This window comes from Solea senegalensis, linkage group LG13 (genome assembly GCF_019176455.1).
Source record: "Solea senegalensis isolate Sse05_10M linkage group LG13, IFAPA_SoseM_1, whole genome shotgun sequence".
In the NCBI taxonomy this organism is placed as follows: domain Eukaryota; kingdom Metazoa; phylum Chordata; class Actinopteri; order Pleuronectiformes; family Soleidae; genus Solea; species Solea senegalensis.
In genome coordinates this window covers 14,548,891-14,601,033 of record NC_058033.1, presented here as the reverse complement: position 1 = coordinate 14,601,033, position 52,143 = coordinate 14,548,891, and the positions used below count along the sequence as shown (strand labels likewise).

Genomic DNA, 52,143 nt, shown 5'->3' with positions numbered 1-52,143 from the left:
CACTTTAATTTGTAAATGTTTGCCTTTAATTAATAACAATTAATGTGAGATGTGTGTCCCCTTGTCCTTTTTGCACTACACAAGAAATGAGTACAATTTAAACAAGCTACCTTTTTTTTTAACTTTAACTTGAGTGCATTTTTAGACCAGTATTTTAACTTGTTCGTAAGTTAAAACATTTTTATCAAAAATAGTGGTTATTTTACTTAGAAGAGTAGAGTATTTCAGTACTCTTTCCATCTGTGGTAACAGTGTAATACAGTACTGGCTTTATGGCCTCTTACTAGCTAGCAGATGGTACAGTTAATAAAGAATTAACGGGCCCGAATGTAGAAGCTAGGTTAGGTTAATACTTCGCCTGCAGGTGTTAGCGCGAAGTAGGAGTGACATAAACTGGGAGGGAGCAGACACACACACACACTCCTTCCCCTTCAGAGCTGCCTAAGACAAATATAAGTCACCTAGCTTGTGGTCCAACAGCGAGCTAACATGCTCTCGATCACCGGCGCTAATCTATTCAAGAACAGCCGTGTCGTCGTTCAGCGCGTGAGGTTGCTACAGCTACATACGTCTCCTGCCGCAAGTATGCCCATTCAGGTAAGACTGCAGATTATGTTAGTTTCACATGCTACACTGCATATGTCAGGGACGCAAGGGTGTTGATTATGTTTGACTTTAAGGTAGCAGAACTGTGCTGTTGTATCGCCCATCTGTGTCTGTGCAGTGTAGCCCACCGTGCTAACTGTTCTTCTCAGAGGTCGCCCATGAGAAATGTTTGTTGTACTGTGACTCGACACCTGCACGATATCATGTGAACCTGCTATCATGATATAAACTGTCAGCTGTTAACACACACTGTTAACAGCTGTTAAACTCAGGAAATGTCCGAAACTGTTCCCAAACTTATCAAATAAATTAACAAATACCACCGTTAAACCATTAAACATCAGTGTTTGTTTCCTTTACAACACAAATAATCTAAACGTTTGTTATTAACGCTCCTGAATTTGCTAAAGGTTTTCGGCCTCTTTAACAGAATACCTAAATCTGTGTATGGTGATTTGTCGCCCCCTGGTGGCTACAAAGTAATTGACAACATGTTTAAATCAGCTGAAAGTCATTACTAGTCCTCATAATAGAGAGGGCTCCACCTTTTGATAAATATTTCTTTTTGGAATCTCAAGTATGTTATTTGTTACATTTGGAGTGTCTAATAAACCAATTGTTAGCATTGCTTTGTTTTTTCAAATCAGCCTTTTATAGCACATGCATCCCATTAACAAATAATCGATTGTTTTGATTGTAAAATAAGCATCATTACGTGTTTAGTGTATCTATCTACCACTGAGGAAACCAGTACTTCCAGTGCCCTAAAAAGTGGAAAAAGAATATTAGTGTCTTACACCATAGTCATTTTAAAAGGCCTTCTACACACCTCCATCTTTACCAGGTTGGTGAACATCTCCCTGCAGTAGAGGTCCAGGAGGGGGAGCCAGGGAACAAGGTGGCGATGGATCAGCTCTTTAAGGGGAAGAAAGGAGTCCTCTTTGCTGTACCTGGGGCATTTACACCTGGTTGTTCCAAGGTGAGTCCACTCTGTTTAATACTCAGCTTGCAGAATCAATCCTTTGCATCAGTTGACTTAACAAGTTCCATGTTGCTTTCAGACTCACCTCCCAGGTTTTGTGCAACAGGCTGCAGACTTGAAGAGTAAAGGTTTACAAGAAGTTGCATGTCTTTCTGTCAATGACGCATTTGTCATGGCTGCTTGGGGAAAGGAACATGGAGCAGAAGGCAAGGTATGGACTCTTTTATATAAGCAATTTCTGAAACAACCACTGTGTCAAGTCTATTGAATCTGACTCAAACTTAAGTTTGTAATACACTTACTCTCCTGCACCAAAGGAAATCAGCATTTTTAGCTTGCAGGGACACTTGAGCTGCTAGTCACTGATTTTCACAATGTACTTTAGTGTGGGATAGTGAACGGTTTATGATTACAATCAGTATCTAGTTGTAAATGTCTGTCTCAGTGAGATAGAGCAGCAAACCCTTTGTAGACATAGCAGCTTGTGGCTAAAATCTTTTTTTTTCACTTTTCAGTGAGACCAAGAATCAGTGTCTCACACTGTGTCCCTGCCTTGGGGACAAACCAGGGCCAGGACTGAGCCCAGTCAGTACCTCATAAAATTACACTTCAAAATAACCCCTGAACTATCACTTTAACATCTAAGATGAGTACACAGTAGTATTGTTATCATCCCCTGAATCTCAGATTTTTGTATACTTGACTCAGTGGCTATCACAGAAATCGCTAATAAATGGTACAATAGCTCCCTCGTCAAATTTCCAGAGCTCATGTGAGAATTGAGCAGGAAAAACTCTAGATAATTCACAGCAATTGAGTGGGCGATGTTCCATGCCGTTGTGAGCTTGCCTGACTTGGGCAATCTGCCGTCCATTTCGCATAATACGAAAAGCAATCTATGGGCGACAAATGGATGCCTGAAAATGGCTTCACTTTACTGTAAACTCAGTGTGTGACGTTAATGTGATTTTCTTCTTCAGGTTCGAATGCTGGCTGATCCTACTGGAGAATTTACAAAGGTAAAACTAAATGTTTGCCATTTTCAACTTCTGTTAAGAACATAATGAATGTGTGCACTCATCAGTTGTTCTGTCGCCTAATAGGCAGTCGACCTGTTACTTGACAGTGATCAGATTGTGCAGGTCCTTGGAAACAAGCGATCCAAAAGGTAATTTTTTCCAATCCCATATTCGCTGTAATAGATTGATAACATGATTTTACTGCTGGTTTCATATCTTTACAGTATCTTTTTATTCATCTTTTTAGTTGTTTTGTATATTTTTTTGTCTCAAGTGATAAAATTAAATTCCGAATCATACTCTATTAAGGAATCTAATGCTTGATGGCTGTGACTCAAACATTTATAGGTCATAGTACTTAATTGGTGTGAATGTCATACTATATTTCAGATATGCTATGTTAGTGGAAGATGGAGTTGTGAAGAAGATCAATGTGGAGCCTGATGGCACCGGCCTGACCTGCAGCCTGGCTTCCAACATTCTGTCTGAGCTGTAGATTTATTTAGAGCTCATTAAACCAAACCGCAGAGCTTGAGTTTACTGTTAAAGTTGCACTTACAAAACCCAGTGTCATGTGGAAGCTAGTGTGAGGAAAGCATAGCCAGATTGCAATGAATGCGCACAATTATGACTTGACTGGCAGTCTAATGGACCTTGCATCAACTTCTGTAGTCTGTTACATATGAGTGAATAAAAATGACCCTGAGCAATAATCAATAATTACTGTTTTCCTGTGTGGCTCATTGTGTAAGATTTTATGAGACAAAACCCCAGTGCCATAATTTATTTTCATATTGTGATATTTTAAATCAAAGTAAGCATTGATGGAATATTTAAATTGAAAGTACAACACATAACCAAGCCAATATATATTATAATACATGTAACAATGTCTCTTAAGATCATTTTTATATCATTTATTGTTTTTGTGCACAAAATTAGTTTAGTTCCCTACTTGGACAGTAGATCATGTACTGTATATTAATATTAGGCAAAACAGATTGTAGATGATGGCAGCATTGGAATGGCATCAAATATTACTGCAAAATCTCTTGGGATAAACTTTTATTCTGAAAAGTATTCAGCATAAGAAAGATAATACCCCTATCAACCCATTTCTTCAGAAACAAAGATTTGTGTTTAAAGCAAATATTCACTTTGGAAAGTTTGATGGATTGTTTGTGATTACTGCGCAATTGAAAGCCGAGTTCAGATATATCGACAAGGGGGTCTGCTGTAATGGATATCCCAGTTTCAGCCACCACCAGTTGAACACAGAAGACAGCGCTTCAATTCTTGCGGTTCCAGCAGTTTAAACCACACACCAAAGCCTCGAATGTAAGTATGGTAAATTAATTTTATTTTTGCCGTTAAAACAATTATGAATGCTTGAATTACACTGGGAAGTCTGTTAGTGTGCTTAAACCATTTAGTTGTAAAGTATGTTCGTGATTTCCGTCGTTTTAAAGCCACCATAATGCACTTGCTAAATCCGCCTAACTCCGTTAAGAAAGTGGTAGTTTAGACTTAGAATTCAGTGAATTGAGTGTTTATTTTGACCAAACCAGAGATGATAATTTGATGAAATGGATTGGGATATTGTGAAGCCTTTATTATTCGCGTTGGCCTTAAACTATATTATTAGAGATTATTAATAACTGCCTTTGGTGGCTCTTTCTGGTTAAAATGAGAGGGGAAGGAAACGCGTGGCTCCGGTACTGCAGACACATACTGTTGGGTTGATCACTTTTATGTTGTTATTTTATTTTTCAAAGAACTTTATTATTTATCTGTTATTGCTGTCACAAAGTCAAAGCGTAATGACGTGTACAACGCGAAATTCAAAAGCTCACGTCCCTAGGTGACGTCAATGCGCAGGAAGCCGGCGCATTGCATTGTGGTCGCCGCCGGTACTTGAATAGAAACAGAAAGCTTAGCACACACCACGGCTCTTCTACGACGCTCGTCAGCGGTTTTAAGACATTTTAAGGTAATTTCATACTGAGCAAAATACTTGGTGTCTTTAGCGTAACGCGCTGCAAGGTTAATTTAAAGTGAAACTACGAATTGGCTAATTGAGGCAAAAAATAGCAAGCTAACGATGAAGCTGTGTTAGCTTCAAGTTAACTGGCAGGCGCTCAGACGTGAGCCGTTACTACAAGTCACAATGCTAACTTCATAGGTTGTATCATGGCGATGGTTATTTAACACCACGTAAAGTCTTAAAAATAGTAAAGCAGTGACTATTAAAAGGGAAACATTGTTTAAAGCTAGCGGATGATCGCTCTTTGTGCTAAAGGTGTTCGCACTGAAATGCCTTTGGCGCGTAATGAATGCAACAGGAGTGAATCGCGTTGATAAGTATTCGTTTACTATGTCAACAAGTCACAATAGAGATGTGGTTATGTTGGTCTGTGTAGATGTGTCGATTAGAGCTGCAACTAACAATTATTTTCATAATCTATTAATCTGTCGATTATTTTCTCGATTAATCGTTTGGTTTTCAGAATATCAGAAAACCTTAAGAAATGTTGGTCGCTGTTCGTCAAACCTGGAAATGATGATGTTCTCAAATGTCTTGTTTCGCAAACCATTGGGTTTTAATGATTTCTTTGTTATCCAGGGCAAATAAATGAAGAAAATACTCACATTTAAGAATCTTAAACAATCCGAAATATTGTTTTAATCATGAAAAAAGCTTCAAACCGATTATTCGATTATCACAATAGTTGTCGATTAATTTAGCAATCTCCACTGGACAGACATCGGCATTTTGTAGGGATCTTATCAGTGTTCAGTACACCCGCTCTGTTGGGGCTTTGGGTTTCTATGATACAGTAGTGAAACCTTAACTGGTTTTAGCTTCTGGAGCTAATAAAGCTTTAGCCAATCTGAGCAAAGACTAGATTTAATACTTAATAAAGCAGTCGCAACCTGGAAGCTATTATTGTATTGATTGTTAATGTATGTTAAAATAATGCATTTATTTACCATTTAATAATTTGTTTTATGTTTCAGTGGCCCTCAGAGCAGCCATGTCGTCGACATCTCAAAAACACAAAGACTTTGTGGCTGAGCCCATGGGTGAGAAGCCTGTGATGGCTCTTGCAGGCATTGGAGAAGTCCTTGGCAAAAGACTGGCGGAGAAAGGATTTGACAAGGTGACATTTATTTATTTTTAGTATGTATCTGGCATTTAGACAAAGTGAATATTCTCTGTCCATAGAGGTGATTTGTTATCATTACAGCAACCTTTGCAGCATTGTCTGGAAAAATAGGGGAAAATAACAAAATGTTTCCCTTTGGTAACACATTGTGTATCGCCCAATGTTATGATAGTTTGATTTTTCATTTGTGTTAGTATCTATTTAGTTGTGACGTTTTGTTTTTAAAATGAGTTAGTTTGTAAGTTCATCAGCTTTTATTTGTAAATGCTTCGTTTTAGTTTAGTTTTCATTAGTGTTAGTTTTTGTAGTGTGGAGTATTTACCAGGTGTAATGGTCAAAAAGGTCATGATATTATGTAATAAAAACCTAGCTAAAGATACCATTTTAAAAACATATTAGGACAGATGAACAACCATCTCTGAATCAAATATAACAGCCTGCAAGAAAGTATAAAAACATATCCCCTGAAGAAAAGATAGTATAACCGAGCAACAGCTAAACAAGCCAAAAAAACTCCCCCTTTCGGAACAGATTTTAATCACTCTATGCAGTTTTGCCAACTTGTCTCATGTACAATGGAAATTTAACAAGTATGTAAGACACGGAAGTACACTCGGTCTAGGACTGATTTGCCTAAATAAATAAATGTAAAAGGTTAACAACACCTTAAAATGTGTTGTGAGAGTACTGTGGTGCCTTTAGGAGTGTCTGTCTGAAGCAATGACAGCTTCTTCCCTGGAAATGTCTCTATCAGCTAAACGGGAGTTCTTGTGAAACATAACCAGACGTTTGAACGTTGAACTAGTGGAGGGGGTGGGGCTACCACAGACCGAGACAAACACAAACACAGATCTCTTCTCAGGAATCAGAACAGCCATGATAGGTTGATTGCTGTTTCTCTAGGGTGGGCTTGAAGCAGACTGGCAAATAGTGTGATTTGGCTGGGGGGAAAAAACCTTTCATCTCAATGAGGTTTTATTTGCTGAGTATTTTGTTAAGTGGCTGAAAGTATTTCTAATTTTTTACATTACCCAGTTTCTGCACATTTCTTTTCTCTTTTTCATTCATAGTACCTAATACTTTTATTACTACCTGCTCTGACAAGGTTCCAAGCGATCTGAGCTGATACGATGTATGACGTGGACAGACTGACTGATCAGAGCACTGGATTCTTGAATAGTCATGAGCGCGACGTCTGACACAAGAATCAAGCTGAACAATGCTGAACTGTAGATCAATTAAAAGACTTGAAAATCCTGCGTTGATCTCCAACATATAGCAAGGAAATGTCAAATCTCAACATTTAACAGATGAGCCTGGTGTACCCCTTCTGCCATATTTCAGTTCAGTGGCTGTGTAGGACAGAGTCTGCACTCTGGTCATGCAGGAAGTACTGAGTGATTCTGTAAACAGTTGAGCTGTGCATGTACTGTGTTGTGTCAGCTGGCTGCCATGTTTTCATTGAGTGTCCACGTTTTCAGTTGGCTGGGGGATACACTATTCACTTTGTACTGCCTTTGTGTCAGTACCTCATACAACTCCTCTTCTAAAAAAAAATATCGGAATTTCATGTCCCATATTTAAATTTTCATTGTGTTTTTTTTTTTGTGTGTCTCCACAGGCGTACGTTGTCCTTGGGCAGTTTCTGGTGCTAAAGAAAGATGAGGAGCTCTTCAGGGACTGGATCAAAGACACGTGTGGGGCAAATGTGAAACAACAAGGTGACTGCTATGGCTGTCTTAAAGAATGGTGTGACGCCTTCCTATAAAGCAGTCGTTTTCTACTTCAAACTGAACGTTACCTCTTCAGTTATCTTGATACATTTAAGATGCACAGGATATATGAATGGACACTGTACACACTAGGGTTTATTGAAGTCAGCGTGCTTTTTCTTGATCTGTCACATGTAGCTGTAAACTAGGAAACCTAAATGTAGTCTCTTATGTTGGTCTACTGTGACGAGAACTGCTCATATTCATAATATTCTCCCTGCGCAAGATCTTTGAAATTATGCATATACTTTCTGTTAAATGTTAAAAAAAAATTTGCAGAGCTTGTCATACACTGCGATCCCGTTTGTTCTGTTTCATCTTCAGGGAAAATATAACACGTTTTCGTTCACTTTTTTTCCCTGTGTAATGTGAACTCGTTCCAGACGCTCGTCTTCTAAGCTTTGGCCTTATTTCCCCATTCTGTTTTTAAAGCCTTTGAAAAGTAAATGCAGGCTGTATATTTTTAAACATGTCATGGTAATCTACCATTGTTTAAATTATCTCATGAAGTGTTGTATTGTCAGTTTGTTTAGTACCATATGTGACTCATCTAAGAAAACTAGATATATGCAGGTGGCTTTTTATAACATTTTGCCATTTTAAATTTGGATGCTACCTTTAAGGAAGCAAAACGGTCACTTTGGCCAAACTTCACACATTGGTTGGAAATGGAAATGTGTTTTAATAAAAGATGTCAATGGAACAAACTCAAAACGCTGTCTGTTACTGATGAGACTCCAACCTTTACAATGAGTATGTCTATTAAACTAGCTCTAATAAATTGCATGAAATATAAGAGATCGATCCAGATAGATGTGACTGCCATGAAAATGTGAAAATATTCTTTGCACAGCACCCATTTTGCCACGTTTTAGCTGCAAAAACACACATTATGGACCACGTAATAACAGTGGCTTTGTTCAGTTTGTCTGTCAGGACAATGTGACGGTGAACCAGCATGCACCCTGAAGCTGAGGAAGCTAAGTGTAACACAGCCATCCATCATTTGATTATAGACACCTGTGGTTTTCCTTCTGTGACCTGTCAAAATGGCTGCTGTGCCAAATCATGGGCATCATCTAATTAAAAAAAAAACGATGCATCACTTAGTAAAGATTTGAGTACTTTATTATTTTAAGCCTTTATTTGCTGTACTTGCACGATAGAACGTACTAGAAGAAAAGAGAGAAAATGTCTATCTGCTTTTAATGGAGGAGTCCCACTAAATTGTTTTGTACTATTCCAATATGCATGATTGCGCATATTGGAAATATCAAATAATATCACAAACTAGAGGAAGAAATTCTGACAGGTTTTATTTGAATGCTTGGTTTTACATGGTTCACCTTTTTTTTATCAGAGCTTGAAATTTTAATTACTTTAAAAATACACAGTGGTTAATGCTGATAATTGTTCAGAGCAGGTTGTCAAAGATGCTAAGTATTTTATTGTGTGAACACAGGATTCCACAGAACTAAACAATGGCCTGTGCTGTGGATGGAGAAAGTAAATCCTTTTAGCTGAAATGCAAACTGCCAACTTGGTCTCATCTGCCCTCATTTCACAGGGAGAAGGAGAGACCATCAATCAGTTCTTTGATTTTTGTATAAACCAGTGAAGCCCCTTCTGCTCAGTCATGATCAGTTTGCATGATGTACACCTGGCACTGTCATTCTTTAGAAAATTGTTGACATTTGTGATGTGACAAACGCGGTAACTGATTTTGCTTTAATGGCTTCAATTGTTGGCTTTTTTTTTTTATAATTTGGGTCGGTTTGATGTTAAACTATAAAAACTTAATGACTGATCTGATGCACAGAATTGTTGCTTCATTTTCACAGTAGCACCTATGCGTACACATACACGTTCACATTCACACTGTAGCAACAGTATAGAAATGAGCAAACGTGTTAATATCTTAGACCTTGAAATGAATTGTTTATGTATTTATAATCCACTCATAAATAGTCTTGGATACAAGTAACTACCAAACAATCTTTTTACACATGGGTTGCAACTATGGAAGATAATCTAAATGCTGATGGGGGGGCATTCGGTGTTTAGACTTCTACTTAATCATATCCATCCTGATGAAAAAGGTGTGTTTTTACCTCTGTGTGCTTTTATTCACCAAAATAAAACGGTCTTGTTCTGAGGCGTACGGACGGATTTTATGGACGAGAATTTATCAGAGCAGCATCTGAGACGTGTAGCACCACCGTCACCCATCATAGACCTAATGTGGGAAATTGAACGTCAAGGCAAAAAGTTTCAAATGCTGCAGAATCCAAGCGTGAGAACATATGATTGGTGGAGCGAAAAGACATTTGATGCTCTGTTGTTTTTGGCAGTTACCTGTGATGTGTATGAGCATGAGAGATGTACATGTTTTCAACCAGGTGACTTTCTTTTTTTTTTAAATTCTATAGTAGTTTTGGGTCTAGATATTACTTTTTTTATTGAATAAATGTCAAGTTCTCATATAGACCTTCCCCTTTAATGTTATCAGATAAATAATTCAGTTCAACCCATTTTTGTACGTGTTCATGGACTGTACATCGGCAGCTTTTATGCAAGGTTACTATAGTACATTGATGTCTTATTTCAAATGGAAGTACGTGTACACACTGTACATTCATGTACATACTGTACAGCAGTACTTTTAAACCGCAACAATCCCTGATGAGTCTCAAAGCAGAGCGCAGAAGAACTTCTTCTCCCTGAAGGGGTTCTCTGAGGTGGGCACAGGGGTGATCAGGGGATCGTCACAGGCGTGTGCGTCACAGTACGCCATCAGGTCAGCTGCTGCCTTTGATACCTGCAGGGTAGGATGAGCATATTTGACCTTTTTTAAGCATTAGTTCATTGCACTTAAAACATTGTGTTAAAGCATTTGTTTTGTTTTTTTTCCAAATGATTTTATTCCACCAAAAGACGGAGCTCTGAGGAAAGGAAGTTCTCGATGTCTACTTTTAACTTTCTTTTTTATGTATTGTAAGGTGTTGAGGTATCAATACTATTATTGTTTAATAGTATCATCTAATTAAAAAAAAACGATGCATCACTTAGTAAAGATTTGAGTACTTTATTATTTTAAGCCTTTATTTGCTGTACTTGCACGATAGAATATCAATACTATTATTGTTTACTAAACAGATTCAGAGTGGGAGTCTGACTTAGCCAGATGTACAGTAACTGATACTGGACTAAACTGGAACTGAAATCAGCACCAAATATGAATATTTTTTAGATCATGTCATCGTAAAATATTTCTTTTCTCATGTGCTTGTGATTTTAAGCATTATTTTGGCTTTATGTAAAGCACATTGTGGTGCCCTTGGGTATGGAATGTGCTATACACATAAAGCTGCCTTGCATTTTCCACCAAACCATAACCAGCCGTTAAAAAATTTAGTATTCCAACTGTATCATGAATATTCTGCTCTCATATAGAAGAAGTAAACAGCCTATGTTGTTACCATGTTTTGTGCTTAGCATTTTTCCATTTTACTTTTTCCAATATCAATCCAGTGATTTTGACCGTTCCTTCAAAATAAAAGTCTGGCTGTTTCACTAGTTTAAATGCCGTTAATGTGAAGGTGCAAAACTGAAAGGGTTCTGCATATGTCTCACCATATGACTCTTGTAAAATATGTATATATATATATATATATGCACATATATATTTTACAAGAGTCAAGATGTCTACTTTTTGAATGTTTTAAACAAAACATTCCAAGGCAGCCAATCAGATGCATTCACAGACCGTGGTAAATTGTATCACTTCTGCAGGACCTGCAGCATGTTAAGGTGAAAGGAGCAGCTTCAAGATACATTCAAGAGATCTGTTAAATTTCATCACTTCTGCAAACACACATGAAGTCCACTGACTAAATGCTTGCTGTGACAATCGATGCACCACATTTTTATATTTTGAAATGATAAATGACGCATTTATTTAATGCGTAAATATGTCCAATATATGTTATACACTCAGATTTAGTAAACTGATCAGCTTAAAATACAGTTCAGAGACAAGCTATTTCTTGCCCAGCAACTCGTATCCATGTCATAAAGCAGGAGTCGGCAAATAAATTATTTTTCTTAGCAATACTGGGCCAAAACATATCTTCATCAGGCAAAAAATATTGTGCAAAAAGTTTAAAGAAGTCCCTTGAATTTGCCACAGACTCTTACTAGTATTTGAAAAGAAGAGAAGGTCTTTGACTCAGTAAAAAGGCTCTGAATTCTACGGCATTGATATTTTTGTGAAGAAAAGCAAACAATGATTATAATAATGAAAAAAACATACTTTTTTTTCATACATGCCAGTTTTGGCTCACAGGCTGCAAGTTGCTGACCACTGTCATAAAGGAAAACTTGACTACAGGATCTGTCCTTTGCTTGACTTTCGTGCTGTTGTATTGCTCTTTTTAAGGAGCCTCTGCAAGGTTGTGATTGAAGTCATTTGGAACATAATTGAAACCAATACCATTTGGAAACCCTCCAGAGTGAATCATTGACTTAAAGAGCATCTGAGAAGGTCACTTGTGCCCTTCTATATCTGCACAGCAGTCTGGGTGAGGTTTGTATTCTTCTCCTTTCAGTGTACTGTCTGTAAAGGTTCTCAGTCATTCAGGCCATTGTATCTCCTAGAGCGTAAATTACAGGTAAAGTTCAGTTTTCTTTCAGTAAACTGTATATTATATCTGGACACTAGTGTTGCTGTATTGTGACTGACATGTGAATGTGAGGTTTGAGGTTGTCTTACCTTTATCCTGCAGAAACTAGCCTCTATCTTCAGTTGCTCCACCAATTTCCTGGCTTGGCCGACACTCATTGTGCTGTTCACTGGGGTGTCTCCTTTCATCCTGGCCACAAACACAGCAACATTTATGGATTTGAACCAGAGGGAAAATAAAGTTTTTTTTTCTTTTTTTTTCAATTTTAGCTGAATGAGATTCCTTCTCACCTTGTCCCCTGGGATAATTGATCTTGATATGTCACTCACAGTTAAAATCTATACCTAATGTCTGAAGGTTACAATACTGATTTCAAAATTACCTTTTTATTGAACTATTTCAGGTGATGAAATGAACTATATGTGAAAGAATCTTAAGACAAACCTATTTATGTAGTGTTATTACGTATATAAGAAACCAGTTGAACCCCGATAACGAAGTATTAATGTCAGTCGATGTTGTGTCATAGAATTGGCCCAGCTGCTACATTATGTCATCATATCTGGTCACAAAAACAAATTGACTTGTCAAAGAAACGTGAACTGGGCCAAACGGTCAGGTTTAGTCACCATGGCCCAGCAGCTTCTCCCACTGCGAGCCAGAATAACCAAACAGAAATCCACTGTGGCGTGACATAAACACTACAAACACACAGACCTGTATGAAATCTGCATATGACTGACAACAAATCTGCCACAGAAGGAAAAAAGAATTCTGTGAAATCAATTGTGGAAATGAGACAAACAAACATATCAACATTTAAATCCCCCCTTTCCCCCACTGCCTTTTTCTCCCTCCATCCTTCCCCTTTTTCTCCTTACCCGTTTTATTCCTCTTCAGGTGCAATCTTCCCCCCTCTTCTCTCTCTCTTTTTCTGCCTCTCTGTGTCCCTCTGTGAGCTTGTGTTTGGTGGTATCAGTGTAGCCGGACCCCACCCCTCACAGACAACAGCCTGGATGCTCCCCTGCTCTGTACAGTCCAGTGCACTGCAATTCTGCCACAAGGAGCAATGGATGTTGGTGGATGGAAGGGCTCACCCCCTCGGTAGTAAGTGGTATCTGCCAGACCGAGGGAGGGCAATTGATGATGATGGTCTTAGGAGGGTGGATCATACCATTTCTGCTCTTATATGAAATTAGAACCAACCAATCTCTCTGGTTGCAAACCCCAACATATAGCAAGATGGTCTGTGTGTTGTATGTTTTTTGTGTGCTAAAAACATTATACAGCATGGGCTATGAACTCTATAATCCTGAAGTACTGTTTGTCTATGTGCCTTTTGTGATGCCCACCCTCCTCCTCTGTTGCTATGGGGACTGTCTGCTGCAGTCTGGTTTGGTGGTTTACATCACAATTTAAAATTGGGAAATATCGACCAGATGTTACACATCACATACACAAGTATGAATTTACTACACATGAAAAGGGACCTCAGCTTCCCTCCATGTTGATGGAAATGCTGAAATGTCACTGTATGATGTATTTTTTAATGATTATTATTTTCAGTAGACAGGCTTAATGATGCTCCCAAACCAAAGACTATGTGGAGGAAACATCCTCCACGGAGACAAATTATCTTAGCACAATAGCTACAAACACATATTATGATACGCTACGTAAAAAAAGCAAAAAGTTCCTATTGATTTGTACATTGCAGCTTATCGTATTCATACGTCACTGTTGTGACAAATACGAAGAGAAAGACTGGTCACCAGGAACAAGCTCCTAGGGGTGCCGAAAACTGTCCGACGCCATTTTTGCTAAACTACTTATCTAGCTAGTGATGCTTTGACTTCAGTAGCGCTACGATACGGTCGCTCCCTTCCCATTTTTTTGTCGGCGACCACCAATCTATACATGTACTATCTCTGGTAACGAAACGGTGTTTCGCATTACCGCTAAATGTTCCCTTGCGTTTGCCGTACGACGTTTCACCGGTGCACAGAGAAAGGAGAAATTAGCAAAACCAAAATATGATATGGCAGTAAAACTGAGAATACAGCACTATATTTGATGGAATGTATGCATGTTTTTGAAAATGTATTTTCTAATTATTTATATAAACTAAAACATTTCGGTGGTAAGTTTGTTATTTGAAGCAAATAAAAAATAAAGTTTAAAATAGTTTATACATTTCATTTTTTACTTCGTTATGGATGTTTATTTATAATAACTTACAAGTATATACCAAATCCTAATATTGTTGTTATGTTAAGAAATAACTTTTTTTTTCAGATGTACTTCAAATGAGTCCTATGGCTGCAGTTGAAGGACTCCATCTGCTGGATGATGACGCAGGCACATCAAGATGTAGGAAGACACTTGTAACAACTGTCAGCTTCATTTGAGGTAAATATTACATACTCCAAACACATTTTAACATAAGCATGAAAAATGTGTTACATGTAACTAATGAATGCTTAAAAACCGAAGAAGCTCAAAATATCTCTTGCAAAAGACTTGTAATCAATTCAAAATTACATTTAAATTTTGAGGAAGACAGGAGGACAGAGAAGAACAGGAAATAAGTGAAGGACAGGCCATAAGAAGAAAGAAATGATGCACTGGGTAGCGTAGGAGTTTCACCAGAAGATGGCAGTAATGCATCATCATGGATGTGAGCTGCTGTTAAACACCAAAGAAGAATAAGACATTGAAAATGTACATAGCAATGTAACAAACTGAGCAGACTTGAACATTTCCTGGTAATGTATGTCACATGCCTCCAGTTAAGGACACGTGATTGATCATTTAAGAAATATCTTTACAGCTTTATCGTGCCATGCAGACTTTTCCATCTGTACACTGGAGTTTGTAAACCACTCACTCTCCTGCACCAAGGTTCAAAGAACAGATAAAAATCAGTGATTTCACATCATCCTATGCTTATACTGTATACTGTTTAATTCAAAATGGAGGACGTGTCTCGTGTGTTTTCACATACAGGCTGTAATTTAATAATGTTTGATTTGATTTAGTGTCATGAATGTGTAGTGTTATTATTTTTGTTGCGATGAATTGCACAATTACTTTCGTTTTTATTTCAAAGCTGATTTTAAATAATGCTCACAGATTTTAATCTGCTTGTACTACCGTCTACTGCACTAGTCACTGACATATGACTTATATCTTCTTATTTTGTTTTGTACCAGTGCTGCGGCTGTTGGTAGTAGCCAGACAGGGCCAGGACTAACACCAGACCAGGTGTGTATTTGTGTGTATATGTACATGACATGTATATACATACAACTTGATATTACTGTACATGTGTATGGGGTTATATTGATCCTATGTGTGTTGATTATGGATGTATATATTTAGCATTTGATGTACTTTTAACGCATGCTTTTATTATCTTAAGTTGTTGATGTGTCAGTATTATTATTATTCGGGCATCATGCGTTATGCAGGCAAGGAGGCCGACAGGAGACGATATTATCACATCTGGCACATATAAATCCATGAAATATTATAATATCTGAAAATGTCCGGATCTGATTCAGTTTAAAACAGCACAAATAATATTCGATATTCAGTATAAAATGAACTAGAACGTCATAAAATAATTGGTGCGGTAAAATAGAAATTAAATTCTGTACCAAGAGACTAAATGGTAGAATAAAAAATGATTTGTGCTGGATCCAGAGCATCTCCAACTTATGCTGGTGCTCTGGTCTTCATCCCAGCCCGTCCCTTACATCCACCTCTGGCAAGAGAAAGGCTGGGGTCCTGACCAGTAAGTGTCCTTTGAGTCATCATGGTTATTGGGCTTTTACACTGTGTTGTTGTTGTTGTCTTCTGTGTGTAATGACTCAGCTGATTGAACTGCCCCAGGTTCCTCTAAGGATAAGGATGATTTATATATGGTGGATACTGCTGCTGCTGCTGCTGTGCACATAGAAATGGCTTCTCCCACACCTATACACAAATATTTGTTTTTGTTGCAACTAGCAGTCACCTTTCTATTAGCCCAGTGGAAAGGGAACTCGGCTTGTAACCGAAGGGTTGAGTCTGTTTTGAGTCCCCACCAGGTCAAGGGCTGGGGCACCCCCGAGCAAGGTACCCAATCCCCATTGCTCATTATTAACTGGACACTGTAATGGAGGCCACATCCAGCGCCAGTCACAAGCCCAGATAAATGGGAGGTTGCATCAGGAGGGGCATCTGGTGTAAAAATCTCTGCCAAATCAAATATGCGGATCACAAATATGTGGTGACCCCTAGAGAGGGAGAAGCCAAAAGAGCCGCCTTCTACTGGGTATTCAATATATTCACACTTCCTATACACACTGCCTAACCTTCATATATTATGGTCTATGGAGGGGACAGAGCAGGGCATAAAGGAGGAGAAAGAAGACGGAACCAATTAAAGATGAATAAATAATTGTGTAATTAATTGTGTAATTCAATTCTTTATCAAACAAAACATTAAATAGACATGTTAAAGTTTCACCTCTTGTCTGATTGTGTTGTACTTTTTCCATTCATGCACCAGATGACTTTGAGGACTGCGTTGTGGCCCGAAAACAAACGTCCCTTCTAGCGCAGGGATGCAGCTCTGGTCCGCAGGGAAAGGCCCCAGAAGAATGACAAGTATGTATTGTCTCTGAATCGTGCCAATTTTAATATAAATGTGACTCCAAATCATGATTTAGTGTCATTTTAGAACCGTTTTTATGAGTGCTTCCTGGCACAAACTCTGAAAAAGACAGGACAGCAGCCACCGACTGTAACATGACTGCGAGGGCTGTGTCTGAAATAATCACCAGATGGTTCCCAAGAGCTTCTCTTTCATCTCAGCAGGTTATGCTCAGTTGTAATTAGTGTGGGTGGCTCCGGCAATTCATTTAATACACTGTAGGCAGCCATAATGGCAGTGGAGCAGCTGAAAGTGTAAAAGGTTTGGTGATGCAGAAGTAAAATGTGTGAAACTATTAATATTGTTTTACAGATATCGTAAAAGTTCTATTTTTTTATTATGATGTCCTTCCAATTAAAAGCGGTAAATGCCGCATACAGCAAGCAAATAACTTTTATGAGCTCAGTTAGATGTTAAATCACGTATTATATTACAAACGTTACAATGGATTAAGTCTGGACTGTCTTTTGACTTCATTAATGGTCTGTAAATGAGCTGAACTTAATTACTGCCACAGCATGATGGGGCCTCGCTGTCGAAGAAACGACTCAGTCTTCTCAGCTCAAAAAGTCTGAGTTTAATGTTTGCTTTGGACAAATATTCAGATTTTTGGTGCATTGGAGGTATTTCCCTCACAAAATCATTAAAAAAAAAATGACTGTGATTATTATCGACTCTTCCCAACACAAGTGCATCACATAACCGATGAATAAATGCAGCACCTGCGATGTTAGTAGGGAAGAAAGAGTACAAAGTCGAAACGATTTTAAGCGGAAAGCAATTCTACATTTATACAAACATACTTATGGGGGAGTGAATTTAATCTCTGCCCATAAACCCTCCTAAATGTTGCACCCTGGACTTTTAGAAAGAATAAACTTTTTTTATTTTCAGGCTGAGGAATCAAAGTGAATTCCTCATCTTCACAGTAAACTGTACAGCCTGTGCACTGCTGCCCCACACTGCTCATGCTCTTTACTTTGCACATATTGCCAGTCAGATACTGAGTTTGTATAAATCTCTCTGCGATCGAGCCGCCCTCTGGCTGCTCCACAGCACAGCAGTGAATTCCAAACAGGCTGTTATGTAACAATAAGCACAGCAGCTCTGGCACGGTTGATCATCTGAATCATCAATCACAACCGGCCATTTGTATCAGTGGTAATGCAACGGCTCGATAGTTTCCGAAGAGCCACGAGTGACTACGTTCACAGAGTGCTAGTGATCGGTTGCTAAGCTGAGGTTAAGTCCATCGCAATCATTGCTTTCACAAAAATGCTCCCACACATGATTATTATTATTATTTCTCAGTTTGTTTTTTTAATGAAAAGAGCCAGTTCCAGTGTATTTACTAGAAATGAACATGTACAACAACTTCAACACAATTCAGCCATCAGGTTTTGTACTGCATACATTATCATGTTCAGCTACAAACAGAGGAGAAGACAAGAATCACTTACACAGGAACAAAACTGATGAGAGTCGCCCGCCAATCGTGCAGTTGTCACCCACACAGGCAGCGGGCTGTCCACAGAGCACTTCAGCTTTGAATTTTTTTTTAGAGATCTTTATGCAGCAGCTAGTGTGAATGTGTTGTGCCTGGACAGGAGTTTTGATGTCATGTCATCAACTTATGGTCACATGTAAACCAATGATCAGTTCTTTACACACACTGTAAACCACAAACATTCAGACCTCATTCCTCCATAAGTGTTTGTTGAAACTGACCATATTTGCTACAGATTATGTGAAGAGTACAGTAGAACTCCACTTTTTGACCTTTTGCATATTGTTGTTGTGCTACAAGATGATTTATAGACGCAGTATTTGGACTTACACGTCTGAGCTCTATTTAAAATTCTAAAAGGAACATTATGAGCCCCAGAATAATGGTTAGCAAATTCAATCGTACCAACTGTAGGTGCAGTTGACTTCAGGCAAAGTAAAAGGCAAATGGCCCGTAATTCATCATTCTATATCTTTGTATGAGGGACACAGTAATAGCTAGTATTATTGTACATTTAGCCATTTCCTCGATCACATTAAAGAATTCCTGGCGAATTGTTGCTTCAAGAACGTGAAATTAAAAACAACCGTGGTCCATGACCGTCAGGCTCAGCTGAATTAATGTATAGAACCCATGAGAAACACAAATTGTGTGTATGTCTAAAACAAATAATTTGGACTCATTGATATGATCAATCCTGTGTGTGTCTGAACCACAGAATATGACAACATACCCAATAGCTGTTGAGATCCTTCAAATATCTTTCAACAAAACCACCCAAAAAAATGGACTCACAGGGATTTGACCGTCAATGTCAATTTTGTCACCCAGATATTGCAAAAATAATACACATACAATACTTGCACTTGAACTTACTCTGATGTAAAATAAAACATTAAAAAAATGTTACTGCAGTGTACACATTTGGACTCACATAGTAACAGTGATACAAATATGCATCTTTATGGTTTTTGATTCACAGTGACCGTTTTTTTGGATAGACTGATTCTAGACTGACATTTTCCCAATATACTGTCACTAAAGGGCAGACTACCACCAAGCTTAGACAGAAATTTGTCAAAAATCAGCATGACAGTTCAAACACAGTGACTAATAACATGGGAGTTTTTCACTGAAAAAATATTTCACCGCTACATTTTACTCTCACAGCGCTTTCTACCGTGCTCGTATAAGGAAGACCAACAGGCACTGTTACAGATCCCACAGTATGTACAGTCACTGAGATTAATACTGAGGCGGCACGACGAAGCTTGGGCGGAACTGGAGCGTCCTAACCTTTAGCGATAGTCGCCACTTTTGCATCCGCGAGAATGTGATGCAAAAAAATCTAAGTCCTTGTGATATAGCAGCATCGTATTAGTCACAGTGCACCTCGAGGAGTCATGAAGATTATAGTCGGCAACATGAAGGTAAAAACATTGTCTAAATACAAGGAAACAGTGACTACAATATGAAAATATTACTACTGAGCGAGAATTACAGGTTAGATAACAAGAGCTTTTTCGAAATTTCTGGAGGAATCAGGACAGCAGTGGGGGGGGTGAAACGGCACAATTTTACAACAGTCAAACCTGAAGAGTTCTTACCCCCTTTAGTAAAAGGAAGGTGATCTGCTTTTTTTTCTATCATCATCATCATCACCATCGTCTTCACTCCTATGCATTAACAACCTTGAATTCAGTATTTGGTACAGGAAATTACTTAATTTTTAAAAAAAAAAAGGGGCAATAAAATACAAACAGGAATATTTAATTTTCATCAAATAAAGCCTGAGTTATACTTCGTTGCTCCACACTTTTCCTTGCATATTGCGCACCTGTAGAATTTTCTTGACTGTCTGAGGATGTCTTAGTTTAAAGTTGCAGTAGTGGTGATGTTGTTATTCTGAATTATTTGAAGCAATATCATCAGGCCTGACTGAGAGAGCATTTGTGTGTATACACCAGCAACGCAGGGGCGAGCGGAGCCAAGAGGCATTTATTATCCCTTCACATTTAATTTTTTATTTTATTATTCACTTTTTGAGGGCGCGTCTTTGTGTTTACAGTTGTCTCGCTTTACTACCGCAATGTTGCCGTTGCCTCCATCTGTCTTGACATGAACCAATCACTTCCTGTGTGCAGGACATGTGATCTAAACACCATTAACTGAGAAACTCGACATTAGGTGGCTTTTTAAACAGATTTCTTAAACCTAAGCATTTTCTGGAAACGTTCTCCAAAATATCTGACAGATTTTTGGAGAAATTTGACAAAATTGTCAGCAATTTTTATTAAAACTTTACTCAAAACCTTTCTCAGCAGCATAAATGAATAAAATCATCTCAAATTCATAAACAGGTTAATATACAATTTTTGTGGAGCGGAAATAATCAAAAGTATCGAGTGACGGACTATAAATCAGGCTTAAGTAATGCATGGATTTTCACCATTCTCTTAAAAAATTTTATCATACACAAAGTAACAATATTCCTCTGCTCAAGTGCAAAAACCCAAACACAGAGACTCTGGCCCTTCGATTTCCTTCCATGTGTTTCTCCAGTACAAACATCTGAGGTCAACGCTGGAAGTCCATAGAGTGTGGAATTAAAGACATTGCTTCGACAGCCATTTTGCATATAGAGTCTGTATAAAAAAAAAAATCTGTAGCAACAGAGGCCCTCTTCACAGGGCAACACTATACACCCACGTCGAGCCGAGCTGGAGAGACTGGAGGCGTGAACAGCATGTTTGGTTGATGTCTCTCCAGCTGAAGTGCAGGAGAGAGGTAAAAACAGGAATATGGTTTTTGTTGACCCACGTTTGCTGCACAGAGCACAGCTGATGATCCGTTATATAACCGCGGAGCTGGAAGGTTCTGCTCAAACTTCCCGTTATATAAAATAATTGTAAAAAGAAAGAAAACAAAACAAACACAGACATATATGAATACCCAACAAGTCATATTTGATGTGACAACATCAGAGAAGCAAACCACACAAGGCTGAATTGAAGGCATTTTGGTTTCAGGAAGTTGTTGTATTTTGTAAAATGATTAATTGAGTGTCAGATTGTGGGATTGTGCTTGTCTGTCCTGAGCTCCTAATCAGATGAGCACAGACAGATGCACTTGTTTCATATGCAGCAGATAATCAGAGGCAATCTCTCCATCTCTGCAAAAAATTGTGTGTTTTTTGAGTTTAATGTCAGATTTGACATATTTTAAGGGTTTCTTTGCAGCATAGGCAGTTTTTTAACACACGTGCTGGAGTAGCAACCTTTCATGAAAAGGAACCTATATGCAACGCATGTACAATGGAACAACCAATAGGAGTGTTACGCTCTCTCTGAACTGTCCCGTGATTCGTCAAAAAGCCTCATGTGATGCTGCAGATTAAGTTGTGAGGCTGTAAACACTTACGATTTACATAATGCTGAAAGGTTAATACTGTATGGAATTAATAATCCATCATGCCAAATTATGCTGCCTACAATTGATTCTATAAAAGTGTTTTGTGCAAAACTATGTACAGCTTGCTATCAAAAATGTGTCCGGTACAGATAATACCATGTTTAGTGAACAGATTAGAAAACCTTTCACTTATTGTTGTCTTAAAATGAACTCAATGATATTATATGAAAGCTATGATACTTGTCATACTGCGGTTTGTATCACATTGTCTCTCCCCGTTGTTGGCTAACTTTGTATATTACACTGTAATTAATATGGGATGCGCTGTTGCTACATAAATCAAACGGAACATGGAAGATTAATTGTGCAAGTTGACTTGGGCTTGAATCTTAACAATACAAGGGTATAGGGTCACAGTGAAAGAAGGAAGCTTCTGTAATTAAATCAAAGCCTTCACAATAATAAAAAAAAATGCATAGTCATGAGGGACACAATTTAGTAAGGCAAAAGAACAACTAATCTTAATCTGATTTCACCTTATCAGATAAGGAATAAACATGACCAATACTAACAATGTGAGTGCTCTGATTTCTTCTCAAAGGCATTAAAGTAATGAAAAATAGATTCCGCTTTAAGGGTAATTATGGGACTGGAAGCCATGCACACATTAAATAATAGTCCCTTTGCGTTCGTTAAAATAACAGAAACCAGCCAAGATTTGTCATGAAAAGGTCAAAAATAAAAGCTTTCACTTTCATACAATTCCTTTCACCTGAAAGGTGAACAAAGGTATTATTTGCTGTTACTGTCATTCCCTATCAACCAAACTACCGTGTGCTGCTGAAAGTTAAAAAAAAAAAATATCCGACTGCGCACCATAATTGGTCCGTTTTCAAGCGGAATATTTCACAAGTTTTTACATCATAGGAATTGATACAAATAATGCATCCTCTTCATGAATTAACCATAAAATAAATAGTGCACATTTGGAGATGGTCTGGTTTGTTAAAGCACGTCAGGACAAATTATAGTATCGTATATTAAAAGAAAGTCTGTTGGTTTGTGGTTTCAACACAACCACTGTATTATTTCAGACACGTGAAAGTGCTTCGATGCCAATATACAGAATCTTTAACTGAAATAAAACCATCCTAAGGCATTCTTCATTTATTATCGGTAAAATACTGCTCCCATCCATACTAGGTCCATGCTGCTGTTCTATTGCACAGTTTTAAGCAGGAAAACAACCCAAATTGAAGAGTTATGATTGAAAACGGTGACTGAGGTCCGTGTAAAAAGTTCTTCTCGTTCTTGTGACAAATCATTTGGCGATAAGATACATTTGGCAGGTGGGAAGGGAAGTACTATGTGCTGAAATGGCCTGTATATGAAGATGGATCATGCATACAGGCTGCACAGTAACCAGTATCCTGGTTACAGAGTCTGACACAGGCCAATCGTGAGTCTGACTCAGTTAACTATCGCAAATTTTCAAATGACTATTATTATTGTATAAATAATCAAAACAAAGTTTGCTTGAAACATTGGACACACATCAATGCAAGCTACCTAAAATGGCAGCAACTGATAATAATGTCCCTTTTGCTATCATGGAGGGGGGTGAACCAGCTACTTTAGCATCACTTTGGGGTTTGGATAAGATGTCACGTTATCCATTTTTGTATGCAGTCTGGGTGCTACAGGTGATTGATGATAAATAGACAATACCAATGAACCCTTTCCATGTCTGTGTTCATGTTCTGCATGCTTTTGTTATTAATGGAAAGTATTTTTCTCAACGTGGCTTTGAATGTAAATGACATCAGGAAAAAAAAAGAAAAGAAGAGTGAGGTTAGAGCTATACGAAATATTGGCACATTATCTTATAAACAGTATAGGATGACGGTCAACTTGTCTAAGAGTCTTTTGTCTTATGTTTCACAGGGTTAAAAGTGCATAAACTGCCAAACACGCCATCGTTTTCCTGTCGTAGTTCTTGTTGAGTCTCTCTACTAAAGTGTGCCACTCTCTCTTTCGTGCTCACGAATGCCACCACAGACTTTGCGGTAAACCGACATGCTCCTGCCCACTGACCTTTCTCACACCTGTGTCTCCACACCGTTAAGTTTAGGCATCAGGATACGAGGAGTCACCCCAGAGTTGAGGTCCCTCTCAAACTCCAAAAGCTGGCCCATAAAGTTTAGATTTGGAGAAACCACGGGGCGACGGCTCCGCACATATTTGTAGGCATCTGTCATTGTCATGAGGGTGTGCTTCATAAGGTAGGCGATAACGACGGTTGCAGAACGGGACACACCGGCTTGGCAGTGTACCAACACTCCCTGTCCACTCTGATATGCCTCCTCTGTGGACAAAAACAGAACAGAGGCTCACGTTTAACCTTCCATAAATAAAACCCCCCAAAACCCAAACACTGGTTGAAAATAAACTAGTCATTCTCTCATGCATAACGCACTCTCTCATCTGGTGCCAACTGCCATGTCCTGTGCAAAAATGTGGTTTATGTTACCTGCCTTATTACCTGTTCAAAACTTACCTGCTGTTGCCTGATGTAATTTAGAAAATGTGCCAATTCTGGCATATTTACAGTGACAACACATAACAGATAACACCCTGTTTGTGTGTGAATCTGAACAAAGGATTTCAAACACCAAAGTTACAAAGCAACACATGTGAACTTACTGATGGATTCAGCAGTGGATCAATAACTCCTGTGTGCTGTGAGGTAAAGTCACCAATTTTCTCTATGGACTTTAGTACGGGGAGTGAGCGGTTAACAAAGTGACACAAACTTCTGTTTTGCGACAGAAAAGGCTGTCTAATGTGATAAATCATATTTTTAGGATATCGTATGTGGCCACTGTAAGTTTCTGATCAACTAATCATGTAATATAACCACCCTATCCACACACTAGCAAATACAAGCATATATGAGATTAAAATCTCACCAATGAATTCAAAAACCTCCTCAAAGTACTGTCGAAGGTTTTGCTTGCTGTTGTCGGTGGCCGGCAGCCTTTTGTAGCGCAGTCCAGAGTTGACATGGTAGAGGGGAAGGTGTGTGGTCACGTTGACCACGTAGCCAATGTTGAGGCGCAGCAGCAGGTCCAGGTCTTGAGCGTCTCTTTCATTCCCCAGATACAGGAATGGCAGGATGGGGCTGATCACAGCGTTCTCTGCGTCAGGAGTCATCACACTCTCATCAGATAGAGATGCAGGCAAGGACGAGGAAAGTGGCAAAGAAAGGTGCACTGGCAGAAGACAGGACAAAGAGAAAGATGTTGTCTGCATTATGATGAAATGTTACACTTTAAATTGTTGCTATGCTAATTAGCAGTATTTGTTGGCTATAAGTAAAGAAGCTAAATGTTTGCAGTGGCTTCACATTAAATGGAGTCCGCTCAGAATAGTAGCAGCAGATGCATGCTAGAGACTGCATTACAGTTCAAAGATGATATCTTTTTACATTCTCAACACATCTTTGCTTTTTACTACTTGCACAAGTGACTTTAAAGATATTCTTACTTCTGCTCTTCTCCTCTTCTTGCTCTCGGTTCAGGGAGTTCAGGGCAAGGTGCAGAGACTGAGCTGTGGGCAAAGAGTGTCCTCCCTCCCTGTCTCTTTGCCAGGGTTTTGGTTTGATGAGTGTGCTGGGGGCAGATGGTGGAGGTGAAAAGGACACAGGTGATGGCGGGGATGCAGAGTGGGGAGAAGGGGACCGAGGAGGATATGCTGCATCTTCATCTTGCTCTGAATCATCATCCATTCCTCCATCTTCTCCTTTATTCAAAAGTCTCTTCAGTGAGTTCTGGCCTTCATCATACCTAGGTCCTGACCTACTACCCATAAAATCAAGGGCAGCCATACGTCCCTGCTGCAGCCGCCGCCGGCCAGCATGATCTGTGAGCTGAGCCTGTGCATATTGGAGGTTTTGACAGTCCAAGAGGACAAGGCCTGTTCCATTACTGCCATTTTGGGCCTGGCTTGGATTGGGCCTCCCTACCCCAGTTCCCACCCCAGCACAGTGATTCCTTTGGGCTTTAGAATGGGTCATCTTCTTGGCTAGTTCTTCAGGCCAGATCGTACGCACACTGTAGTCATCATCATCGGCTTGGAACATACCCATTGACTGAGCCGCTCCAAAGCCTCTTCCTGGAGGTTTTCCTCGACGAGGGTTATATGTGACGACTATGGGGTCACTGCTGCAGTAACTGCAGGTGGAACTACCAGTCTGAGAGGATTTGGGGTTGCATCCTGTGACACAGCTCTGAATTGCCCGGAGAGGAGCTGAAGAGGACAAAGGGGTACAGGGCAGACATCCCCCAACCAGTTTTTTGCGAAGGACGGCAGGACTCTCAAAGTTTCTGGCCTCACTGGAGCAGGAGGTGCAGCGGACAGGTTTGAATAGATTTGCTCGGCAGTCAGACACAGTGCTATTAGAAGAGGAGGTGTTGGAGGTCGAGGCAGTGGAGAGACACCCACCTAGATTTCTCAGGCCCATTTCCTTGCCTCCTTTCTTCAATCCTCCAACATTATGAACACCAGAAAATGAGGTGGAAGAGCTTCCTCCACCTCCCTGGCAGCTGGCAGAGTTTGCCTTACACCCTCTGCATCTTACCAACCTCCAGCAGCCACAACTGAATGGATGGGTGCAGTCAATGGTACAGGTGTGGTCAGGGCTGGGGAAGCCTCCGGCATGGGAAGAGCAGGGGGAGAGGGGAAGACCACGAAGAATGTGGGGGCGGTGATCCCTGGGGCGGGATGGCTGTGGCTGGCTGAGTTGCTGAAAGGAAATTGGGGCATGGGTAGACTGGGAGGGAGGGGATGTGGGGTAGTTTGAATTTAAGATGGCAGCATGGGGCACAGGGACAGAGTTGCGTTGGTAGGGCAGGCTGTTACTATTATGGCTTTGATGAACAGTTCCCAGTTTGGAATTCTTCTTGTGACCTAGAGAGGGAAATTCTTGGTCACTTCTGGTATGAAACTTTGTGTTTTCCTTCTCCTTTTCACTCCTGAGCTGATGCTGCTGAGCCTGAGCGGGTACGAATTGTAGGACCCCTCCGGGGAAAGTCGACAGCTGACGACTTCGCTGTGACTTGTATTCAGCACCACCTGGCCTCTCTGTGGTTCCAGTCTTTTGCTTGCATTGTCCTTGATCCAACTGTGTGAAGGTACATTTCCCTCTGCCACCTTTTACACTCCCGCTGCGCCCTAATGAGTTACTGGCTCCTCCCTCTCGTCCTCTTTTGTCCACACTCACCCTGATATCAATTGTGTGCGTGTGGGAGGGCAGCCGTGGGTCAAGCGTTACTGTTCCATTGCTATGGCAGTGACTGGGGTTGTGTCTTGCACCCGCTGGGATGACAGGCTGGTCGCCTTTGGATTTCTGCACACGCAAAGATCTGCGCTTGCATTCCAGAGTCAGTGACTTACAGGAAGGTGAAGAGAAATGGGACTGTGACGAGTGGAGATGAGGAGGGTGGTTGACTTGTCCATTGACAGAAGCTGATATTTGAGAGGAATGATGCTGGATGGTTTGTGGGGAACTCTCACACAGGGTTAAGTTTTTGGGGCGCTGAATGACCACTATGCGCTCGTCAAGAGGGAGGGGAGGCATCTGGGTTTATGCAAAGCTGTAAATCAAAGAGGGAGAGAGAAAAGTCAGAATAGGACTGGAATGTCACAAACATTGACAGTGTAGGGCAGACTTTACATTTCATTTGTTTAAACACCATTGTTACATCTTGATGTAAAATTGCAGCTATGGAATACTTATAACTGAGCAAATACATAATTGTGAAAATTATTATCACTAAAAAATATTCTGCAAGAGAAATAAGAATTTCAAATAATTAATGAAATGTAAAGCCCCAAATCCACAAAATATCTCATGATTTGCATATTTTGTAATTAGCCTGTAGGGTCATATTCACATACTAAAACATACACATTCAAGAAAAATACCAAAGCAACAATCAATCATGTCACACTGTTACACATACTGTATTTCATTTGCTGGAAATGACGGAAAACAAATATAAAGAGGATACCATACTGAAGAACATGTTTGATTTCAATGGATATATTCTTTTGGCCAAATCCATTCAAGCATGCACCTCATAGTCTGCTTATACCAGGGCATTTACCAGACATTTAATGCTCATTTTAATGTGTTTAGAACTAATTTAAAACTGCTTTTTGTCCTTGATTTTGTACATTTAGTCACTTGAATTAACATTATTTATTCAAATGGCTAAACCTATTTATATGCATTAGATGTTTGAGTTTTTCTACCTGGTGAACTAGATTGTTATTATTTTGTTATGTGCATTTTGTTATGTTTTACTACTACTTTGAAATATATATATACTGTGTGCCTGTGTGCCGTTATGTGTTTTGACTGACTGACATCTGACAGACATCGCAGTTGGGCAATATTTGACGCCGCTCCATTCAAAGTGAATGAGAAGCATTTCAGTTGACGCCTCCCCTGCGTACATAATGGCAAGTCCCTCCCTGTTAAATCTGCCTCTGGTATAAATTATATTACATTAAACCTTTAGGGCAATTTAAAATGAGCATCTGTTTGCACCATGGCATAAACAGGAAGTCACCACGAACAACAACGATACAACTCGACTTCAAAAACGCTTTCTCACCATGACACAGCAAAAAGAGATTACCTGAGTGTGGCTTCTAAGTACATACATAATACGTGTAGACAATAATATTATGTTATTAAAGTGCTTTACACAGTATTTAACATGAAGTTGGTGCAATTACTACAGGCCTTCAGACGATTTTTACATCCATTTGGTTTGTTCATTAAGGTTGCTCTCAAATGTTCAGATGAAATATTATTGTCGTTAAAGTGACAATCCGCCCTCTTCACACACTGTTAATCAAAAATCAATCTGAGATGTTCAATGCACCCAGGTGTTGTTTGGCTGATGGAGTACTTTAATTTACTTTTCTGCCACACTGGCTGCAGGGATGGACGCACAGGTCGGTAAAACACTCAAGTATTAGTAAGTCAACTGTACAAACACCACAATCCTGTATAGATGAAATATTAATTTGATTTGATAGACTTTGATTCTGGTGCAAATATTAGCATTGGTCATCTTGTGATTTTGATATAAACCGCTGAGTCTAGAAAGAGGCACTCGTGTTTGCCATTTAGATGAAGCGACCCTTTAAACTCTTACTACAGCTTCATACTTCATAATATTCAGACCGACAAAGCACAATCAAAAGCAGCCAAACAACAAACTGGCGCATCACATAATTGTTTTTTTGTTTGTTTTTGTTTTCTTGCAGTGTGAGAATGTTGAATTGTATGTGTAGAGCGTTTCGGCCACAGTTATCATAAATCTCTCAGGAGGCTACAGGAACAAAAGGTAAAAGGGGGACATGTTAACAGAGACACAGAATTTGCAGGGGGGACTGATTATAACGTGACACTTTAAACCACACACTACAGGGGAGGAAGGAACACGTCAAACAAATCTGGAGATGCTTTTATGTCCCAGCATCACAGTTACTGACCCATGGCGAAAACAAAGCACAGTCCTGCGTCTCCATGCTTATATCCGCACACAGAGTCGGCTGATGATGACGGTGTCCTCATCTTTTTTTCTTTTTTTTTTCCTTTCTCAGCTTTGCCTGTGGTGAAGGGGGTGGGGATTACATTGACCCAGTTTTGTCATGGTGGACGTCACAATCTCTCTGATCACTTTTCTCTCACACACTGTAAACTGCATGGCCAGTGGCCTTTCCACTCACTCATTGCTCCAGGTTCAGCAGGAACACAGAAGATGCACAGTAAAAACAGTTTAAATGATTATTCATGACAAGAAATAAATAAATGAAACGTTAACCAACGGATGGGCTTCATATAGTGTTAACAAACGTCACTTTGTACTTTTACTGGCCTACTGTAATTTAGCTATAATTATTTATTAAAATGTATGTTTTTCTTGTTTATGCAAGCTTGTGCTGCACATCTATTAACTTACAGTCAGATTTGGTTTTAACCCTTAGAAAAAAGAGCATTTTGTCTTTTTATGTTTAAACATACAGTATATACAGATGATATAAGAATGTGCAATATAGACTGTCTTATATCCTTTTTTTCAGCACAACCTAGCAATCTGATTAACTAAAACAAGCAAGTACTCCAAATATTGATTGAATTTGTGAAATCTGGAAATATGTCACAATTCAAAGTTCACTTGGCTTGTTTTTATGAACAAGAAGGAAAGAATGGTCTATTTTGTGACTTCTACTTTATATCACTACTAAAACTGCGATATAAAATGAATAAAAATGAATCAGATCCATGCCACATGAGCACTAAGGGTTAATATAAGAAATATTCCTTTACATACAAAAAAATATCATTATGTTAAAGGTATGTTTCCATTTTATGTATGAGGTAGTGATGCATACAGCTATGTGTGCTCCCTGTGCATAGAACCAACTGGAGACACCAATGTACGCTCTCACTAAAAAACATTGCTGCCAGCAAGGACACAAGGAAAAACTGAATTCAGCTTCTTTTAAAAAAAAAAACTACACCTGCTCGAGTGTATTATATTTTATTTCTCTTTGCTGCTTTATCTCAGTGTTAGCGTTTGTCTTTTCAAATAGGAAACTTAAGGTCATGTTGCTCACTCCCTCCACCAAAGTCCATTGAGAAAATCTGCAATTTTAAATGTGTTATTTTGTGACTTTGGTGTTTGAGATGCTTCATTTAGTCCAAAATGAATCCTTGCAGGGCACAGTTTATCAGTCACGCTCCAGTCACAGCCGCTTTCTCGTCAAGGTGGTCCATTTACACAAGACTCTTCCCTCTCTGATTTCTTATCACCAAAAAAAAATGACTTAAGTTCAAATCTTTTGCCACGGCTGTGTCAGCACAGCATCAGGTTCAATTCAGTAAAGACGTGACCACCCAATACAACTGCAGTTTGCCTTTTTAATATTAACTATGATCTGAACCCTGATTAGATGATGATGTTATGTGCAATTTCATTTCATTCACTTTATTTCGGTAAAATCACTCCTGTTATGAAGTTGTAATTGATCAGTCTTTCAATGCCATTAATGGACACTAAAATGGAAACCTGATAAAAGGCTGCAAAGTACCTGCGGTTGTGTGTGTGTGTACAATACACAGTGACTGTGTGTCGTCAGTAATCGTCCATCTAAAAGAGCCATTTCAGTCTGCCTCATTGGAAGTTACAGCAGACAAAGCATGCAGGCCTGTTAGTGATCAAAACTTGATCTTTTCCAGTTTGTGATTTGACAGTTTTCAACAACACGGCTCTGCTTGTTAACAGCTTCTGTTGCCAGATCCTAGTTGCATCAGAGGTGGCATCCAATGTGACAACTCTGACAAAACACCAGAGAGCAGTGTTACGGTACACTGGCAAATCATAGACACAGAAGGCACAACTAATTATACATTTGAAGGCATTTGAATCTACTCTGCTTTGATCGCAATTTGTATTAGACGTTGTTTTCCAAGCAAATCTCATTGAAGAGTTCAGACAAGTTCAGACTTATCTGTTTTTTGGTTTTAAACAACCCGTTAAGAATGAGGTGTCTCATATTGTACTTCATTAAAATATCCATTCACTGTGCAAATGTAATGGAGCTGTCACATCAGAGAGCAGCAGGTGGGAGGTGGAGAACTCTGCGGGAATGTGGACTGTTATGTAAAGCACTTTGAGAGGTTTGTGTTCCAATTAAACTCTCAGAAAAACACTATGAAACATTGTAAAGCGACAAGTGTCACTCGTTGAAGTAAGGAAACAATTTAAAGCTGCACTAGGCAAGAACACTGGAGCAAAAATAGTTGATTGTTGTTGTTTTATCTGCAGCTTATCAGAAATACATATGTTTTAGGATCACAAGCTCTCTGCGGATCCTGAGCTGCATCATCAGATGAACACGGACACACACACTTGTCTCACAGGAAACAGATGACCTGAGGTGATCTCTCCGTTTCTGAAACTCTCAGGTGTTTTCGACGCTTTCATTTTTTAGGATTCTTTGCAGTGTAGGATTTTTGTATTGGTGCATCCAGCACTGGAACAGACCTGTATGCAAAATAGGTTTAGTGTAGCAGCCAGTCGGATGCCTCTCTTTGAACTGCCCCGTGATTGGTCAAAGCCTTATGTAATGGTATAGATTCAGTTGTGCAGCTACAATAGGAGCCTAGCGGAGGTGCAAAAGTGGCGTTCCCTCCTAGATTAAACTCACTCTGTCCTTCACATGAGGTCACGGGGGGCCAATACCAGCTGACATAGGGCGAGAGGAGGCAGGGTTCATCCTAGAAAGGTCACCAGTTTCGCAGGGCAAACACACACACACACAAATACACACACACACAGGGCAGATTGCATAATATGACTAAAGGGACGTGACTTCAGAGTTAATTATGAAATTACACCTTTCAGAAGAACTGAAGCATAAAAGGTACCTTCATAAAACTTTGACGTTCAACAGCGACTCATATGAGTCTGAATATAGAAGAGTCACAGGTTTGATCAAGGAGAGGGATATATGCGCCTGATTATGGACGTATTCATATTTAAGGGAAAAAAAAGTTATGCTAAGCTTTGTGATCACACAAGCTGCTTCCGAATTCACACTTACCAGAGTGTAATGATGAAAAGAAATAAATAATTTCTTTTAAATAATGGAGCCACTCAGTTCCAGTCGGTAAGAGCCGCATGAGCCTGCGGGAGAGATGATGACGCCCTCACTCTGCTCACTGCAAACCCACCAGAAGAATAAAGATAACAGCATTATAATCACAGGCAGAGTGGTTCACATGCTAATTTCCCTCCACACGACTTAAGACTTTATCAAACACATGGGGAAAACCTGCAACATTATCATCATTGCTATCATCACTTTCAGTAACTTTTAGTTAGTAAATTTCGTCTGCTTGGGCCTGTGTTGCATCAAGTATACATGTTCATTAACCTTGTCTTGAAAACAGGAAATACAATACTATGTGCCCACCAGTCAAAAAATCAACTGGACCAATGGGAATGGCTTACTCTGAATTCATTTCCTGGTCAAATGACTCTTATTGGCTTCGGTTTCGATTGACATTAAAACTCAAGACCTGGGTGACCATGCTAATTTCTTCTACATGGCTACATTTCTGGCAACCATGTGGCATCGTTTCAGGTGCAACAAGACATGAATCTATACTGTTTTAAACTACCATAACCATCTACGACTTGGGCTAGAGCTCGATATTATTCTTACTTCATTTGAATTCATTATATTGGCGCCTTCAAAACCGTTAGGAGCCACTGATTTTAAACAAGAGAGTGTTGTTGTTACTGTACATTCATTACATTACATTACATTTCACCACTGGCAATGCATTATATATTACATGATGTATAGCCTCTGACCATAGGGGTGAGTGTGAGTGAGTGTGAGAGTGAATGGTTGTTTGCCTCTATGTGGCCCTGTGATGGACTGGTGACCTGTCCAGGGTGTATCCCAACTCTGGATTGGCACCAGTGTTCCCCCACGACCCTCATGTGGAGGATAAAGTGGTAAAAGATGAGCGAGTGAGGGAGTGAGAGTAAACTTTTAGTGTGAAAGAGGGTAAAAATGACAGCACCTTACAGAAATCCGTCAGTGTGTAAATACAGGAGGCATAGCACACACACAGTTCCTCTGTAGCTGAAGAGGTGGTGCAGGGACATTTTTCTGGAGGAGGCCTCTGTTTTTCATAGCATGTGGTTGTCGGTGCAGGATTGATGGTGATTTCTCGTCTCCCTCCCTCTCTGCGACGCTCAGACTCAGCTTTATGTGGCTCTTTCATCAAAAGACACCTGACAGCCTAAAACACCCACACAGCAGAATGGACCACACCAGTGCAAAAACCAGGCAATAATGTGATGCGCTGCTCAATTACTGGCTCATAAAATATGCTCTGCTGCATTCGGGATCACCACTCTGTGAGGATTCTGTTTCTTTTATAGTTTTGATCTCTTTTTTGTTGTTTCTTTCTCCCTCTTTCCTCTTGCAGACTGTGTGTGTGTGTGTGTGGCAAGGGGGTGTGGCTGGCTGTGGCCAAGGCTCACCTGATTCTTATTCCTCACCAAACTCCACATAAAAGCCTGGTCATCACTCTACAAACTCTGCCGCAAACTTCTGTCCTGTAGGTCAGTAATAATTGAGATATTTGCTAGTTGTCTTTGAAGGTTTTTGTGTTCTCTGATTTTTTTGTAATTATTGGTTTCATGCCAGGCTGCCTTGTCACATTATTGGCTCTTTGTGTTCTCCCGTCCACGTTTCAGTGAGCCTGCCAGCTTTAAAGGCTTTGGACAATTCATAGATTTCACATGACATGAAGTCTGATGAGTCCACATCTCCAAATTTCTGCTCAGCAGTTTGCATACATTATCAGGCGTTGGCCACCTCTCTCTGTATTTAGTCTTTTACCCAGAAAGCTGAACTGACAGATTGGCAGTAAGAGCGATGGGCGCTGGTTACAAAGGAGAAAGCCAGAGGGTTGCACACAGTCTTTTTCTTGGAGCAGTGAGGATCCAACAGTTGGTGTCATACATCATAGAAACAGGCTCCTGCAGAAATGGATCCCAGTGTTCCAGTGTAATCAAGTGTGTTGACTTAACACTGTGAGTAAACTGACAAGGGTTACTGACAGACTCTGTGACCCAGCTAAGATAGGAACAGGACAAGCTCTGGACAGCGTTCACTGTGTCTCGGGTCAGGTCGTGTCACTGGTCTCTAATCTTCTGTTTGGACAACATTGACTTTGCTGCTTCCACTTGAGACATGGACCCTCGCTCTAAGTGACAAAAAGGCAAAACCGCTTTTCCCGACTTAACAAAAGGCTCTGCAAAATCTTTAAAAATAGGTTTTCTGCTTTTATCGGAAGGACAATTTTAGCTTAAACACACGCCTCATTCGGAAACTCTGTGTCACTGAGGTGCAGTCGAAAAAGAGGATTTCAAACACGGAAGTGACAAGATAACGCATTTGAACTTAATGATAGAGGCAGCAGTGGATCGACAACTCCTGCGTGGCGTATAAAAAAATCACTGAGCAGTTCAAAATGTCTCCGGGTTTCCTTTGAGATTTCATGATGTGACTGAAGTAAAAATGCCTCCAGCTGAGAACACAAATGTGAAATTCCTTTGTCCCACGCAGACGCTGATATCGAAGATCAAGCTAATTCTCATGTTGGCAGAGAGGCAGAAATTGATCGGGATTGTGAAGCATTAGTTGGCACCAAACCTAAACAAACCAAGCAGATGCTCCGATGTTTTTGCTTGAGCCTGACAAGATACTTGGCTGATCACCAAAGCCCTGCAGTTGCAGGCCTGTGACACTGGTACCACAGCTGGATATACAGTAGCATGAGTCAGTCTTCCCCTCAACATCTAGGCCGGGTGGAAAGGCTGATTATAAGTGCAATGGAATCGGTTGTAGATATTATATAAAGCTACAGAGAGTGAATCACCTCCTGCTGCCCCCACAAAATGACATGAATGATCATGGCGTTTAAAGTGAACCGTAAAGGTGGTCAATAACATTTCAATGAGACATTTAACCCCAGATACCCAGCACCAGTCAGTTACTAACAGGGAGGGCTATAATGAGCAAGGCCCTCACATTCATGTATGCAAGTGGGTGGAAGTCTTTCTCAATTAAGTCAAATGAGCTGTATACAGTGTACTGTACTTAATAACGCAGGGGCTGTCAAATTCATTTGGATGCAGTGACTGCGAAAACAATATAAACCCTCAAGTAATTCCAAACGGTACAAGTGATACGGGATTAAAATCTGTATGTCATATTGTATGTTTACCAGCGTTTCCCTAAACAAGTATTTCTCAAACTTTTTATACCAAGTACCACCTGAGAAAATACTGAGCTCGCGAAGTAACACGATTATCGTCGCCAACACGTCACTTGCTCTCTCATCATCCTCCTTTTCCTCACATGTACTTCAGACAGTGGTATAGTAAAACTAGGTTAAGATGGAGTGAGAGATAAGGTGACTAGTTATTATTATTTCATTTATTGAATTTTTTTTGTTGTTATTTGTTTTGTAGTGGTTGGCACTCTTGCCTTTGCAACAAGAAGACCAATTTAGTCAAATATCGTCTTCCTTCTTCAATATAATACGATCATCGATATGCCAAGACAATATTTTAACATTTGAATTTTGTACAAAACTACTTATTTCATATGTATATCACTATTGGTGTTCAATACATCCAAATTTTTTTTTGAAAATTAAATCAGACCTCCATATATTTCCCATTCAAAAAGAGCCAGAAAGTGGCGAGTGGGTTGAGATATGTAGTAATTAATTTAGTTGTTATTTGAGCTGTGTTTGTCACATATGTAGATATATATGTATATATACATATATATATATATATGTATATATGTATATATATATATGTATATATATATATAAGTATATATATGTATATATATATATACATATATATATATACGTATATACATATATACATATATATATGTGCAGTCATGTAGCCCGGATTCTGCTGTTTTAAATGTTGTTTAATCACTCTTTCGTGATTAGTGCCTTATTTCACAATTTGAACTTCTCTGGGACCTTCAAGTACTCTAAAACTTGGGCACTCTAAGTTACCTGGTCAAAGAGGAGGGAGTTTATAGTGGGATAATGGCGGAGAAAGCTACTTTAAGTGATGCCCCATCCACGTTCAATACATAGACTTAATGCACTTTGTTCTCTATGTTGTGAATACATAGAGAAATCCTGCACTTTTAACTTGTCATGGACATTTGTTGTCTTCAGTTTGACAGATATCATGATGTATCGCTATATGGTTGTCCTGCAATATATTGGAAGAATCATTGTATCGTGGTATTATTGGTTTTGTGGACCATGTATCTGTCTTTACTCATCTGATGAGAGAAGCTCAACAAAAAGAGTGGTGACCCCAAAACATTCCCTGTCAATTAAACTCACTTTTCCAGTGATCCTGCCTGCCGCAGCTTTAAATTCCCTTTTTAAGTTCATTGTCTTTCCCTCCCTGTGATACTGTATTTGTTTCCCTTTACTGACCAGTCGATATACTCATCCGTATTCACTGATATGACGGTCTGAGTGGTGTCACATGACATTTTATAGTGCATGTAATTACTCTGCATCTCCTGGAGGTCTGTTGCCATCAAGACTAGAAAAGTTGAGCCAGTTAAATTACAAACGTTCTGTCAAATCGTGGCATTAATCAATGATTTGTGGAAATAGACACGGGCCTGGATAGGATAGGATGGCGTCTGCATCCAGATCCAGACTACAGGTCCAGCAACAACTTCCTATGTTGCATCAAAACCTATACAAATGATTCTAAAAGAAAGAATAATGCATCCATCTTCTACCGCTGTATCCTCCACACGAGGGTCGCGACGTGGACAATAAACACAACAAAATATATCAATATTCGCTAAGCGTCTCAGAGATGGAGAGGCTGCCTCGGATCATCTGTCACAAATAAAACAAGTGAATCCATCCACGCTTGTCTGATGAGAGGAGACGGACAAAGACCTGCAAACCTTTATTTTAATAACCTACATATGAAACCATGAAACCCTCAAACAACGATCAAAATCAGTGACCCCGCACTCTGCAGCTTAAATCGCCACCTGAAAAATAATGAGAGATGTGGTCTTGAGTCATGACTCACACTCTATAATCAGGTTAAAGCAACAGATTTAATGATGTAAGCTTGTGACTCAGATGGCCAAACAAACGTGTGCTATGTCAACAACGCCACGATTAATGGTTCAACGGTGACATGCGGGGATGAGCCTTGTTTTTTAAAACACTGTGGCTTTTGCTTTGACTGAGCCAGACTGTTTGGGATGCCACACCATTAAGAATGTCAACAAAACATTCACGTTCATCGCTAATCTGTGTTTCGCTGTTTCGCCCTGTGCCAAATATGTGGTTTTTCAGTTTTATCGGCTTAGTTTCAGCAACTCATCAGAGCCGAACGCCGCTACAGGCTGAGCTGAGGGGGAGTCAAAAATAATTACATCATCTCATCTCCACAGTCATGCAGACAGAACGTGATGGAGGCAGCAGCACAAACTGGCCAATCAGTGAGCTGCGCGACGGAAAACATTCAGCATCTCCATCTCCAGTCAATCTGATTTCACACTGGCCGAAACACCGGGACTTCTGAACTCACTTTACATCCACTATTACAGTAAGTCGTTATTAGAGCTGCAACTAACGATTATTTTCATAATCAATTAATCTGTCGATTACTTTCTCAATTAATCGAATACCTGTTCAGTCCGTAAATTTAAGAAGCTGAAAAATCAGAAAGCTTGTTTTAATTATCGAATAAACACTCAAAACCCTAGTCGTTAATACTTTTATTTTACTATTTAACATGTAAAAATATGTCAATTTCATATACATTCAATTCGAGAAGCAAACTAATGCCAATCAGAGTAGCACCACCTCTGTCAGCACACTGGCTTCTACATTGTAATGTTCATTTAATGAGACAGGAGTTTAGCCTCTGTGCTCTTTCATAAGAAATGGAAAAAATTGACTGCAGTCTTTAAATAGAACACTTAGAGTAGAAATGGAGGAAAGCACCTTGGAAAAAGCTTTTTGTGGTGGGTTGAGATGAGCTTGCTGCCACTTTAAGATAAGCCAAGCATGAATATTTCTTTCCATTTTTGTGAATGTCTGTGACAGTGTTACTCCTGCAAACTCTCACATAGTGGACACAACGTTCAGAACAATTTTGTGACGGCAACAAAATGAACAAATTTGCACAGTGTCAGCCTTTGTGCGAGTGTCGCAGTAGTTTGTTTGAGTTGAACCAGAAAAGGGGGAAGGTGACAGTGCTTAAGGGGATGGTTCAGGTTTTTTTGAAGTGTGGTTGTAAGAGGCCACTTAACAAAAGACTCGCAAAATACAATCTACGCCGGCGAAAGTCTTTATCTCACTGTTAGACGGCCTGGAAACTGATGTTTTTTTTCGCTTTGTAAAACCACTCAGTCCCTACACCAATGTCCATATAGAAAATCAGCAATTTGACATCATGTTACAGGAGTTGTTGATCAACTGCTGCCTTCACCAGTAAGATCTAATGTGATATTTTGAATCCTTTGTTCAGATTTACCCAGATACCACAACCATAATCCAAAGAGGCAGCAGTAGGCAAGCAACTAAAAACACTGATTTTCTCTATGGACTTTGGTGAAGGGCATTAAGCAGTATACAAACATCTATTTCCAGTGTGAAAAGGCAAGCAAACATGTCTCTCTTCTCTCTGAACTTATATCCTCCATATCCTCAGAGAACAAGTTAAAGAAAGTTTGCTTGAAAACAAGAATTCAGGACATTGCCACACTGTCACAACAACAGCTCCCTCAGCGCCACTGCCAGCCCGCAGCGTCAACATACGGATGCTTAATGAAATTATTTGTATTGATAGTGGCAGCTGTGTCTACCACTATCAATGAAAACTGTCAAAGCTCTGCTATGAAAGGAAGTCAAACCAAATGAAGGTATTTAAATGTCTAATGCTTCTGCACAGCCATTGTTTTCATTTAAAATTGTCCCACTGGTAGAATTAGGAGATTAAAATGAATATGCTATTTTAATCATAATTTATATATAATTAATGTAACTCCTAAACAAAAGATCCCTTTTATTTCACTTATTATTTCTATTAGCTTCTCGGCATAGCAGAGCTTCAACTAATGAGCTTTTCCTGTATTGAATAATCTTAACTGTGTGGTTTACACAAAGTCATACACATGCAACACTTGCAGTAAATTCTTGAGCAACGGACTAATCGATCAATCAGCTAATCTTTACGACTCTATTTTACAAACAAAGCACTGACGCGGGCAGATTTGCAGTACATTGCAATATGGGATGTGGGACACATTGTGTAGGTTTCTGTGGGGGCAGGGCATCAGAATGAGTCAAAGCAAACAGTTGAATCTGCAGACCAGTTTCTATTTCACAACCTTTATGTCTGTCACCTGTGGGAGTGAACGGGAGCACAGTAACAAATGACAGTCATCTACATGACATAAAGTTCACTGGTACATACAACTATCTAAGCCACCTTTCTATCTAGTATTTTTATACAAGTTCTTCTTTTCTCCTATCACAAAAAGAAAGCTGCTCATCATCAAGCAATCCTGTGGTCAGTTTACAAAATGTACCTCTATAATGACAATAATCTGAAAATGCTGCCCATAAATGATGAATATTCACATGAATCTTGTCAAGATTAATATTTAACTCTAACCGGAGGGTCCATTTGTTTCTAATGTAAAAAAAAAAAAAGTTATTAAAAACATAATTTACATGTTGCAGGCTTATAGAAAGTAAGACCTGATCATTGCTGATAGAATCAAAGCCATGAGACTATTAACGTGACAGTGGCTGCCTGTGTTCTGATTACAAATTACAGTAAGAAAAACAAAATATGAACTAAAAGCAATTTTCAACTGTGAGCTGCATGGCACGATGTTTCGTTCCATGTGGGCGATCACGTCCGATTACAGCATCATGTCTATGTGGGTGTTTAATTTGTCTGGTGTGTGACCCTTTCATATGAGGGCATATAGACTTAAAAACCAAAAAGTTTCTCTGCAAATGCACTGCAGTGATTTTTCTTTTTATGACTCTTATGATGTCATTGGCTCCACATGAACAACCTGCACGCCTCACACCCCTGCTGCCTCCTGAGAAAACTGTAAATACAGTGATTTCCAGATGGAGCCTCATCACTTACAGGTGTGTGTGTGTGTGTGTGTGTGTGTGTCTCCTTCTGTGGTAACACTGCACATCCTTATACTCAGAATACCCTGTGTTTCTGCCGGGGCTGACAGTTGTGACACAGACCGCAGACACTTTCACTATGAAATGCATGTCAATAAATCACTGACAGTGGCTATTTAAAGTAATGTGCAGCACATCGCTCCTGCTCTGCCTCTCATCAGCACCACCAGATGCAGACCCATACATGCTGAGAGGCTATTTAACATTCTTCCTCTGCATTGTTTATGGCTCTACTCTGCAGCTCAGAAATTGAAAATCATTAAGTTCCTCTTTATGGAATCACTAGATGGTGCACAGCTTGATTTCTCCATGTTTTATAATGTCATATTTGCAGCTTTTGAACCTTTCACCACAATGAGAAATAAAGCTGATGTGGGCCACCAGGCCTGTTTTACTCTCACATAGCCACTCAGTTAAGTGGGCATAATGGGGATGCATCATGTGGTCCATTCCTCACTTGTAACCTTCACCTGCCTGCAGTTGTTTATCTCAACAAATGGCAAATGTCATGGCAAACAATCCTGACAGCATGGCTTCTTGACACACGCGAGCAGCGGTGAATAACACAGCGATGCAGCGCATTCATTTGACAAAAACACGCGAGAGAAGACATCAGCACATCCGTGAAGCTGCAGCTGAGCACAGCCCGTGAAGACTGCAGGCCGACACACAACCACCACCACCGACACGATAAAGTAACGTTAGTAAAACAGGAATGACGATGACTTACATGAAGAAGTCCCGTGCTGTGTTCATCGTCTGTGCGCCGCGGAGGGACACATCCTCACGTCTGTCTCCGTCTCTGTCTCTGTGTGTGTGTGTATGTGTGTGTCTCGAGTACAGAACGATCCAGATGTGAGGCAACCTTCTCCTCCTCCTCCTCCTTTGTTCATGTATTTAAAACAGGAACATACTTTTCAATAAATAAACAAACAAACTTGGTTTGACTAGTAGATGCACAAGCTCTGCCGGACTTGGAAAAAAATAATGAATGAGCAGACACATAAACAAATAAATAAACAAATAAACAAAGAGCGATGATGATGATGATGAGAAGTGCTTGGCTGACTCAGCTGGCGTCACGTCTGAGCGTGTGTCACTCTGAGCTGAGCTGCGTTTGTGTGTGTGTGTGTGTGTGAGGAGGAGACACTGACGGGGGGAGGTGGGCTCTATTGTCTCCACTGTGGATGACATCATCCCAGACCAATGGCGACACACACACACACACACACACACACACACAGAGGCACGCGCACGCACGCGCACGGGGGGATGATGAAGGGCTCAGGGGCGAGCAAGCAGCACGTGCGGGCCAGTGGGGGAGGGGGGGGGGCAATGCTTTTCAAATCACATGTGTGAGCAAACATTAAAAGTATGCACTTTGTTAAAGAGGGTGTCAGCTGTGTTCAACATCGTCAAAGTAAAAGTGCAGTATTTTAGTAAAAAAAAATAAAAAATTGAATCAAACATGTCGCTGCAGATAGATGCTCCATAAAAAGACCTTTAACGCTGTGATCACACCAAACATGATTTTGCCGCGTCACTCCGCGCCCCCGAGGTGGAAAGTAATGAATTTGATTTACTCACGTTACTGTGATTGAGTAGGTTTTTATGTGTTTTTGTGTTTTTATGAGTTTTTTTTGGGAAGTACTGTACTTTGCTACATTTTAAATCACATTCGATACTGAGTAAAAAAATGTTGGCCTGAATTAAAAGATAAATAAATAAATAAATAAATAACGCACCAGAAACTTGGCAGGGAATCATGAGGACAGGTGAATTGGCAAGCTACTTTTTACTTTTTTAGACCAATACTTTTATTTGTACTTGAGTGCAATTTTATCAAAATTGTGGTACTTTCACTCGATAAGAATATTCTTTCCTCTTTCCACCTCTGTCCACGCCCATCATGTCTATTGCACCACGGGATCATTTAGTACATCTTGTGAAACAATGGGATCGCTGGCCACAAGTCGCCGTATTTTAAACAGATGTAATGGGCGACAGAATCACATCGGTGCATAGACTTTGTATGTAAAGTTGTCGCATGACTATTCCGTGTGTGAACTATGTCCGGTGTGATTACAGCATAAGCCTTTTTACAACATTTATGTTACAGTAACAGGATACGAATACTCATCCTTTAAAGTTGGTAAATAGTGTGTTACAACTGTCGCAGTATACAGTATGTCGTGATCATATGGATTTGTTGACAAGACAATGATACCAGTGAAATCTATAAGCCGGACTTCTTACGTACGTACAACCATGTCTTCAGACCGGGTTCAGTAGCCTATGCTATAGCATTTTATATCATTATTATGTTGTTTTATTTTTCAAGAACCCCAGAGAAAAACACAGGAGAATGATAGTACTGTAGTTTGCATAGCTTGCATTTTCCACCTGGCGTTTCAACCTGTGATGTCTGCCATGAAGTAGAATTCTGTTCCATAGTTCCGTAGTTCCATAGTGCCAATGCAGGCAATGTGGTGCCACAGTTGGTGCCGTTCTCCATGATCATCAAAATGATCATGGAGACATTATTTGAAGGTTGAAATCCTAGTATAGCATCATTTAGTTCTTGTGTCACTCAAATTGCTTAACTTTACCCTGTTTTCAGATGAAGGACCCAGCATATGAATAATGTTCCATTGTACAGTATCTGTTCACAATGACCAAACAGAGTCAGAATAATATCAACAACAACATAACAAATCTACAAAAGTTACAAACTGCAGCTTTAAGTTTCAGGTTTTTGAAACAGCCCTGTTTTTGGGATCACCACATTCTGTCCTGATCTCCTTTCATTAGACCAGCACAGAGAGATGCACCTGTTTCATATGCAACACATAAGTCGAGGCAGTTCTGCTGATATCGACACATTTTATTGAGTTTATTGCCAGACTCTTTTCAAGACTTTTCCCATTTTTATGTGTCTTTGCAGCATAGACAGTTTTTACAGGTGCTATTCCTGGGTGTGGTGTAAGACATCACTAAGAGGATTTGTTACCTCTGTGAAAGTAATAGTTTAAAGTAACAAGTCAGCTGACTTCAGCATATATATTAAAGTAAAAGTGCAGTATTTAGTAAATATTGTTATTTAAATTAAATACCAAAAAGTTGCTGCAGACAAATGATGACTTCGAGGCTATTATTACCATACATATCATCACTATTATTATGATGCTATAATTAAAAGTCGATTCAGTATAATTGTTATCAACAGTCTCTGCTGCTGCTTATATAGATTACATTGTAGTTCTATAAACATGTCATCACTGATACAGTTGTTGTATATCTGCTCCTGGTCCTTTCACCCCAACTGGTCAGAGTTTTTTCTCTCCACTGATGCCTAGTGCTTGCTCATTGTGCTAACTGTTGAGTTTCTCTGCTCTCCTTGAGGTTGTCTATGTACAGTGCCTTGAGATAATGTATGTTATGATTTGGCGCTATCCAAGTAAAATTGAATTGAATTGAAGTCACTACAAGACCTTTTAAAATAATCAGGATGAATAATGTAGTAGCAAAGATATCAATAAAGTAATGCAGAGGCTTGGGATTCAAGGTACCCAGAGCCACTGGGCACAGAAGGCCTGTTCAGTAATCCATCCTTGGACATATGACATTAAAGAGGACAATATGTTAAACTGTGGCCATTAATGTTTAAAACAGTTCCTGCAATCCAAATTCAAAACACTGGAGAGCATTGGATGCTAGGAAATTACTGGAACATGGAAATGTGAGCTCCACATACCACATAACTGTGTCCTTGCACGCACTGTACATAACTCTCCCACTGTCTGTTTCAACTTCATGTGGGTTAAAAGAGTGTCTGCTCTGAGCAGAAGTGGCGTTTCAACAGAGGAGACTTATCACAAGAGGAGAGGGGGGGAATAAAAAGGCAAGGAGACAAATGTAATGTAAAAGGCATAATTCATAGTTAGACATCCACCAACAACATGTGCAAGAGATTGAGAGACGTCGTCTGAGGCTCAATTGCTTAATCAACGATTGCATCTGCCTTCAAATTCCTCTCTGCTTTCAGTCATCTACTTTTTAATGCTTCTCTAATTCAGACGCTCATTTATCTTCTTCTCTGGTCGAGATATACTGTTTAGTAATTTTCGGCGTTTCCCACCCATAGCTGCAGCTCACTACACAAACATTAAAAATGAGAGTTTGTAGGCTTAAAATGTTTAATCGTGAATAAACTGGCTGGACTGTAGTTACCAGTGAAGCCATATTTTAATTGAATTTTCCATTATCTCTTTGTCATGAACTCCTCTTATCAGATGAGGGAGAGAAGCACTTGTTTCATGGGCGATAAATATGAATCTAACATTATTATAATGTTACAGAAACAGGGCTGTACTCAAACAGACAGGTTGCAAGACAGGGACATTGTTATCTTATCCTTATCCTCCCTTATCCTTATATCTGTTTTGTATAAATCTCCTATGATACTATGAAGTATGATCACCGTCCTGTATTGAATATATCAGATGTACAATCTCTGCAAAAGTCAAACTGTCCCTTTAACCAAGTAGAATTTAGACTTAAACTTAGACTTAATAGATTTTATGGCCACTTGGGGGCAGTACAACAAGCTTTAACCATACACTGTAAAATATGTATCAAAAGTACAGTCAGAACAGGCTGCCATTCTGTTTTTCACTGTGTGTGTGTACGTATATACATATGTACATATATGTATATGTGTATATATATATATGTATATATATATATATATATATATATATATATATATATATATATATATATATATATATATACATATATGTATGTGTAGTCTACAGCCCAATTACCATTCAGGACAGCAAAAATTATGCCGCAAGAAAATATGCATGACAAATAATAATCAAATATCTGTGAGCCAAGATGAAATTAAAATTTGAACCATTATTCAGGAACTCTATCTTTGGACATCAATTGGCAACCGGGGCAACCACTCAGAGGAGCCAGAGACCAGATTTACTGCTTATGATTGGGGTTTACATTATTTAATAAAATCGTCCTGGAGCTGTGGCTGTGTAGATCAGTGTTTTTCAGTGACTTTTTATATTGAACCCACTTATGATGACAAACCATTTTTGCCCCAATTGTCAGTATAAATCATGACAATATCAAATTTCTGTACAATATAATGTTGACTAGCGGTCGTGTCAAACAGCATTTGGCATCTGTAATCTTGTTTTACTGCCTTTATCTGGATTTCATCATCCATCATAACATCCATCCATAACATTTCTGACAAATTTATACTGCCATTTCATTTCAAGAGATCTATTTAATAAGTAGGTTTATTGAAAAACACATACACATATTACCAGATAAATGTCATGTCTATTTTATTCAAATTCACCTCAGATGATAATTTGGCTCTCCTCAGAGGCAATCATTTACTCTGGAGGGCAAAGAAGCTAATTGGGGCCCATCACCATCCCTGACCCTCATCACCTTTACACCATAAGCCCTTATTTACATAAAAATGTAATCAGTAGTTATCACACATCATGGACATTTATTTTTAAACATGAATAACTTGAAGGCGACATAGACCGGAAGCTCCAATTAACGCTGCGTTTGTGTGTGTATCTGCGTCATGACCTCGTTTATGAAACCCTAAAGTTTCAGCCACTGCTGAGAAAATCGGGTTTCATTGTTTTCCTGGGCTCTGCGAAGCGGATCGGCACTTCTGTATGTTGATGTTGTCATTAGTATACCTCACCACTCCTCTCACCACCATAGCGCCTCCTGGTGCGGGCACTAGTCCGGGCACATCCGGTTGCGTACATTCAACCGCAGAAGAAGAACTACTCTCGTTGTAGCTGCTGAGATGCAGAGCATCCACCGTGCCAGAGGGGGAGCTGTGTATCTGAGAGCTGGCCTATCTATTACGTCACTTCCAGGTACCTGGCCAATCACAGGACAGTGGGAAAGCTCTCGTTGGCTGGCCAATCACAACACAGTCCACGTTCTGGGGGTGTGGTGTTGGTCTGAAACAGCACGGCTAACGAGAGCGTCAGTGAGGGGATATTTTGATCGGCTCGTTTGCAGCGATTAGGAGGTTTTTAACCATGAAAACAAGTTCATATATGTAAGTAGACCTCTATAACTAACATATATGTGCGATACAAGCATTTGATGTCACCTTTAAAACTATACTGCAATGGAGTCCCAAACTGAACATAAAAGAAATTGAATCTTAGAAAAAAGTCATAATTTAACTAGAATAAAGACGTAATTTAACTAGAATAAAGTTGTAATTTTAAAAAGTAATAATATTACAAGTAAAAATTCATAATTATATGAGGAAAAAAGACAATTTTTACGAGAATAAAGTTGACATATTACGACGATAAAGTCGTAAAAATATAATTCTTGTACTATAAAGGCTTAAAAAAAAGCAGTTGTTGGGTGGGTCAGTGGATCTAAATGTGCTGCTTTTGTGCCTTTTTGCAGCAAACGCTGCCATTATATCTTCTAAGTCCAAAGATCTCCTGAGTAGAAATTTTTATCCATTCCTGAAAATCTTTCCTGGCTCATGGTGGACCTCAGTTAAGTCTTTATAAGGCTTGAGAAGCTTCTCTCACCAGCAGCAGCTGTAACATCCTCGGAGTTTTTGATGTAGCAGTGGTGAGCTGCATATTAGTGGAGTTTTAGGGGCTTCATGGATGTCATTGCAAAAAATACCATTAGGATCAGCTCTTGGGGGCCCAATTGTTATGTTTTTTTCCCATTAAGGGGATTTTGGATGTAACAGTGGTGAACTGGGAGGCTTTATAGTTAGTGCCTGCTACTGCAAGGCATTCTAGTGAGAACCTAGAATGGGGAGCGATGGAATTAGGGAGGGGCTTGTGAGTCTCTCTGTATTGAATTGTTATCCTTCCAGAAACTGGTGTTTGGAAGGGGGAGGGGGGAATTGGGAGGAGGAGGGAATTGTGCCTCTCTCTCTGCTTTAAAACTTGGTGTTTTAAAGGTTGATTCAACCAAAATACCACTTTGTCTAAATACTTCAATCCATGTTTTCAGATTTTATAATGCAGTCACCAAAATGTGATAGCTAAGTATGTCGTCCAAAAATTTGACAGAAATGTCATGGTTTAGTATATTGTCCAAAATTTGACAAAATGTCAAGGTTAAGTATGTCGTCCAAAAAGTCGTAAAATTGCCAAAGTTTAGTATGTCGTCCAAAATTTGACAAAAATGTCATAGTTTAGTATGTTGTCCAAAATGTAAGAAAAATGTCATAGTATAGTATGTTGTCCAAAATCGGCCAAAAAAGTCATAGTATAGTATGTCGTCCAAAATCAGTCAAAAAAGTCATAATACAGTATGTCGTCCAAAAAAAAAAGAATAAAGTCATAGTATAGTATGTCGTCCAAAATGTGTCAAAAACGTGATAGTATAGTATGTCGTCCAAAATTGGTCAAAAATGTCATAGTGTTGTATATCGTCCAAAATCGGTCAAAAACATGAAAGTATAGTATGTCGTCCAAAATGGGTCGAAAAAGTCATCAGATAGTATGTGTCCAAAATGGGTCAAAACGCATAGTATAGTATGTCGTCCAAAATGGGTCAAAAACGTCATAGTAAAGGATGTCATCCAAAATGGGTCAAAAACGTCATAGTGTTGTATATCGTCCAAAATCGGTCAAAAACATGAAAGTATAGTATGTCGTCCAAAATGGGTCGAAAAAGTCATAGTATAGTATGTCGTCCAAAATGGGTCAAAAACGTCATAGTATAGTATGTCGCCCAAAATGGGTCAAAACGCCATAGTATGTCATCCAAAATGGGTCAAAAACGTCATAGTATAGTATGTCGTCCAAAATGGGTGAAAAATGTCATAGTATAGTATGTCGTCCAAAATGGTGAAAACGCCATAGTATATAGTATGTCGTCCAAAATGGGTCAAAAACGTCATAGGTTAGTATGTCTTCCAAAATGGGTCAAAAAAGTCATAGTATAGTATGTCTAAAAATGGGTCAAAACGTTATAGTATAGTATGTAAAATGGGTGAAAACGCCATAGTATAGTATGTCGCCCAAAATGGGTCAAAACATCATAGTAAAAAGTCATAGGTTAGTATGTCGTCCAAAATGGGTCAAAAACGTCATAGTATAGTATGTCGTCCAAAATGGGTGAAAAACGTCATAGTATAGTATGTCGTCCAAAATCGGTCAAAAACGTCATAGGTTAGTATGTCTTTCAAAATGGGTCAAAAAGTCATAGTATGGTATGTCGTCCAAAATGGGTCAAAAACGTCATAGTATAGTATGTCGTCCAAAATCGGTCAAAAACGTCATAATATAGTATGTCGTCCAAAATCTGTCAAAAACATCATAGTATAGTATGTCGTCCAAAAATGGGTGAAAAACTTCATAGTATAATATGTCCAAAATGGGTGAAAAACGTCATTGTATAGTATGTTGTCCAAAATGGGTAAAAGTCATAGTATAGTATGTCGTCCAAAATCGGTCAAAAACGTCATTGTATAGTATGTCGTCCAAAATGGGTAAAAAAAGTCATGTTATAGTATGTCGTCCAAAACGGGTCAAAAACGTCATAGTAAAGTATGTCGTCCAAAATTGGTCAAAACGCCATTGTATAGTATGTCGTCCAAAATGGGTAAAAAGTCATAGTGTAGTATGTCGTCCAAAATGGGTAAAAAACGTCAAAAAAGTCATAGTATAGTATGTCGTCCAAAATCGGTCAAAAACGTCATTGTATAGTATAGTAACCTGAAAAACTGTAGGAGCTGGTAGCTCAGTGGACAAGAACGCTTATGTCAAGTCCTGACATCGTAGGTTCAGTTCTTGTGAGGAGCAGGAGCTTTTAAAGCTCACCCTCCAATCTCAAGAATTTAAAAATACCAGCAACGTGTTGTTCTGTAACTTCTTCTGGAACAACAAGACTTGTATGTCTGAGGTTGTCAGTTCAAGTCTAATGATGAACTCAAGTGTATGAGTTCAGTGTTCAAAGTAAACCTGAAAAACTGTAGGAGCTGGTAGCTCAGTGGACAAGAACGCTTATGTCAAGTCCTGACATCGTAGGTTCAGTTCTTGTGAGGAGCAGGAGCTTTTAAAGCTCACCCTCCAATCTCAAGAATTTAAAAATACCAGCAACGTGTTGTTCTGCAGGTCTGTAAGAATAGCTCATGCTGTAAGAGTCAGACTTGTATGTCTGAGGTTGTCAGTTCAAGTCTTATGATGAACTCAACTGTTTGAGTTCAGTGTTAAAAGTAAACAGTCAAGAGCTCTAAGAGAACCTGAAGAATCGTGAAGAGCAGATAGCTCAGTGGACAAGAACACTGCTGTGAAGTCCGTAGATTGTAGGTTCAGTTCTTGTGAGGAGCAGGAGCTTTTAAAGGTCAACATCCAAACTCAAGATTAAAAGCAGACAGCAATCCTAGACGAAGGCGGCCTTTGTGGCGTGGTGGCATTGTTCCAAACCGTAAGGTTGTGTCTCAACAGTGAGGTGGCAGGTTCAGTTCCCCACCTGGCGGTTGTTCATTGGAACAGAACCAGACCTAACCTCTTGCTGATTGACACAGCACACCAGGTGACCAACCCCAAGTGAGTCGTACCCCCCGGTGGCGAAAGTCGAGTCGCGACCAGCAGGTGAGAGCCTTCGCCGCACCTGGAGAGTCCAGCAAGCAAAACAGTTGGAAGGGTGGCCGGCCCCCACCCCCCACCGTCAACCGCGATTAAAGTTGGTGGTGGTGGCCGGCCACCACCACCTAAGTGTCTTAATGCGGTTACCTTTTGCTGCACAGTGTAATATAAAGTATTTGACCTTTGACCTTTCCATGCCCCTCCTCCTCCTCTCAGTCCTGCCCTGCCCCTCTGCTTCTCTCACTCCATCCCTGCCCCTCTGCTCCTCTCACTACCTGCCCTGCACCTCCTCTCACCTCACCTCACCACCTGCCCTGCCTCTCCTCACCTGTCCTGTCCCAACCTGTCCCAACCTGCCCTGCCCAAACCTCACCTCTTGCACAACCTGCCCTGCCCCACCCCTGCAAGGCTGCCGAATGGAACCTGCAAGGCTGTGGTATCGAACCGGTCACCCTGTAACCTTGTAAACCATTCCCATGGTTGTGAATAAAACCACTGCACCACCAAATCCTGCTGCAACAAGGACTTTCGGTCTCATTTCAATCTTCAATTTGGATGTTGACCTTTAAAATATACTGGTCCTCACAAGAACTGAACCTACGAGCTCTGGATTTCACAGCAGCATTCTTGTACACTGAGCTACCTGCAACTTCTCTTCTCCAGGTTCTCTTAGAGCTTTTGACTGTTTACTTTGAACATCACACTCAATATGGTGACCATAAGACTCGAACTCATAACCTTTGACATGCAAGTCTTATTCTTACAGCACGAGTTACTCTTGCTGACCTGCAGAAGTAAACGTTGCTGGTATTTTTAAATTCTTATGTTGGTCTGAAGTTGGAAGAAGTTCAGTTGATTGCAAGACTTGAACTCACAACCTGAGCGACCCAAGTCTAGTTCTTATGGTGTGAGCCATTCATTCTGATGGTGACCCTCAGACTTACTTGGTGTACTTAACTTTCTCGTCCAGGTCAGAATTTTGAAAACTGTCAATTGAGGGTTATCGTAAGACTTAAACTCACAACCTCAGACATACAAGTCCTGCTCCGCAAGGAGGAGCTATGCTTCCTGAACTGCAGGACAACACGTTGCTAGTATTTTTAACTTCTTATTTTGGTCTTTAGTTTGAAAGCAGTGCAGAAGATCAGTTGACAGTAGGAGTTGAACTCTCAACCTCAGTGACACAAGTCATCTTCTGATGGAGTGAGCTATATGTGCTGTTGAACAGACGGTGAAATTCTTGGTGTTCTTGAGTTTTTAAAATTCTCAGAGTCTTTCAAACATTAGAATCACTTTAATCAGCTGATCTACTTCATCAGACCATGAAGTTGTGTTGTTCAAGTCCTCAAAGTGTCAGACTCACTTCCTCATGGTTCTTCACTGTCTTTTTTTAAAGTCTTGTCTCGTCCAGAATCGGTCAAAAAAGTCATAGTATAGTATGTCGTCCAAAATCACACCAATTTTGGACGACATACTATACTATGACGTTTTTCACCCATTTTGGACGACATACTAAACTATGACTTTTTTGACCCATTTCGGACGACATACTATACTATGACTTTTTTGACCCATTTCGGACGACATACTATACTATGACTTTTTTGACCCATTTTGGACAAACCCTGCCAGAGTTGACAGTACGTGTGGAACTCATTTCCCAGTTGTCACAGACCACAAGTTAATTTCACTGTGTTAAAAAAAGACTCAAAAACTGACTGTGTGTCTCCGTATGAAAATCCTTTACTATTGT

General features: G+C 39.6%; 4 protein-coding genes and 1 long non-coding RNA gene across 8 annotated transcripts; 3 read left to right on the top strand and 2 right to left on the bottom strand.

Annotated features, from left to right (window-relative positions):
* The first annotated feature begins 394 nt into the window (after positions 1-394).
* On the top strand, positions 395-3,327 carry prdx5 (peroxiredoxin 5). Its single transcript, XM_044041402.1, has 6 exons — positions 395-597; positions 1,451-1,585; positions 1,668-1,799; positions 2,569-2,607; positions 2,692-2,756; positions 2,998-3,327. The coding sequence occupies exons 1-6, from the start codon at positions 490-492 to the stop codon at positions 3,101-3,103; spliced, it is 585 nt and encodes a 194-aa protein (XP_043897337.1). The 5' UTR covers positions 395-489; the 3' UTR covers positions 3,104-3,327.
* A 1,165-nt stretch (positions 3,328-4,492) lies between these two features.
* banf1 (BAF nuclear assembly factor 1) lies at positions 4,493-8,260 on the top strand. Its single transcript, XM_044042672.1, has 3 exons — positions 4,493-4,597; positions 5,626-5,768; positions 7,396-8,260. The coding sequence occupies exons 2-3, from the start codon at positions 5,643-5,645 to the stop codon at positions 7,540-7,542; spliced, it is 273 nt and encodes a 90-aa protein (XP_043898607.1). The 5' UTR covers positions 4,493-4,597; positions 5,626-5,642; the 3' UTR covers positions 7,543-8,260.
* A 585-nt stretch (positions 8,261-8,845) lies between these two features.
* Positions 8,846-13,323, bottom strand: gng3 (guanine nucleotide binding protein (G protein), gamma 3). Its single transcript, XM_044042673.1, has 3 exons — positions 13,110-13,323; positions 12,318-12,417; positions 8,846-10,364 (listed from the first exon to the last, which is right to left on the bottom strand). Exons 2-3 carry the CDS (start codon positions 12,414-12,416, stop codon positions 10,236-10,238), a joined length of 228 nt encoding a protein of 75 aa, XP_043898608.1. The 5' UTR covers position 12,417; positions 13,110-13,323; the 3' UTR covers positions 8,846-10,235.
* A 1,208-nt stretch (positions 13,324-14,531) lies between these two features.
* On the top strand, positions 14,532-16,897 carry LOC122779147. The gene is made up of 3 exons (XR_006361519.1): positions 14,532-14,637; positions 15,441-15,492; positions 16,784-16,897. It is a non-coding gene; the product is annotated as an uncharacterized LOC122779147 (long non-coding RNA).
* A 6,110-nt stretch (positions 16,898-23,007) lies between these two features.
* si:dkey-175m17.7 lies at positions 23,008-41,763 on the bottom strand. 4 transcript variants are annotated; one of them, XM_044042674.1, is made up of 6 exons: positions 41,483-41,763; positions 32,532-32,649; positions 29,415-29,531; positions 25,392-27,499; positions 24,815-25,117; positions 23,008-24,210 (listed from the first exon to the last, which is right to left on the bottom strand). In XM_044042674.1, exons 4-6 carry the CDS (start codon positions 27,481-27,483, stop codon positions 23,945-23,947), a joined length of 2,661 nt encoding a protein of 886 aa, XP_043898609.1. In that variant the 5' UTR covers positions 27,484-27,499; positions 29,415-29,531; positions 32,532-32,649; positions 41,483-41,763; the 3' UTR covers positions 23,008-23,944. The 4 variants fall into 4 exon arrangements, with proteins under 4 accessions (XP_043898609.1, XP_043898612.1, XP_043898613.1 ...); XM_044042677.1 differs by lacking the exon at positions 29,415-29,531; XM_044042678.1 differs by lacking the exons at positions 29,415-29,531; positions 32,532-32,649.
* Between the last annotated feature and the right edge of the window lie 10,380 nt (positions 41,764-52,143).

Excerpts from the sequence above, each read along its gene's own strand:
- prdx5 (XM_044041402.1), top strand. The coding sequence starts at position 490 with ATGCTCTCGATCACCGGCGCTAATCTATTCAAGAACAGCCGTGTCGTC. Across the intron at positions 598-1,450 it reads CCGCAAGTATGCCCATTCAG|GTTGGTGAACATCTCCCTGC; the intron begins GTAAGACTGCAG and ends CATCTTTACCAG. Across the intron at positions 2,757-2,997 it reads GGAAACAAGCGATCCAAAAG|ATATGCTATGTTAGTGGAAG; the intron begins GTAATTTTTTCC and ends ACTATATTTCAG.
- banf1 (XM_044042672.1), top strand. The coding sequence starts at position 5,643 with ATGTCGTCGACATCTCAAAAACACAAAGACTTTGTGGCTGAGCCCATG. Across the intron at positions 5,769-7,395 it reads CGGAGAAAGGATTTGACAAG|GCGTACGTTGTCCTTGGGCA; the intron begins GTGACATTTATT and ends GTGTCTCCACAG.
- si:dkey-175m17.7 (XM_044042674.1), bottom strand. The coding sequence starts at position 27,483 with ATGCCTCCCCTCCCTCTTGACGAGCGCATAGTGGTCATTCAGCGCCCC. Across the intron at positions 25,118-25,391 it reads AGAAGAGGAGAAGAGCAGAA|TGCACCTTTCTTTGCCACTT; the intron begins GTAAGAATATCT and ends GTCTTCTGCCAG. Across the intron at positions 24,211-24,814 it reads GGAGGTTTTTGAATTCATTG|AGGAGGCATATCAGAGTGGA; the intron begins GTGAGATTTTAA and ends TTTTGTCCACAG.
- gng3 (XM_044042673.1), bottom strand. The coding sequence starts at position 12,416 with ATGAAAGGAGACACCCCAGTGAACAGCACAATGAGTGTCGGCCAAGCC. Across the intron at positions 10,365-12,317 it reads CTAGTTTCTGCAGGATAAAG|GTATCAAAGGCAGCAGCTGA; the intron begins GTAAGACAACCT and ends CCTACCCTGCAG.